The 72,089-nt window shown below is 36.6% G+C and overlaps 1 protein-coding gene across 6 annotated transcripts; it reads left to right on the forward strand.

The window, feature by feature from the left end:
* Positions 1 to 20,026: 20,026 nt before the first annotated feature.
* Positions 20,027 to 54,287, forward strand: KMT5B (lysine methyltransferase 5B). 6 transcript variants are annotated; one of them, XM_032221092.1, is made up of 10 exons: positions 20,027 to 20,138; positions 33,138 to 33,373; positions 35,090 to 35,237; positions 39,661 to 39,832; positions 41,021 to 41,130; positions 41,666 to 41,832; positions 42,110 to 42,129; positions 42,232 to 42,368; positions 43,939 to 44,135; positions 47,581 to 54,287. In XM_032221092.1, exons 2-10 carry the CDS (start codon positions 33,214 to 33,216, stop codon positions 49,050 to 49,052), a joined length of 2,583 nt encoding a protein of 860 aa, XP_032076983.1. In that variant the 5' UTR covers positions 20,027 to 20,138; positions 33,138 to 33,213; the 3' UTR covers positions 49,053 to 54,287. The 6 variants fall into 6 exon arrangements, with proteins under 6 accessions (XP_032076983.1, XP_032076968.1, XP_032076990.1 ...); XM_032221077.1 differs by lacking the exon at positions 20,027 to 20,138 and adding an exon at positions 20,145 to 20,662; XM_032221099.1 differs by lacking the exon at positions 20,027 to 20,138 and adding an exon at positions 20,145 to 20,662 and having other exon boundaries at positions 39,667 to 39,832.
* Positions 54,288 to 72,089: the final 17,802 nt, after the last annotated feature.

Below are 72,089 nucleotides of genomic sequence, written 5' to 3' on the forward strand. Positions count from 1 at the left end.
ATTCTTGTACTTACGCTGACCAAATATCGCAAAATGTATTGTCTTAGTTCTATGCTGCTCAGAGTCGAAACTGTGAGCTACCTAAATTTATATCTAAATAAGGCATTCGTTTATGAAATAAGACAGCATAAACTAGCAGGAATTTTCTTTTCCAAGTTACATTTATTTCCTACTTTTCTACCTTTCCTGTGTTTGATGAAATCAAGCAGATGCCAGGCTTTATGTCACTTCCCTCTTTTGTTTTAAGAAAAATTTCTGAAAAGTCTTTTAACATGAATGTTCTGAATTTGTTATTTGCAACTACAGTAAGGTAGAGTTAAGGCATTTGTTTTGCCTTTTAAAATCCCTTATAGCCCCAAAATGGAAACTTGGTTGGAAGTGTCTATGGAGATTCTCAATCACGGTTGTCCCTCTTGAAAAAGAGGCAACTGGAGTTTCTGGTTTTTCTTTGAAAACGTTTCACTTCTCATCCAAGAAGCTTCTTCAGCTTTGACTAGCTGGTGGGGAATGGATGGTGGGGAATTGGTTGGAAGTGCTTGACCCAACAGAGCACTATGATTCATAAGCCTCAACAGAAGTCATCTTTAACTATTCTGGTGTTCTCCCTATCCTGCCCCCATTAAAGACAATCCCCCCAAACCTGAGACAGTTTATGAAAGTAATCTGACACCTTTCATTGATGATTTTATCTCTTCTGCTATCAAATGACAGCAAAAGGAGAGACTAGTGCAACAACATTTGTCCAATTTAAGCAAACAGGGGCAAGGCTTCTCCCCTCTAGACTCTAGATCAGCCCTGAAGGCTGTTCTGCTTTGGACAGTAGGAAAGTCCAGTTCTTTTGAACCAAACTGTCCCCATCTCTACAGCAATACGTAGCTCAGAGATCCAGATTGGTCCACACTGATCAGAGGTGATGGGAAGCCTACCAGGTGCAGCAGTAGAGACAATTTATGGAAATCTGGGTTAGGCAGAATTCAGCGATAATGGCTTGCCCTGATGTCATTTGCTACAGAAAATTGACTAATAATTGGAAACAGTATATTCCAACATTCTGCAAAACACCAACTAACGTAGCACAAAGTCACACAATGGTCTTGACTAGCTGCCCTTATTATTAAGCAACAATTCCAATAATCCCTTTGCCATTACTTCATAACATTTGCAGAATCAGAAAATATTCAAGAAGCTGCAAATTCTTTTGCTACAACTACAAGCAAGCGTGCTGAGTATCTTTGTACTGCTCCCTCCCCCTGCCCGATAAGGCTACTGGGATCCAGATATCCGATGAATGCTTAAACATGATTGATCAAAAGAAGAGATTCAATTTAGTTGATGCCCCACCACCAACGCCATCTTTATCATATAACAAAAACAGTATTGGGATAATATTGCTGCAGAACTGCAAGAAGTTGCACATTATTGAGAATGTTGCTATGCCTTCAGAATGGAGAGCCATAGAGATCAACTTGGAGAAAATATGCAGAAATGTTTTCAAAAACCGAAGCATGGTTAAATATGGGAAACAGAGAAAGTGCAAGATAGGAGCAAAGTCTGGCTCCATCCTAGTTCACTGGGCAATAAGAGACAGGAAGCGGAAAACAAACCAAATTGCTGTAATTAGATACATTGCATGAAGTCATAAAAAAATGAATGTTCTGCAGTGAAAGACTCATCACAGTATTCATTGACATTCCAGCGGACTTTGACAGTTTATAGCAGCCACCTCTTTGGAAAGCAATTGCTGCTGAGAGAATGCCAAATAAGGTCATATGGCTCCTCAGCACTATTAGGATGACTCAATCAGCAGGGTTTCCATCAAAGGTGAGCTATCAGAGGGCTTCCCAGTCTACTTGGGAGAATACCAGGCATGTTTCCTGTCTCCATTGCTATCCAAGATTTCATGGGCACCATAGGAGAAAAGTCATTATAAATAGGTGTGCAACTGGATTGGGCCTGGCCTGGGCCATGCATCACTCACCTCTTGCATGTACAGGACATTACAATTTTTGCTGGTGATGAAGTGGAAGCCACTGATACCCTCTGTGTTATCAGGAATATAGCAGAGCCATTTGGACCAGACAACAATATGGAAAAGGTGAAAGTACTGACCACTAATGACTCACCAGTGGTCAAACAGCTAAATGGATTATAATGAGAGTTCCAATATCTTAGTTCCATAATTGTAATGGATTGTCAGAATAACCTTGAGAGATAGGAAGAAGAGACTAGGCAGGGTTGACAATAATATAGAAAAGAAGGTTGCCTCAACAGCTCAGATGCAAAAATGATGTCATTACCACATGTCTAAGATTTATGGAAGAAGCCCAAGATATACTAAACTCCAAATGTTTTAGTCATGAATATTATTATCAGTGCTACTACATTAAGCTGAATGATGGTTGCTTCTACTGCAGAAATCCAAAAATTAGAAACCTTCCCAATGCACAATCTTAGAGTATACTTCTCATCACAGGAATGGACTGCCTAAGAAACAAAGCCATTCATCAAAGCTGCAACAAGTCAACAATAACAGAACAATTGTGCAATAGGGAAATCAAGTTTATGTTTATGGCATCAGCTCCAACAACTTTGATAGGCATGGGGTATTGTACAATCAAAGGTGAAGGGGTGGGCTTCAACACTCTTTCCTATGCCCATTATGTCCTAGGCTGTCAACTATCTGGTCTGATCCAAGTCTCTGGGTTCAGGATCACCTGAAGACTTGATAAAAAGCTTTCTCTCCACCTTCATCTCTCTGACTCCGAACAGCTGATTTCTTCATGGATAGGGAGCAAGTGATGGTGGTGTTGGAGAGTTCTGACAAGTGGCTAAATCTGTAGGACAATCTCTTAAATTCGTTGCTGGGACTGGTAGACAGTTTTCCTGCTAGGCAGTGAGACTGAGAAAGTATGGGGAAGGCATACCCCATATATGAAAAAAGTAGGCCTATCATTCTCTAACTGCAAACTTGAACAAAGACCATTATGACTGGCAATGGGGACAGCGAAACCTATGCTGATGGTAGCAGATGGTAGCTGTTGCCAGAGGGGACCTTTGCCCAATTTTGCTTTGTGCCCCACTTTTCTGGAAAGGGTGGGTCTATGGTCATTCACATCTTAATCAACACCTGACTGAATTATTGCAATGCACTCTACATGAGGCCACCCTTGGAAAGTATCCGGAAGTTCAGCTGGTAAAGAGTGCTAGAATTTGCAAAGTGCAAACGAACGGGTACCAGTTCGCGTAGGAATCCACCCCTGTCTGGCATCCTGCCTGATTTGTTAACTCTGGGTTGCAGGTATTGCTGATGAAAAGGAAAGTATTTGGACATAATGGTTTAGGTTTCCATGATGGCTGTGACTGTCATTGATCTTCAGTGTGCATTCCCCCATTTCTAATCTAATGATTGGTATTTAGGGCAGCTTTTTGCAAGCAAAAAAGCTTTTTGTATTTTTGTACAGGTAATCCTTGACTTACAGCAGTTCATTTAGTAACCATTCAAAGTTAAAATGGCACTGAAAAAAGTGACTTATGGCCATTTTTCATACATGTCTATTGCAGCTTCCCCACAGTCACATGATCAAAATTCAGATGGTTGACAACTGTCTCACATTTATGATGGTTGGAGTCTTCCAGATTCCTTTTGCAACCTTCTGACAAGCAAAGTCAATGGGGAGGCCAGATTTACCTAGCAGCTGTGTTATTAACTTAACAATTGCAGGGATTCACTTAACAAATGTGGCAAGAAAAGTCATGAAATGGGGCAAAATTCACTTAATAAATTTCTCCCTTAGCAACATAAATTTTGGGCTCAATTGTGATCATAAGTCGAGGAAAGGCCAGACGAGGCAAGATGAGGCTGGGCATGACAAGAAATGGCTGGGAGGAGAGGGGTGAGGGTCATGGCTGGTTGTGGCGAGGAGAGGCTGGGCAAGGCACCCCTCGACATGAGTGATGTAACATTGGCCACACCCACCCAGTCACATCACCACCCAGCCACACCTACCCAGCCGGTCATTAGGGCAGAGAACCGTTAAATTATTGTTAAATTATTTGAATCCCACTGCCTACATGGCATGGGACCAACTTACCCCATCACATCAGCCTGTACCATTTGATCAGGCAGGGAAGGTATGCTATGACCCTGTCAGTCAAAAAAATGTCAACTGGTGCAGTCTAGGAAGAGAGCCTTCTCTGCCACTGACTGCCCCCAAATTATGGAACATCCTTCACCCAGAGGTCAGCAGCCCCCACTCTCAGGGCCTTGCATAGGGGAAAACAAAGGATTCTTGAAATTTATATGCTTATATGTTGTTTTATATGTTGATTATACTGTACACTCAGAACTTCTCCTTGATGGAGATGGACAGTTTAAAAACATGAAAAATGAATAAATTAAAAATTGTATCTGCTGAAGCAGTTCTTTAGATTCTATCACACATTATTATGACCTAACCTACATTTGGGAAATCTTAGGACACTCCAGAGAAATAAGATTGCTTTTAAATCCAAAGTGAATCCTTAAACAGCTAAATGTGCATTGGGAAACTTGCTTGCCTTCCTGTTATTCTGGTTCCTCAGAAGTCTGGCACAAAAAGGGAGGAACCCACAGTGTGTTTTTTTTTAATTTCAGATCAAGCTCCAGGAAACAGCAGCTGGGATCAAAACAGGTTATAGCCAGTCTCTCCCAAGACTGAGAGAGGGAGAAAGATAGCTGAAAACAGACACAGGTCCACTTTCAACAATGACAATCACCATTTTTAATACACTGTGGAAAGATTTATAAGAAAGTGCAGAAAGTAACAGGATATTAGAAAGAGGTCAATTTCAATAAATTGATAACTTTCAAAGTATCTTGAAAATATCTCTGTATTGTGCATATACCTTTTAGCTGGTGAGATGTGTAAAACAATACAGTTAGTCCTTAACATAAGACATATAATCAGAATTGGGACCAGAATTTCTGTTGTTAAGCAATGTAGTTGTTAAAGAGAATCATGCCACGGTTCTTAAATGAATCGCTGCAGTTGTTAGATTATTCATGCTGTCATTAAGCAAATCTGGCTTCCCCCATTGATTTTGGTGGGAGGGCTGCATATGGCAATTAATGACCCCAGGATGCTGCAACCATCATAAACACATGATGATTGTCAAGTGTCCAAATTCTGATTATGTGACCTAGGGATGCTGCAATAGTCATGAGCAAGAGGACAGGTTGGGTTCACTTTTTTCAGTGGTATTGGAACTTCAAACGTCACCAACAAATGACTGTAAAGTGAAGACTACCTGTATATCGTTTGTAAGTTAGTCTCTAAATTAGAGGTCTTTGCTTGTACAGAATAGCATGTATGAGCATGGACTATATTTGGTAAACTATATTCTAGTTGAGCTTCTGGCATACTGATAAAAATATGCTAAAACTGACCAATATTATCCTTATCCAAGGAACGCTGCATATGGCATGGGTACAATTAAGAAAGTTAACTAATCTATACTTTGTTATGTGAAAGTTTCAACTGATTCAACAATGATGAGTAATGGTGGCCAGTATCATTGTGATTTTCTGGTAAAGACTCTAGCATATGGAAGATTTTATCATAATGCAAATACAACAATTATGTCATTTTGATATCACTGTGGTTTAGAACAGATGCTGATGGCTATGTGATTCATCTAGTGTATGTATGGAGTATTTCATTGTGTATTTCCATTGATTAGAAGAATGCTATAACTAGGGTGAGCAAGTTGACATTGTACTAGCTCCCTCGGCATAAGGTTTTTGAACTGACATCTGAAGTTTATTGGATCTTCCATATCCAAAATGAATGTTTGTCTTAAGGTCGAGGATCTAATCTTAATCCAGCTTTAACAAATTTAGGTTACAAAGTTTGCTTCCCAGCTTCCAAGGTGACTTCTCTTTTGGGCCTGGATCAGAGGCGAGTTTCAAATCCCGGCGCTACTGGTTCGCTCGTGTTTGCCTGCGTGATGCTTCTGTCCCTGTGCAGAAGCGTCCGGGTGGGTGGGTGGAGCCTCCTGCTGCTACCACTACTGGTTCGGCCGATCCGGGCCAAACCTCTGGCCTGGATGACAGATTAAATGGCAAATTTCACTTGAGGAGCAAGGCATGATTAGAAGTTAGCTAACAGCAGTTGTATACTTGTGAACTAAATTTTATATATCAAAAGAACATTGATAATACAGCAATTGCATCAACCATGGGTAAAGTACATACATATTTAGCAAGTGAACTTGCTAATTGTATGAATGATACAATAATTAAAAAAACCTGCAGCAATCATAAGATGCACACACACCAAGAGTGAGTTTTCTCTCTAAGCTTTGGTTTCACTTATTTGCTCCTCCATAATGGGTGAAAACAGAACATAATGTTAACAGACAAGGGCAGGAACTACACTGAAACTGCCTCTGAGTACATAATACTACATCTTTCCAAAATGCAACGTCCCTCAGTAAGCACAGCATCCACAGTTTTTGCTATATGAGTATGCGACACACATTTGGTAATTGGGCAGAATCAGGATATATTAAGCAAACCTTGTTGTTAATTTTGTTTGGATGACCCACAAATTGTACTCCATGTTTGTTGGGGTTTTAGACCAATTTTCCTCCTGTGATTGAACTAACCTAGAACTAAGGAGAAATTTCCTGATAGTTAGAACAATTAATCAGTGGAACGACCTGCCTCCAGAAATTGTGGGTGCTCCAACACTTGAGGTTTTTAAGAAGAGATTGGACAACTATTTCTCCAAAATGATACAGGTAGTCCTCAACGTACGACCACAATTGATCCCAAAATTTCTGTTGCTAAGCAAGAAATTTGTTAAGTGAATTTTGCCCAATTTTTCAACCTTTCGTACCACTTTTTTAAAGTGAATTACTGCAGTTGTTAATAACTCAGTTGTTAAGTGAAACTGGGTTCCCCATTGACTTTGACAGAAGTTTACAAAAGGTGGATCACATGACACTATAACTATCATAAATATGAATCACTTGCCAAGTATCTGAATTTTAATCTTATGACCATGGGGATGTGGCAACGGTCATAAGTATGAAAAATGGCCATAAGTCACTTATGATGTTGTAACTTTGAACAGTCGTTAAATGAACTGTTGTAAGTTGAAGACTATCTATATAAGGCTTCCTGCTTGAGCAGGGTCTTGGGCTCCAAGGCCTCTTCTAACTCTTATTCTTTTAAATGCATTCCTGTGTATTTGATATAGTTGGAAAGAAAGAATATTTTCTTCCTTATGAATCCCATTGACATTTTGATGGTTTGCTCAACCCTGATCTTTCCAGAGAGCCCAATCTAATCCATTTCATAAATCTCTACTATATAAAAGTAAAAAGTTGAGGTTCAATGTTATTTCTTATTCTATTGCACCAAAGGAAGTCTGAAGTCAATGCCTTTTCTTTCTTTTTTCTTTCTTCTCTACACTTTTCTCTTCCCTTTTCCCTCGCCTATTTTTCCTATTATTTGCTTTTGTATTTTTGCATTTAATATTTTAAACAAATAAAAAGGATTGGCATGGGGGGGAAATAAAAAATAAAAAGAATAAATCTCTTTCATAATTCCATAATGCCAGTAGAGAGACCTTGTGGTTTTCTCTACTGATAAAAGCAAAGGGTTCCTTCACCTAGCAGCACTTACTATTAAAATGGATTCTGTTGCAAATTTCTGAAGTGCATTATACTTGTGAGCCTTTAGAAACAACCGCTTGAAAGAACTGTCATAAAAGCAGTGTGAGAAAAAATGAATTCAGAAAAAAGTGACATCAAGAGGAATAGGTGTGTGGATGTGTACACTTGAGTTATGCAATGACTTCTATACCTTCACAGATCTATGGCAGAAGGTGAAAAAGCCAGGAGGATATGACAAACGGAATTTTTTCACAGAACTGTTTCTTAGAATTTCTCAGAATAGCCAAAATAAAGATGGGGAATTTTTTTTGTTAATGCTAAATAAAGCAATCTGATATGAATGGAAGGAACTAGCTGTTCAAGTAACCTCTGGATTAAAATTGTTCCATTCTCTAATTCTGTCTTTGTCTTTAACCTGAATTTGTAGTTAAGTTAGAACTTAAAGAACTGCCTGTTATTAAAAATGGTGATGGCATTGTATTTCCCTGAGCCACACAATGTTTCCGGAAACCCCTGAAAAACAATGAAAATAAGCTAAAAATATGTCGCTTCTGCAGTTCCTGAAAGCATTGTGTGGCTTCGGGACTTTGTCGGCTTGAGGAAGGGGAGAATACTGCCCACATGTTTAGTAACAGGCAGCCCATACATATCTAGGAGTTATTCTTAAAGCAGGTGTTTTAATATGGGGACTGCCTAGAATAGAAAACTTGATTGATAATTGATACTACACTCAATATTTAGGTTAATCTAAATAAAGATAATGCAGGAAAAATGCTTACAGTGATATGGCTACTCCTTACAAACACCATTGCCTGCAGTGTCTTGATGGCAAAGACCCATTTGGAACAGCAAAGCAGGGATGTCAGGATACAATGATGATGGAGGAGGAGGAGGAGGAGGAGGAGGAGGAGGAGGAGGAGGAGGAGGAGGAGGAGGAGGAAAAGTGATTCCCTAACCCTAACTATAGAATTTGTACTCAATAAACCAATCCTAATATATCTGCAAAGCACCAGAGAAGTACCAAAGACAGGATTAAATAAATTAAGGATCATAACTATGTTGTGGCAGAACAGGAAAAAAAAACCCTCTGAGCCACATTGGAATAAGCTAGAATAGCAAGCAGTCAACAATTGTGAACAATTAGTTCTTAATAATTTTAGTAGACTCTGAAAAGCTTATTCTAAGAACATTTTAGAGATTCAGTTTAAATTCAAAACAAACACTGCTTTACAAATAATACATTTTGTATGAACATATTTTACATTTTATTTCTCAAGTAGATGCCATGCACTGACATATATTTTTAATTTATTTGTCAATGTGGGGAACACAAAGCAATTCTTGTCTGCCAAGTGAGGGAAAACAATTTGAAGAGAATGCTCTTCGGCAGACAAATGTAAGCTCTCTCTTCAAAGTTGGAAGAAACAGTGATGGGCTGAAAGTACCATACTAGATGTGATCTTTCAAACAATTGTTTATGTTTTTTCCAAAATGTTTATACTTGTACATGCTATTTTCTGTGGTTTTTAGCCTGGAACACAGTGCATGTTTTGTATTTTAAATAATTCAGTGAATAAGGAAAGCTGATGCTTTTCCAGACCCACAAACAAGAGCAGTAGTTACGAGCTGCATATGCCAAACCTTTGATACAGTATCATTTGTTCTAATGGCACCCATAATACTTACCAATACTTACTGGTGTTGTAAGAGTATTTTTTGACTTTTCAGTACAGTATAAACACGGATACAAAACCAGCACCCTTCGTCAGAGCTTTGGCTGCAATCCTCAAAAGTCTTTGTAAACAACTCTGCAAAAGTTGATTTTGATTTGTACTTTTTATACAATCTATCCAGCGTTCTTACATGAGGGCACAAATTATCATAATTTGGACAAGTTTTGCAAAGTCTTCGCTTCTTTGAGAAGTCTAAAATTCCTGAAAAGGTAGGAAGGAAAACAAAAAAAGGCAATTAACAGCAAGGTGGATAGATCTGATTATAGCAGTAATGGATGCATCTTTGGGAATCTTGGTGGGCCATGATAGCAATAGATCATCCTGGAGAAGTTGGCCCATCCATGTGGCTACTAAGAGTTAACAGGCTAGGAAACAAACAAATGGACTGTTGAACAACCCAGAATACTCACTTGCAGCATAAATGACCAGGCTCAATTATCCTAATTTATTTTACCACACATTATGCAGAGTGAGCTCTCTAGAGAAGGCTCTAATGCTGGGAAAAGTGGAAGGAAGGACAAGAAGATAAACAATACCAAGGTGGATGGATTTATTTATAGTGCCAATGACTGTGTACGCTGGAAGATCTGAAAGACCAGATTAGAGACACATCATCATCAAGAAAATCTGTGTGTTTGGTCAATAACGAATTGGTGGCACATATCAGTCAATGGAAAAGGGACGTGGTGGCTCAGTGGCTAAGACGCTGAGCTTGTTGATCAGAAAAGTCGGCAACTCAGCGATTCAAATCCCTAGCGCCACATAACGGAGTGAGCTCCTCTTACTTGTCCCAGCTTCTGGCAACCTAGCAGTTCGAAAACATGTAAAAATGCAAGTAGAAAAATAAGGACCACCTTTGTTAAGAAGGTAACAGTGTTCCATACACATTCAGTGTTTAGCCATGCTAGCCACATGACCAGGGAGACATCTTCGGTCAGCACTGGCTCTTCGGCTTTGAAACGGAGATGAGCAACAACCCCTAGAATCAGGAACAACTAGCATATATGTGTGAGAGGAACCTTTACCTTTATCAGTCAATTAATTAAAAAATCATAGTTTATATAATCATGTGTTAGTGCTTCATACAAACATGTCCCATATTTCAGAAAAGCCTATTTTCAGCCCTACAACCCAGGGTACTTTTAAGAGTTGGTAAAGAAATAAACTCTGGGAAATCCTAGAAAATTATATTTCTGTGCCAGCATTTTACATTGATACACTATCATTCCTATCAAAACAAAATTGTTAGCTTCTTCAAATATACAAAGGAAAGGTAGAATACAGGTAGTCCTCAACTTACAACAGTTCATTTAGTGACTGAAGTTACAATGGCATTGAAAAAAGTGACCTATGACAATTTTTCATACTTATGATCGTTGCAGCATCTGCATGGTCACATGATCAAACTCAGACGCTTGGCAACCAGCTCATATTTACAATGTTTGTAGTGTTCTGGGGTAAGGTGATCATTTTTTTTTTACCTTTTACCAAACAAAGTCAATGGGAAAGCCAGATTCACTTAACAACCATTTACTAATTAACAACTGCAGAGATTCCCTTAATAACTGTGTCAAGAAAGGTTATAAGATGGGGTAAAACTTATTTAACAACTATTTCACTTAGCAATTTGGGGCTCATTTGTAATCATAAGTTGAAGACTGTTTGTTCAAGTTAATGTTTTGAGAAGAACTTACTGCTTAATAAATGTAATTTGATCAAAACTTCCCAACTTTGTACACAAAAGTCACTTTTTATTTATTCTTTCATCCACTTGTACATGGACTCATTTCAACATTTATATACTGTCTTCATAATTATCCTAGATTGATTACAGTACAATTTAAAATCCAAATCAATGGTAAAATAATCATTTATTTTTATGAGCTGCCCAGAATTATTGGGAGTCAGGCAGTATAAAAGTTTGATTAATTATTTATTATTATTAAATTACTATTACTATTACTATTACTATTACTATTACTATTACTATTACTATTACTATTACTATTACTATTACTATTACTATTACTATTACTATTGACTGCAACTATTTATAAATGGCTCTTGTATTGTCTAGGAACGTCAACACAATTTTTAATAAAAGCAAAGTAAAGCAAAAAAAAAAGACAAAAAAAGCTATTTTAATGATAAAATCCTTCACATACATTTGTTTCTGAAGATCTAAAATTTAACTATAATGATACCAATATGTTCTCCCTGTCCAACAAATAGTACCCAAATTAGAATTGAAAGTGAATGGGCAAGCAATCAAATCTCCCAGGCCTACCAACCTAAATATTCCCAGTTAGGACTGCATTTGAACCAGAAGCTTCTGAATACTTTTCAAGGACACTGTTATATACTGTGAATGACATAGGTACTAGAGAATGAATCACAATTGCAAGATTATTTCTGCAGAAAAGAAATCTATGACTGCCATTACATGCTGTCAAGTACAACTGAACCTCAAGTGATAGTACAAAAACAAGGAGCATTCACAAATTGTGTGCCTCATTGTTTAAGAAAAGTTTGAGTGTATTAAAACAGACTGAATTACTTTTTGAATTACACGGAAAATTCTCAGACTCATCTTACAATTACCTAACTTTATGCTCCAACCACTGATGCAGAACAGAAGGTTGATGAGTTTTATGATTAAGTTCAATCTGAAATCAACAGAATATGCAAGCAAGATGTGCTGCTTGTGTTTGGCGATGGTAATGCCAAAGGTGGAAATAAGAGAAGGAAAATGGAGTTGGACTGTACAGCCTTGGAAACCAAAATGAAGCAGAATAACTTATCAATTTCTGCCAGTTCAATGATTTCCTGATTGCTAATGCAGTCTTTAAACAACCAAAATGACCAGTATACATGGATATCACCAGATGGACTACACCAAAATCAACATTATAATTATAATCAATTTCTTCTAAGTAATAAGAAGAATTCACTTATAATATCAAAGGTGTAACTGACTGTGGATCAGATAAAGAAACTACTCTTGTGAAAATTCCAAGTTCAGCTAAAGCAGAAGGAGAATCAGTTTCTATAATGTAAACTTGAGCATGTATTCATCATTTCCAAGGAGAACCACAGGAATTGCTTTTAAATCCTGAAGTTCCTACATTAGGAATAGAGGAGCTGTGGAATGACATTAAAAGTTATTACCGATGAATATGAAAACAGACTACCAAAGATCAAAAAAGCAAACTAGATGTCACAACAAACATGAAAATTGCAAAGAAGAGAAGTCAATGCCAAGAAAGACAAAGATCTCATAAGCAAACTTAAGAAAGAATTTCAGAGAACTGTTGGGGGGGGGTGGGGAATCAGGATTGCAGCATTTGTAAAGACATTGAAGATGAAAACAGATATGGATAAACAAGGGAAGTCTTCCAAAAAAATCTCTGAATTCAGAAAGAAGTTCCAATCTCAAATTGTATGCTGAAGGATGCCAATGACAGATAACAACTGGTCCAAAGACGATAAAAGAAAAACTAAAGAAAAAGTATACTAAAATTTTGTACAGTAGAGATACCAACATCCAAGATAAATTAGAAATTATTCTCTATTTAGAGGAATCTTTAGTACTAGAAAATGATTTAGATCAGCACTCTAAATAAATAAAACCAAACAAATGACAACAGAAGCTCTTCTTAAATTTTACAATGAAGATACTGGTGGACAGCTTCTGTCTGTAGGATCAACTATCACCATTAAAGGAACCAGCAATCAAGGATTACAATACAGACTAGCATTTGGTAGAACAGCAGTGAGGACCTTGGAAAAGATGCCAAGTTTTGTCTATGCCTACAAAGATTGTAATTGTTTGGAATTATATTGCCAGACAAACTGTCATAGTCAAAGAGAGCAGAGTCTGATATGAACATTCTATAAAAAAGAATAATCAGCAATCTTGCTTTTAGCTTCACCTTCAAATGTCTTTTATTATAAAGACAATTATAAGAAAAGTGTAATTATGTGTGCAGAAATGGTGCATCCAGTTTTTAGCTATACACTAAATATATAGCAAGAGTTATTTGGCAAATGTAAAAAGCATTTACAGATTGTTGGAAAAATAAAACATGGCCTTAAGAAAGGAGGAGGAGTTTTAAGACAAACAATAATTTGAAAGACTTACACAGAATAAAGCCATTATTAGGACATATACGTTATATAGATTACTATTAAAATGTGACATGGAGACAGAAGAAGCAAATGATTATGTGATAAAGTGATACAAATTTTTAAAGAAACATTTACATTTCAACTATAGGATGACTTATTGAAATATTCAATGCAATTTACCCCAAACTATAATTTAGGAGAACCTGGAACTCAATGTTTTACAGATAGTATATAACTCCAGTCACGATTGCAAAAATAGATAAAATCATATTAAATAGCTGTTGGAAATGTTGTGATACAGGAGGAACATTTTATCTTATGTGGTGGTCATGTAAATATTCAGAAGCACTGGAAAGTAATACATAGCATTATTCAAAAAACATCTTCCAAAGATTAAATTGAAACCTCAGGGTTTTTTACTAAAATCTTTCCACTACAACAAATTAAAATATCACAATCTGCTGAGATATTTGCTCACAGCTGCAATGACAAATCTGGCCCACCAGAAAACAGATACTTTTGTCAACAATATATGACTTGAAACCAAAACTTGAGAAATACTCAGCAATGGCAAAATTAATAGTATACATCCAAAATAGAAGTTTGACTAAATTTATATCACCACCCAACTTGCCAAAAATGACTCTGGGCAGCATACAATAACATATTTTTATTAGATATTTTAACATATGGTAGGTAAAAGGCAAACATGAAAAATATATTAAAAAGTTAAGAAATAGACAAAAGAAAAATCAGGAAACAATACAGACAAAAAAAAGAAAGATATAAAGAAGTAACTTCTGATCTTTACAGCAGTTACAAATTGATTATCCATCCTCCTTCTTTAAGGTTGCATTACATGATTACCTTCCATATGCATTCTTTTTAATCAGCACATCCATAAACAACCAATTCATTTTTCTCATTTTTAGCAAGAAGTCTTTAAGAGGTTTCTAGTCATTCATTAAAGTTCTTATTGTTTCATTCTGACTCAAACTGGTCAATTGTGCCATTTCTGCCACCTTTATAATGTATTCCTCCATTGTGAGTGTTTCAGTATTTTTTCACATTTGTGCATAGTCTCACTGTAGTTACCAGTCTTCCATAAATCTTTTCTAATTGGCTATCCAATTAGAATTGGATACTCCAAATTAAAAAAAATCCAAATTAAAAAAAAAATCTGGTTTCATCTAAATATTAATCTTCAGCATTTTTTGCATCTTTATGTGTATTTGTATCCATTTTTTTCACAAGTCTACTATGAATAGTCAAATATCCCTTAATGTTTTTCACACTTCCAATATTAATTACAATTAACTTTATAAATCTTAGATATATCTTTATAAATCTTAGATAATGCTGTCCTGGACCAATGGTACATCTTTTTTAAAAGTTCTCCCTTAAATTATAAGTGAATTTCAGTCCTTTTAGCCACATTCTTTCCATTACTTCATCTGTTTATTATGACCAAAAGTATCAGCCCATTTTATGATGCACTTTTTAACTTGTTCTTTTGTTTCAAACCTCAACAAAATTTGATATATTTTAGCAATTACATGTTCAACCCATTTGTAGCCTGATCCCTTAACCACTATAACAAACTGGCTCTCTTTGTATGACACACTGAATTACCAATAAAGGAGAATATTTGTAGCTCAGGATTGAAATGAGAGTTCTTTGCTCTTCTCTGAGCTTGGTTGTTTTCTTGCAGACATTTTATTACCCAAACTAGGTAACATCATCAGTGCTAGTAAGCAGTGGAGTTTGCTCTCAGTTTATATTCTAGTGGCTTGCCCTATCAATGTTGGTGGGGATGGCCTTAGAGGTTCTTTGGCTAACAGTAAACAGCCCAACCAAAGAATCTCCAAGACCAGCACTGATAGGGCCAGCCACTAGAATATAAATTGAGAGTGAACCCTACTCCTAACTACCATTGATAATGTTATCTAGTCTGGGTAATGAAACGCCTGCAAAAAAACAACCACCAAGCTCAGAGATAACCAAGGAGTTCATACTGAATTATAAATTATCCAACCATCTTTCAGCCTACATTTCTCTATAAACTAGCAATAGAAGCAGAAGCAGCAATTAATTATTTATTTAATTTTTTTTTATTAACAAACATGTAAAATACACACACACAAACACCACATACACCACATTTACAGAATACCTAAGACGAACAGGAACTTCCTGTTCTTTCTAATAGCAATTATCAATCGATACCGCTCACCTTATATTATTTCCCTTTCTATTGTATTTCATTTGGATTTCACCATTCTTAAGCCTATTATTTTACTCATAACTATTATTTTTTGAGTTTTGTTATATTCCTTCATTGACCATTTATCCCATATCTGGTAGAATTCTGATTCTTCTTTTTCCTGGATTTCTTTAGTTAGTTTGTCCATTTCAGCACAATCTTTCTTATTATTTCATCTTTCCTTGGAATTAATTTGTTTTTCCATTTCTGGGCAAAGGCAATCCTTGCCACTGTAATTATATGTAGTATTAAATACTAGATTTCTTTTTTGTATTTCGCAGAAATTATTCCTAATAAAAAAAACTTCAGGTTTCCATTCTATTTTAACCCCCGTTATTGCCTCCAGCCAATTTTTGATCCTTTTCCAAAATATTTTAGCCTCCTCACGGGTCCACCATAAATGGTAATATGTTCCGTGTATTGATTCGCATTTCCAACATTTTGGGGAGGTATTTGTTAAGATTTTAGCTATCCTTGTTGGTGCCAGGTGCCATCTGTAAAACATTTTTTAGGGTTTTCCTTGTATGCAACTGATAGTGTCATTTGTAAGTTTGTTCCCCAAAATTTTTCCCATTTGTCTAATTCAATATTATAGCCAAAGTTCTGCACCCATTTTATCATTTGTTCTTTCACGATTTCCTCTTCCATTTTATACTTCAGGAGGAATTTATATATTCTCCCTATCTTCTTTCTATCTGGGCTTTGAATAATTTTATCCAATTCGTGTGGTTCTGTTTCAATGTCATATAATTTAGTATCTTTATTGTATTTAGTTTTGATTTGGCGGTAAGTTAGCCAGTCAACTTTCATGTTTTCTTCTGCCAATTCTTCAATTGTTTTTAAATTTCCCTGTCTATCAATTAAGTCTCTGTATCTTAGCATTTTGTTCAAATCTATAAAATTTGGATGGGTTGTCCTTTCTGTCCGTGATAGCCAATTCGGGATTTTCACAAAGTGGATTTTTTTGATTTTGAGCCATTTTTGCAATAATGCTCTTCTGATTGAAGCAATTAATTATTTAAAGTGGTTTAGATGCAGTCTATGAGAGTCAGTTTGGTGTAGTGGTTAACCTTGATTCTAGTCTGGTCATAGGCACAAAACCATCTGGGGGACCTTGGGCATTTTCTCGCAGTCTTAGGAAGGAGGAAATAGCAAACCACTTCTGAACGTGACCCGTCAAAACCGCGGTCCACAAAAGCGCGATCGACGAAAGCGTGCATTTGACGTCAAAAAAAATTAAAGCGCGACAAAAAAAATTAAAAATTGAAATAAAAATAAAAATAAAGCAAGCCGATTCACATAAAGGTAAGGGTTAGGTTTAGGTTTAGGGTTAGGTTAAGGGTTAGGTTAAGGGTTAGGGTTAGGTTTAGAGCGTTAGGGTTATGTTTAGCGTTAGGTTAAGGGTTAGCGTTAGGTTTAGCGTTAGGTTAAGGGTTAGGTTTAGGGTTAGATTTAGGGTTAGGTTAAGGGTTAGGTTTAGGGTTAGGTTTGGGGGGGTTAGGGTAAGGTTTTCGCTTTATTTTTACATTTTTCGATCACAGTGCGATGTTTTCGTCGCGCTGTGATGACGTCAAATGCGCGCTTTCGTCGACCGCGATTTTGTCCTCTGCGGTTTTGTGGTGGAACCCTTCTGAAAAACCTCACCAAGAAAACTGCAGGGATTGATGCAGGCAGTCTTTGAGAACAGACACGATTGAAGGAAGATGTAGTCTACCTAACAATTTTCTCCAGTGTACTGCCTATTGAATTATCCATTCTGGCTTGAAATGAAAGCTTTTGAACTATGTTTTATTCAATTAATCCAATTTTCTGGGTTTCTATGACACATTGAATTATCAACCGCACCGGGTGTGCTTGCACAACAAACTAGACCAAGGCCATCTAGAGAAATCAAAAAAGTCAAAATGGTGGTTGTGAAAGAACTGAAGCCTCATACCTTTTGAATGCCCCTCCAATATACTGGTCTTGGCACATGTAATCAAGATCAGTACCTTAATTTTATATTTATCTTTCAAGGAAAATACTGTTGTGCTACATGCCAATATAGTTTGCAGTTCAAGGTTTCACATGAAAACAGGCTAAGCTGATCAGTCTGGTTAACAGTAGATACACCACATTACTTGCTATTGCATACAGCCCTTTAATCAAGGTCCAAAGCTCACTTATGAGTGACATTCCACAGCAACCACTATTCTGAGTGGGTTCAAATGTTACAAATATTCCACCAGACATGAAGAACTATCCCATGGAAATCCCAGAACACAGAATTTGGAGCAATGGCCTTATGCTACAGGACGACAAATTTTGATTGAACATTAGGGGAAAAAAATTCTAATGTTAATAGTTCAGCAATGGAACTGTTTATTAACAAGGTGGTGAGTTTCCATTCACTGGATACTTTCAGATAGAGACAACAAGGCATCTGTCATGGATGTTGTAACTGGAGTTCCTACACTATGTAGAACGACAATAAGGTAGACAATTGGCAACTGCAATTATGATAGTAAGTTTGCAACCAGTCCTTGCATTTATAACCTTTGTGGGTCTTCAAAGCAAAGGAAAGCTGAGGAAAGATCATAAGCACAGTCATGGTTTCATTAAACAATTAATGCTTAATGACCAAATTGCTAGTCTCAGTTGTGATCACTAAACAAGGACACCTGTAATTCAAATTGGAAATGGATATTGTACCACATAAGCATGGGACCTTGTTTATATAGTCAGTTATGACAAGCGGGGAAGGAATTAAGATGGGAGCACATGCATTTTCAATGTCACTCATTGTCTAGATATGTGGCAAACACACCAGAGATTCTCCTAAATTAAGGATCTGAAAAAAATATCAGCTATCCAATCTACAGTACCACTGTTGCTGAAAGTTTCCAAAACCATTCTTCATACGTAGAAACTTACTCAGAGGTTTGCTACTTTCCCATTTATTTCCTGCCCAGTTTTCCTTAGGTTCCCCTTTTTACCTTCCTTGAATCTGTTTAACTAATACATATTTCCTTGTTGTTTATTAAACAGCTGATATAATGGTTATATAACAGGAGCCATGCTTTTGAGCTTTGCTCAAGGGTTGTGAAAACAGAACAATTCATTAATAACAGGAACTCTCCAACATATGTAAATACCTGTATTCACAACAGACCTAGTTAAAGGAAATGAGTAACAGTTTAGCCTATTTAGGAAAGACCCCCCAAGATATCTTCCCTAGAAAAGTATTAAGCTGCTGCAGTCCTCTGTGTTCCTGCTCTAGATATAAACCTAAAATATGCAAAAGACCCAAACTACTGCAAACTGAAAGGGAACAAGAAAAGGGGAAGCCCAAAAGGTGACATTTGTGATTATGACAAAGAAAGCGATGAAAAGCTAGAGAAAGCTAAGGCTGTTGGTATACGGAGTCAAGTTTTAGCGACCAAATTAACCTACAAGCCAGCCTTCGGAAGATCAAAGCGAAATGACAGCCGCCCACAGGATGCACTAAAAGAATATGACACCAAGTTGTCTATCCAGCCCTCTTTGGAAAATATTTGTTTAGGAGAAACCCCCCCCCCCCCATTGCGCATCGTGCAGGACAGCCCCACTCCCCTGGGTTGCCAACGTCTTCACCTTTCCCCACACATTTTATTTTTCCGTGAGCAACGTTTGCAAAAGGCTGCCGCTGCTTACAGAATTCAGGGGGGGGGGTCTTTTCCAGGTGACAGGCCCCTTGTCATCACCCGTCACTTTCCCTTTTGTTAGAGAAATGAGATGGGGGGAGGGTGAGCAAACAACCAACGACTCATCAAAGGTTTGTTCAGTATTGAGGAACCAGAGCTTCGTGCAACCTTCTTTTTTTAGAGACTTTTGCCCCACCCAGGCTTCGGTGGGCTAACTTGTACAAAGGAAGTGTGGACAATCGGATCTGGATTCGGATTCCTTCTTCTCGCGGACTCTTCATAGCGAGCCAAATTAGGAACCTCGAATCCCGGGGACCCACGCCCGAGTAACTCGCGGCCAGGGAGCTGCACTCGCCTCGGCCGGTTTCAGTTTAAGGGCAGATGAATTAGGTTGAAAGCCCCGAACCGAGCGGCCCGCACCGGCCTGACGAGGCTTCGCCAAAGCTCGGGTTTATTTAAAGGGCTGGAGAGGAGGGAGCAGGGCGGATTGATTTTTAATGGATTTCTTTCGGTCTCTTAAAACTCTACTAAACATCTCTTGTTTATCCGTGTATCCCTCCGCTTCGAACCTTGCGAGGGATATGTAACCGTATTGGCAATGTTATTCCGCCTCCCATAGAGGTGTCGGGACTGCGGAGGCGATGCTTGGTTGGTACCTCTCTTCGGCCCCTCGAGTTAAACCAGTACACTAAGGTAAGAATCTTTGTGGCGATGTATTCCTCCGCTCTCGCAAAAGAGGTCCTCTACCAATCTGGAGTGTTCCTCCGCCTTCTCGGAGCGCACAAGCAGGAGGCGTTTCTTATGGCCGTGCGAGGAAGCCAGGGGGCCTAGAGAAAAGACAAAAGGCTTTTGCGCACAGCAGGATTTCGCCCGCGCGGGTCTGCTGGAGGTGACGGGCTCTCCTCGTAGAAGACTCGCAACGTGCCGCGGGCCCCGTTGTAGCGCTGCGGGGTCGTTCTGAGCGGCCTCGGGGACTTCTTCTCGCGGACGCGGCGGATGGATCTCTAGGCAGCGTTGCCTGACATAATTCGGCCTTCGGTGCCGCCATCTTGGATTTTAATCCGCCATTTTTCCCCCTTGGAATTATTTTTATTATTATTTTTTATGATTAATTTTTTTCCGCCTCTGGTTGGGAGTCTCCGCCTGGACGACAGAGACTTTGGATTCGGGGGCCGCGGGGGGCGAAAAGGACGGCGGGGCCCAGTGGCAATCGGGAGGTGAGTGCTTCGCGTGGACGAAAGGGGGGGGAGCGGCAACTGGCACACGGGCAAGGGCCCCACTCCTTCCGGGGAGGGGGCGGGAGGGAGAAAGGAGGCCCGCTGGGTGGGCCTGGTCCGGGGGACACAGGCGGTTTTTTGGGGGGGGCTGTTTTTCGTAGCTGAGGAAAAGGGGGGGTCTCCCTGGCAGAAAAAATGTTGGGAGGACCTTTAATTCCCGTGGGGCTCGGCCTAGGAGGGGTCTGTTGGTTCTCCCCGGGGAGAACCAACAGACCCCCTCCTAGTGCGATATAGGGAGAGGGGCTGAGGGAAGGACCGGTCAAGTTGAGAGGGCGGCGAGGGACGGGACGGGGGGGGAGAAAGCTCGAAGAGATGCTTGGTAGGGCTTCGAGGGAAGGAACCGGGCCTTCCTCGCAGGGCCGGAGGGCGCCTGTCAGGCTGGAGGAGGCAGCGGGAGCCCGGTGGTATCGGAAGAGGCCTTGGCCAGTTAGAGACCCCGACTCGCCGCACCCCCTTGTGGGCTCCCATAGGCGGGCAGCTGCTGTGGGTCGTTTCCTGCGCTCGCGTCTCCAAGGAGCTGGGAGGACTTGGGGCTGAGCTCCCTCGGGGTTAGGCCTCCCGGGGCTTATTAGCCTCCAACGCTTCCCCTGGAGGGCAGGGATCTTCGGATGGGCTCTTCCCGGGAGAGCGGAGCCTGGGAGCCCGCCGTTGTCGGAAAAGGGCCGGAGGAAGGTAGCTGGTCCTGGGCCACCGGCGACCGAGGTTCCGCACACCCGCTTGGGATTTAGTAGCTATGACAGCTGACATTCCTGCGCTCCTGTGGCATTTCAGGGAGACAGGCCGGAGCGAGATTTCTCCAGGAGGTTCGTAAGCCCGATTCTTATTCTGAGGGGGTCGTTATTTTCTCTTAACGTTTCTGAGAGGTTTGGGTTGTCGTGCCCGAGGCAGAAACAGACATGACTGGACCGGGTAGGAGTTGACTGTTGGAGGAGCTCGCCGCCCTCGGCCGCTGAGAAAAGCCAGAGGCGGCCTGTAGGGGGCGCTGAAGATTTAGAAAAGACACTCTAAAGTAGCAGGGACTTCGCATCCACAGTCCCAATCAAGCAATGAGAGCAGTAGTTCACACTATTCCTTGTCAGCGATTTTTCAATAAAGGGTAGTCCTCGATTTACAACAATAGTTCGTTTAGTGACCGTTCAAAATTACAAAGGCACCGAAAGAAATGACTTATGACCATTTTTCACATATGACCGCTTGCAGCATCCCCATGGTCACGTGATTTACATTCAGGTGCTTGACAACTGGTTCATATTTGGGACAGTTGCAATGTCCCGGGGTCATGTGATAATCCTTTGCAACTTTCTGACAAGCAAAGTCAGTGGGGGAAGCCAGATTCACTTAACAACCGTGTTACTAATTTAATAACTGCAGTGGTTCACTTAACAAATGTGGCAAGAAAAGTCGTAAAATGCCGCAAAACTCAACAAATTTCTCACTTAGCAACCTAAATTCTGGGCTCAATTGTAGTTGTCATAAGTCTAGAGTTACCTGTACTGGGATGCATTTGAAGTGTTGTAGAATGAAACTCTCACTAGCCAGGAAAATAATTGTTAGGGGAAGAAAGTATGCAACAGTCCCTTTTGATTATTGTGAATCTGAATCGCATTATTTTTGGTTCTTAACATTTTTTCTAAACATGTTTGTTTCAAAGAATATGACAATACTTGCTAACACAATTAGATGGTAACATCAACAAGGTAGCATGTTTACTGAGAAGAAAAATGTCTTTGTTGTCTAGTAGGTTGATTAAAATTGATAACTTACTGTGCTATATAGTGTGAAATAGATACAGAAATATATTATTGTATCACAAAGTGGATTGAAAAGTAATTATTTTTAGACAACATTTTAGGGCACTTGGCATTACTCAAAAGCTTGCTGGTATACTCAGAGGAGAAGGCATATAATATTGAATAAGTATTTCTTAAAGACTTCTGGCCCAAATATGCTGATATTGCCCTGCACGGTATAGCTACAAGCAGACGCTGAACTGTATTATAACTGAGGGTGTGCTTTCATTCAGTGTAGGATACAGATATCACACTAGTAGATCTAATCCAGTATTTTCTATTCTGGAGCCTACACTTAATAAACACTGGAAGATGCAATCCTAAAGCATCTGAAAGTTACCAGTTATGGAACATAAACTTAATCTATTCTATGCTTTGCAGCAGGAGTAAGAGAGAAAGAGAGAGATGATCCTTGGATTATTTTTCAATATACAGAAATTCCATGGCCATTTAGTACAGTATGAAAAACATACCCCAACTATAAAAAGTTTGAAATCATTGGTATAAATTGAGCTATATTTCATTCTTCCAAAATAAGGGCTAAAGTAACCTGTGAAATCATAAAGTTGTATGATGACTGGATTGTCAGGCATAACGGTGCAGATTTAGCATAGTAAAATGTTTCACTATTTTCACATTAGATAAGATTTGACTAAAATGCTTGTTCTTTAGCTAATGTTTTCTCTATATGAGTAGTTGAGTGTCAGAACATTAAAAATATATGAATCCCACCTGTTGTCTACCGTGATTTATCCAAACATATATACTGTAGCTTTAAATTTTGTGCTGAGTAAGTCAAAAGGTTCTAGGAAAGGTAAAATTAGCCTTTTATTGTGGATGTATATTTGGAACTGTAGAATTTGAAAAGTTTAGTTGAAGACATCTGTCACATCTGTCGCTTCTATTAATTTACAAATGTATCAGCTTCCTGGGAGTAGCATAATCATGAAATTTAAAATATCTGCATTTTTTAAGATGTCCATGCCAACTTTATTTTTTCTTTTCAAATCTTTGTCCCAAATGCATACTTTTTGTTCATACTAAATTAGGCTGTTTGATGGGATGTTGCTAAAGTATCTTAAAAAAGCAATGCTAGCATTGAAAAAAAGAAAAATCTGTCTGTGTGCAATATTAATATTCAACTTGGTTGTAAAATTTTGTGTAAGCTTGAAGTTCTCTACAAGAGTCTTATTCAAGCTAGATAGTAAACAAAGAAATGTGGGAGGCACTGATATTGTATGTGTGCATTAGTAACAGTTTTACTAAACAAAGAAAAATTATACCTATTTTTCCTACCTATTTTTTCTTCTTTCTTCTTTGTCAAATAGGTACAAACCAAATTATTATTAATGATTTTATAGATATAGCATCATACTGGAGTTTCACAATGTATTATATGTATTTTTGTTTTAATTTCTCAGTGGTGTATATGGCTATAGTTTCCACTATTCCATTTTTTTAAATTTTTCTTTTATTTCATAACCTATGAAAATTATATTAAATGTATTAATGTTGTTAGGCATATATATTTTGCATTTTAGGTAGATCTGAAGACATTTTTTTTCTTTTGAGAATGTGACCTACTTTTGAATTTTAGCCCTTAAGAAAGGCATGTTGGAATGATTATATTTTTTGTGTATCTAACTTGTAAATACAGTAAGAATTCTGAGATTTGGAGTGAGTTTTTGTTGTTTTTTGTTTTGTTTGTAATCGGCAATTATTTAAAAATATTTCATGTATATTGATTAACAGGGTATCATGAAATTATAGTAATGTACAATGGGGCACTGTCTTTACTAGGGGTGGTATTAATGTTAGATAATGTAAGCTTTTAGATTCTCTATAATGCTTAATTATACATTAACCATTAAACAAATGGTTCTGTCAGTTATGTTAACACTGCATGATATGCTGACAGAACTCTGCTGTATTTTAAGTTTAGCAAATTTGGCAAGTCCAACCTATTGTCTGTCTTCATATTTCCCATGGGCTTTCATTGTTACATTGTTAGTTAATTCCATTGTGATTCAAAAGCTTGTGAGTTTGCAAGTCTTGTCTTCTCTGCCAACCTCTTTATGGTTCTGATACATTATTTAGAGCAGTGGTTCTCAACCTGTGGGTCGGACCCCTTTGGGGGTTGAACGACCCTTTCACAGGGGTCATCTAAGACTATCATAAAAAACATATTTTCGATGGTCTTAGCTAAGAACCAAGACACCAATTTTATGGTTGGGGGTCACCACAATATGAGGAACTGTATTAAAGGGTCACGGCATTGGGAAGGTTGAGAACCACTGCTTTAGAGAAACCATACATGCAGTAGAGATGGTAATAATGACTGGCATATCAAACTTTTTCTATATCGGTTTGGCATTCCTTGTGAATATGCTAGCACAATATACTAATGATAATTTATTGTTCATAAGTTTGTTAGAATGATGTTACAAAGACCAGAATTTCCATTGCTGAGCTATGTGATTGTAAAGCTTGACTTCGCTTAGCAATGAATATTCCAGCAGTCCCAGTTGCTGTCGTTAACCAAATCACAGCTGGTCATTAGGCTAGGACCCATTCCAATCTAAACATTCCTGGCTTGGTCCCCTAGTCCAGAGTCTTGAGAAGGCAAAGAACTGCCTTTCCTTACCTGCCTGTCTCTTCTCCCCCCCCCCCCAAAAAAAAACACAAACTCCATTTCTACATTTTGGGACACCCTGCACTATGTCCTGCTGCTCTGTGCTTCACCGGCATTGCCCTTTGCCATCTTCTTGCTCCCACTGCTGATGGGATATGCCCAACCTGGCATTTTTCAAGGCAGCTGCTGGCTGTGCCAGGCCTTCTTCCTGGGGTGATGTGCTCCTTTGTCCAATTCAAAGCTTCACATGAGGCCACGTGTAATTTGGACAAATGTGCATGCAACCTTGGGAATATATTTTTTTTAAAAAAATTGTTTACAAACATGTAAAATACACACACACAAAACTTAGACGTACACCACATTTACACAATACAATACGAACAGGAGCTTCCTGTTCTTTCTAATAGCAATTGCCAATCGATACCGCTCACCTTATATTGTTTCCCCTTCTATTATATTTCATTTGTATTTCACCATTCTTAAGAATGGGAATATAATTTTTAATATAATGAATAGTGGCTCAAAGTATTCAATAAAGACATAATACAGTACGCTGATTGGGTAATGTCTGTTTAACCAGAGTACTTTTTTTATTAATAGGCCTTGGATGAAGGTCAGATCACATATCAATATTGCAAGATTATGCATAGTTCTAAGAGGAACAGATTTGCCTAAATCTTGATAAGACTAAGTGTTTGTGGATTTTTTTATCACCCCCCACCCCCACCATTGGATGAATTAGGTTGTACTTCACTATTTGAGGCTGGTACTGACTTGGTCATCCTCCTGGACTGGCAGCTATTGCTTGGTCGGTGGCTGCCTGACCAAGATTTTTTTGTGTGAAACTTGCAGTCATGGGTGATAATATATTGTTTAAAATTTACAACAAAAGTTAAATTTATATGGGTCAGAAGTATGAGCCAGTTGAATATAGCAGATGAAGATGCTGCACTAGAAGCTAGGAAACCATCTGTTTATATACTCTTATAAGGCACACAATTATTCTATTAAAGTGTACTATATTTGTTTTTATTCTTCGTACAGAAGACACAGTATTTCCAGAGGCCTTTCCTCATTCCCAATTGAATTCCATGTTTTAAAATGTGACATTTTTAAAGGAATTTATTGCAACTTTACACCTTTTTATATTGGAACTATATTGTTTCGTGTAGTGGAGTAATAATGACATAGTTTAGTCACAGTGCTAAGTTTTAACATGAAAGAGATATGATTTCATGCCTTTTTTCCCAGAAGACCTGGACCTGCATACCCTAGCTTCACCTCCTGCCTTGGTATGTGGCTTACTAGTTCTTGTTATGTTACCTGTTTCCTAAAAAGTATATCATAGATACCTTTATTCTTGTTCATGGTACTATATCTAGGAAGATCTTATCTTATATTCCATATTACATCCTGGTAATTTAAAAGGGAAAAAAAATAAAGCATGTTTTGTATTCTTACTTCCTGTGCTTATGGCATTAAGGGATTGGTCAGTTCTTTCCCTCCATTTTGTTTTTGGGACTAGATCAATCAAGAAGTAAAATTTATCAATTATTTTTTCAAAAAAGAAAATTATAAATCTTAGCAGAAAAGGGAAGTCAGAACAGTCTTAACACTCTATTATTAAAACTCAATCTGTCACTATTAAAATTTTGATATAAATCTAGGTTACTGGGAGAGGTGTAAACAAATTCTCAGAGGACATGATTAATCTCATAAGACTGTAAAGTGCTGTGTAAATGGGAGGGATATTTTCCTCTTTCTTTGTCTGTTTAGAGTGTTTATTATAATTTATAGGCCGCCCTTTTCCCTGAGGGGACTCAGGGCGGCTTACAAAACACGGGGAGGGGGGTACAAAGACAAAAAACATAAGACAATACATAATATTAAAAATAGAGCACAACATTCATTCATCATTCGGGAGGAGTTGAAGACTGGAAGTATCATTTGCTGTTTTTCATACTATTTTGTGCCAAATCTTGAAAGATTTGTAGAAGTGCTAAGAGAAAGTACTATAGTAAATTCTAATTGAACTAATGTAGCTCTTACCTAATCTTCAATTTTAAATCTACTTTCAAATTGATACATTACAACAAGTTGACTTTAGGTTTTGTAGGAGAGGACTCATGTTAGTGGCAAAAAGAAGTCAAGAGTCTGCACCTTTTTTCAACTGAGAGTTTTTGTTATAAGGCATAAGCTTTTGTGAGCTACATTTCACTTCATCAGATGCGCTGGCTAGACTGTAGGGTGAAAATAGAGGTGGGATGTGGGGCAAAAGGAGGGAAAATAGATTGGTTATGAAATTGCCAGTTACCTCTGATAGGAGAAAGATTATAAGAATCAATTAACAGTAGAAATGCATTCAAACACATTGTGTTTGTTGAGACCTAAGATTCCCTCAAGTGTTTTGATGGCTGTAAATTCAACAGTATCTTGCTTGATGGTGCTGTTAAGTCCGCTTTTACAAAACAGTCATTTTGTGATATTCTACAATGTAATTTGGGAGGTTGAAATGCTCAAATATTATTTAGTGTTGTGGCCTGATGTCAAACTTGTGTACATCAATTATTTTATACAAAGTTTGTCTTATATGTTCTATGTAGAACTCAGAGGGACATTGCTGGCAAATTATGGTAAATACCACATTGGGGGAAGAACACATGAAGATACTTGTATTCGTATATGGGGCAAAATAGACATGTGGTTTCAGGGTTTGATTCCCATATTGTCATAATTGTCTTGCTTGTTGCTTTGAGAATCTGCTTCAGGTTCAGTGATTGGCAGTATGCAAATATTGGCTTGCTACAGAAAATGTATCATTGTACAGTATGGGTATAGCTGATCAATAATGCATTTGAGTGATTTAAACCTCAGGTGACAACTAGAAGTATTTTGTTTCTATGGTCTATCTTTTAATAGGTCCTCCATTCAACTGGTTAAATTGCTTTGCTTATTGATCTCATTGAATGAGTAAATTCAGTCTCCTGAATGACTGATTTAATCCCATCAGTTGAATGTATCAATCAAGTGGGTCAGAAGAAATGTGGTTATAGCATAGAGCCTGGATATAAATGATAGATTAGTTGGTGTATTCTGGGTGGAAGTTGGAAGCATATAGATATGCTGGATAATGTATAGGTTTCCTGTTGATGTTTTTATCTCCACTATATAATTTTAAGGTGACATCAAAGAAGTGAACTTGTTCTGTTAATAGGCCGAGGCTGAAGTTGATGGACGGGTGGAAGTTGTTGAAGTCATGGTGAAATTTGATGAGAGATACATTTCAATGGCCAGATGATAAAAAATGTCTTCACTGAATCTCAAGCCAAGGAAGGGCTTCAGGATCTGAGCGTTAAAAATGCATTGTTCTAGGTCAGCCTTTAAGTTGCTGAAGTAGCTAAGGTGCAGGGCTAGAAACCAGAAGAATGAGTTCTAGTGTTCCCTTAGGCATGAATCTGAGTGGATGATTTTATGCCAGTCACACATTCTCATTCCAATCCACCTCTTGTGGAGAAAATAGGGCATGTTGTTGCCAAAGCTGAAGGCCCCTTCTTCCTTGTTCCAGAGTACAAGGATACATAATGTGGCTTTAATTTACAGAAAATCAGATTCTGAGTGTTTATTTATTTACAATGCATCTCTACAAATAACTCAATGCTATGAACATAGGTAATACTATTTCTTCCTCCTATTTTCTTCAACCCTATAAGGTGAGTTGGTCTGAGAGAGAGTGATTGGCCCAAGATCACCCAGTTGGTTTTCATGCCAAAGGTAGGACTAGAATTCAGTATCCTGGTGCCTAGGCCAGCACCTTAACCTTTAGACAAGGGTCCTTAACCTGTTTGGAATCAGACCATGCAAGCATCTACCTCTCACGTGGCGCACCTACCATTCATACAGAACCATCCTCTCTCCCCCATCCTCCTGCTGGGCCATTAAGACAGAAAGCTTGGGGACTGCTGCTCTAGATTGCTGCTCTAGGCTTGGGGGGGGGGGAACTAATATTAAGAGCAGTTTGACAATGGAATTAGTTACCCAAGGGGCAATTTCTTCACTGGATGTGTTCAAGGAAACATTAGACAGCCATCTGTTTAAAACATCTTTATTTGGATTTTGTAACATAGCCAAGGTTGGATCTGGTAACTTAAATGATCCTTTCCATCCCTATTAGAAATCTTCAATACTTAATTGAAGTAAGCAAGGGGCAGAATTCCCTACATGCACTCTGAGAAGGCTAGAAGGGAGAATGTGACTTTACTCCCTTAAATACAGAGACATTGAAGTAAATGGATGTGTTGATTGTAATGAGGCTCTGTAATATGATGCAGCATAAAACTTTTCTTTGCTGGAGATTATGTATATTTGTGTGGTTAGGAATGGAGTTCTTAAGGGGGAATCTTCTGTATTCCTTGGAAAACACTTGGTGTAATTTTGCAACTTAATATACAGTTTTTAAATTTTAATATGAATGTATCAACTATTTCACATCTCTTTCCCAACTATTAGGACGTTGCTGGCCAGAATGTGGAAAAAGTTTCAGATTTGAAAGTTTTTTGACGCAAAATAGACTTTTCATCCTATAAACAAATGCTCTAAAATGCAGAGTCATTTCAAACGAGACACTTCTGGCAGGATCAGAAGTGTGTCATTGCATTTCCTGTGAGATCCAAACAACCTATTTCAAACGCAAACTACCGTATATACTCGAGTATAGGCCGACCCGAATATAAGCCGAGGCAGCTAATTTTACCACAAAAAACTGGAAAAGTTATTGACTCGAGTATAAGCCTAGGGTGGGAAATGCAGCAGCTACCGGTAAATTTCAAAAATAAAAATAGATACCAATAATGTTTTTGAATATTTATTTCAAAGAAAAACAGTAAACTAGCGGTGTATTCAATGAAATACTTCACTCACCTCATGATGCTGATGTCCCGCTGTGATGATGATGTCCCGTGCAGCCGCGGGAGCGATGTCCCGCCTCCTATGACACACGGCACAGTGATTCCTATCATTGGATCACTGTACCAGAGGAGGTGGGACATTGCTATGTGGCTGCTTGCCATAACAAGGAGGAGGTGGGACATCGTTGCAGAGCGGCAGGAGGAGAGGAAGGGGAATCGTAAGACAGCCCTGCATTACATTAGAACGTGAGGAGGGGGGATGGTGCGGTGCGCGCTGCGCGGCAAACTGACACAGAGGGAGGGGAAACTCACAGGGGCACTGGGCCATTCACGAGTGTCACCCAGCGGCATGGCCCCGCCCCTTTTTCTCCTCCATTTCGGGCACATTTTTCACTGACTCGAGTATAAGCCGAGGCGGCTTTTTTCAGCCCAAAAAGTGGGCTGAAAAACTAGGCTTATACTCGAGTATATACAGTATCAAAAAAGCTGCTTCTTTTCCAACTTCCAAGTGTCTTCAATACTGTAGCGCTGGCTTCAGTATTTATTCAGAATTGAATTAATTAAATAAACAGACAGACAGATTGTAAATAAAATATGTCATATTAAAGTAGTTAGCTCAGTTTCTTGAAGATTTCTAAGGGGAGATACCCAGCTTGGGCAACAAGTACGTCGAATTATCACTGCCTATTTTCATCCCTGGCATACCACTTTTTCTGTTTCCAGTTTTCACCAGTTTTTCATCTCACTGTGCTGCAGAAGCTAAAACAAAAATAGCACTCTACATCCAATAGGTGCTATAGAAATAAAAGCCCAATGTCTGGATATGTTTTTGAAGGATAACTTGGGAAATGTTCAATTAATTGCATACATGACTATTAAGTATCTTAGAAATGTAAAGGGGAGAAACAGATAAAAATACCCAGATGAAAGATCAAATTGTAGATCTGATTTTCATAGAAAGCCCATAAAAGTCAATAGATGGGGAGAAACACAAATATACCTCCTAATTGGTTGCTTGTTTGCCAGTTCTGATTATTCTTTGCATTTGCCTATTTTAAACTTCAGTACATGTAGATCAGAATTTACCTCTGCCTACGGTGTCATAAATTTCTTCACCTCCTGTGTATCTAGTTTACACCAACATGCTTCCAAACTAAAGCTAAAATAAAAACTTCCAATTGAAAAATTGGAAATTGAATTATTCAATATTTTTCACAAAATAGATATGAAATTGAATGATACTGAAATATTGATTGGAATATTAAAAATGCAAGCTAGGGGATTCAGCAGCAAGGCATATTCTAGACCGGTCATGGCAAAGCTTTTTTGCCTCACCCCCATAATTTAATGCCCCCACACACTGTGCTCCCTGCGCATACACACATAACCACCATCCCGCTGCCTGCGCATGCACGCATGGCTTTCTTGATGCTTGGGGGAAGGCAAAGATTGCCTCCACTGCCCCCAAGAGGCCCTCCAGAGGCTGGAAACTGCCTGTTTTCTGACTTCTGGTGGGCCCTGTAGGGCCGTTTTTCTCCCTCCCCAGGCTCCAGAGGCTTTCTAGGAGCCTGGGGAAGGCGAAAAATGGCCCAATACGCAAACCGGAAGTTTGTGAATGGACTTCCAGGTTGCCCGTTGGGACATTTTTCACCCTCTGGAGGCTTCAGAAGACTTTCCTGAAGTCTCTGGAGAGCGAAAAACATCCCAATGTGCAAACCGGAAGTCTGTTTCCAAAGTCCATTCCGGTTTATGACCCTCCGAAGAGAAAAATGGCCGAAAACCAAGCCCAAAAATCAGCTGGCCAGCGTGCTGGAGCTGACAAGGCAACGCCTCGCGTGCCCTCAGAAATGGCTCCACGTGCCATAGGTTCGCCATCATGGTTCTAGACATTAGATAGGTCAGTTGTTCACAAAGTCAATTGCAAAGTTATGTTCCCATCTCTGGAGATACAAGGAAAATTATTGTTGACCTCAAGTCGATGCTTTTATTTGAAAAGTTTTCTATCCTCTACCCAAATCAGGCTGATTATGTTACTTATCCTGATTTAAGAGTTAGGAGAAGATCCTGATTCCTAAGATCATTATTACTCCAGTACTCTCCTTGAAAAAACTGCCATACCCCCATCTCTCTATTCTTTTATTTTCAACCTGGTGCCATCTCATAGCCTTAAAGTTGCATGATTTTATTAGGATAATAACCTAGAGAGTTAGGATTGGAACTAGTTGTGCTACGAGTTCTTTATCAGATATGATTTTTCATAATCATCAGGTTCCTCACTTCTGAGGAACTCATGAGAAGGTTTGAGTAGAGTCATAACATCCCCATCTGATTATGAATATTGTTATATATAGTTAGACCTTAAAATTGTCTTCAGAAGAGAAGTAAGAAGGACCTGCACAAAATGTTACAAATTTCCCCATCTTCTAACTTGGTGTTTTTACCATGGTCAGAATGTTTTTATTGTGGTCAAAAGGGTTTGCTGTGGACCGAGGGTTCTACAAAGTGAAGGGGAACAGTTTGCAAAGCAACCAAGAGAAACGTCGTTTTAATGGAAAAATTAGAATACATATCAAGAAATGTAGTACAGGTAGTCCTTGACTTACAACCATTATTGAACCTGAAATTTTTATTATTAAGCAATGCAGTTGCTAAGTGATTTTGCCCCATTTTGTCACAGTTGTTAAGCAAATCACTGCAGTTGTTAAGAGAATCATGAGGTCATTAAGTGAATCTGGCTTCCCCCTTGACTGCTCATTGGAATCCAGTTGGGAAGGTTACAAATGGTGATCCGATGACCCTGGAAGAGTGCAGCTATCATAAATAAGTGCTAGTTGCCTGAATTTTGATCACATGATCAAAATGTGGGATGATGGGGATGCTGCAACAGTGTGAAAATCTGTCACAAATCATTTTTTTCAGTGCTGTTGTAGCTTTGAACAATCACTAAACTAATGTTCATAAATTGAGAACTACTTATACAATTTTTTTTAAAAAAAGGTTATGTATTATTTTTATATACTATTATATAGCATTAATAAAATTGCTTTGAATAGTTTAATTATGTTTGTGCATTCTTTTTCTTTTAGGAAACTGGACTACCATTAATTTCCAAAAGCCTTTGGAAGAAGGACTAAATGCAACGGGGGCAAATTGTCTGTGGGAATGAAGTGGTTGGGAGAATCCAAGAACATGGTGGTGAATGGCCGGAGAAATGGAAGCAGGCTATCTAATGACCACCATCAAAATCAGTCCAAATTACAGCATTCTGGGAAGGAAAATCCAAAGACTGGCAAAAATGGAGTTGAGAGACGGTCCAGCAGATGTATGTATATGTTAATGTGCTAGGATGACCTCAAGTTATCATATTTGTTAATTTTAAAAAGGCTGTATTTGCCAAGTATATTTTCTTTCTTGTATATATATTTTAAAGTTTTTCTCATTTATATATGATGACACAGTAATGTGCGTAAATAATTTATACTTTTTTAAATAAATTGAAGTCCCAATGAAAGCTTAAGTGTGAGCCTTATAGTCTTCCTTTCAATGTTAAAATGTTGCTAATGCATAGTTTGCAGTGGTAAAGACTTCAGTTTTCCACGTATTTATAATTTGTCCCAGAAAGTATCAGTAGAACACAATCTACAGTCAAAATATTCAGGGAAGTGTATGTTTACAGGAGCAATTTTAAAGATAACCTACTCATAATTTCATTTCCATGTAGATATTGGATCTGAGTTAAAGTGATAGAACATTAATTTAAAAGAAACAAATGACCTGAAGATTTAAAGGCAAACTTAATTTGAATTTCCATTGCTGATCATATAAGGGTAATTTCTTCTGGGTTTTGGTTGATTTAAATGTTGCCATTTATTTATTATAATCTGTTTCACATAGGGAAACAAGTTTACATGCTTTACTATTTTTAATGGTCATAAAGATTCATATGGCTTATATGGCTTCATTTTTCAGAGCAACTCCAAGTAAGACATTCTTGCTGTCACGTCATACTTCATATGTCATTATACAACTAGGCCAAGACCAAAATTGCACTACTGAAGTCAGTACTAATTTAATAATCCAACAGAGGTACATAACTTGCTACTTACAACAATCACTTCTCCTTTCCTTTTGTAACTGGAGAACTTCTGATTAGGATAGAAGACTTTGATTTGCTTTAGGTTTTTGGACATAGAATATGGATTTATCCTGAAATCAAGCATGCAATTAAAAGGATTTGTTTGTGCTCAATATCAACATGTCAAAACTGAATAGCAAATTATTCATTGACAGATTGTGCTTGCATCCTTTTTCTTTATATAACTATTTTATATGAAATCATGACTCCTTTATTATATGGTTTACTAAATGAACCAACTGCAAATCAATCACTTCATACCATTACACCTAATTTTAAGGAATACCTGCAGGCTGCACTAAAAATGCTGGTTGTCTATATGCGATAACATTTTAAAATCAGAGAGTGATTATTTTTATTTAATGTTTGAGGAATAAAATGAAAGAGACATGTGAATTGATATCAGAATAAAGAGGATTTGCTAGGAAGCAGTGTTAGTATTTCACAAAAGTAAAAATATGTAAGTTCAGACCACTGTCAGATAAAATATGATATAAATTCTGTAAGCTAAATTACTTTTATCTAATGAAAATAATTCATCTGAGATGCTGTACAACGTACATTGTAAAGCGCACTCATTAATTCATATAAAATATGACAATTAATCATCTTTTGGCTCTTTATGATATATGCATTGTTCATTCCCTGAACATTTCCTATGGGACCTCACCTGAAAGTCTCTGTTCAGTCATGTGGTAACTTCTGTCGTCACAAATATCCTGGTGAAAATGAATCTTCTGCATAAACAAAGCATTGTGCCCACCACTGGACCAACACATACTTGGGATAAGCTTCTGCATTATTCTCCAGATTCCTGCTTTTTTTCTTGTTCCCTATACAAGGAGAAAGATTGATACAATTCGGTGTTCAGTATCAGCTAATCATTTGTTTTGATTTATGCAGGTAGTGGTGGTTCGGGATTTGAGGGCCAAAGTCGCTACGTGCCTTCTTCTGGAATGTCTGCCAAGGAGCTATGTGAAAATGATGACCTAGCAACTAGTTTGGTTCTTGATCCATATTTAGGCTTTCAAACACATAAAATGAACACTAGGTAATTGTTTTATTATTGAGCAAACATAAAGCCTTATTTGTTTTAGTTGAAACCTATGTGGATCTGACATATTTAAAGTGTAAAAAAAATAACCCAGAACACTGGGAGTTAGGTATTTAATTAAGGAAAATTTGACTGCTTTAATTCAGATTTATTTTTTGTGTTCATTAACAAGTTCTTCATAAGCCCTCAAGCTGTATTTATGAAAGGCAACCTTCATCAAAGATTTCAAGATACTAGATTTGTTTCCTTCTGGACTATCCTGGCAATCAATCCATCTTTATTGGGTTTTCCTGAAATTATTTGTTTTGCTTTTTAAGGATTTTTTTTGTTACTCCATTTTATGCATGGATGATGTTACAATGCCCAAAGAATTGAGAATGGATAGTATATAGACCACTACATAATAGCTAATGAATGAATTACAATAACATGAAGGTATTTTAATGAGCATTGTGTAATGGTTACTTTATTTTATTATATAAGTAGGCAAATTATTTAAAGTAACCAATAGAGAGGAGATGATGGATTTGCCAGTTGTGTTTTTGAAAGAATCGTGTCTTATTAGAAATCACATTCTTTTAAGTTTTCTTCTATTCCTAGTGTTACTGCTATTCCTTAGACTCCATAATTAAAAAAAGCTCCATAAAGAGCTTTTAATTATATGACATGATCTGTGTATGTGTGTGTGTGCTTGTGGGTCTATCTTTATGTGTGTGAGGTAACTGGAATATAACATTTTTTGAACAAAAAACCTATTCAACACTTCAACAGCATGTAAAAAATGTTGATACTATGAATATATTTCTTATTTATTTTTAATACCAAGAAAAATATTAGGATTTGTTGGTTTATAGCCATCTCTAAATTTGAAGCTTGACCTTTGTAAGATTGATCTTAAAAATATTATGTTAAATTAAAATATCTCAACCTAAATTATTAGGATGGATTATAGTTTCCTTTTTTGTTTGATTGACAAAAAAGTAAAAAGATGCAAGAAACATACTTTACATACAAGAAATATAATTGAATCTCTGTCATTTTTAAACAGGTCATTAAACCTAGATTACACAAGACAATATGCATCAATTCTATTACATCAATAAAAACTCAACTCACACACATATAAGTAAACATGTATTTGTAATCCCAAATTGTAAATCTGTGTAAATCTGTCTTTCCAACAATGAACAATGTTGCAGTTCTTTGCTATCCTCAATGCTTGCTAAATCTATAGTTCTTTATATAGCAGTATTCTACAGGTTTGGTGTGTAACATAATATATTTAATACACTGGGAAGTATGAGAAAGGCAATATGGGATTCAGGATTATTCATTTGTTTATTGGGTCTTTTTAGTTTGAACTGATACAAGGCTCTAATGCATACTTTTTGGAACAGGTGGTCCTCAGTTCAAACCATTCATTTAGCCAAGGTTCAAGGTTCAAAGTTACACCAACACTGAGGAAAGTGACTTACAACTGGTCCTCACACTTACGATTGTTGCAGCATAATCACATGAACAAATTTGGATTCTTGTCAGCTGGCATATATTTACAAAGTGTATGTAACTTTCTCAGCCGGCTTTTGAAAGCAAAGTCAGTGGGAGAAGCCAAATTCACAATGGTAATTAACAATTGTGTGATTCACTTAGCAGATATGGCAAAAGTCATAAAATCAGGCACAACACACTTAACAACTACTTTGCTTAGCAATAAAAATAGATGTGCTTTTCCCAGGCCATGATCTGTTCTCTAATCAGTTGAAAAAGATCTAAATCCTATTCTCCATCCAGGAGAGTCCAGAATTGTTCAGTCAACACTCTCTCAACCACTTGCACCAAGTGTGCAAATTTGCAACTATAGTGATCAGAACAAGCGTATCTAATGATACTTCATTGAAGAGCATATAGAGCACTGCCTTCTTCAAGTTAGATGTCACCTCCCTTCCATGGAAGAGTATGGCTGTGATGATGTTGATAATTGATTAGATCCCCCTGAACTGATGCAGTCAGTATCAACCAAGAGGAAAACTATGTCAAAAGAACATGCGGTGGTCAGAATTTGTCTTAATACTGGTATCTCCTCAAGGAACACAAAGTGATGCTAATTGAACAATGCAGGACAAGCAAATTACTAGCTATCTCATTTGGCTTTTTCTGAATTTCCCACTTGGCAACAGGAGTTTTTGCTTCAAGCACAGATTTAACTTTGCTAAAATGACAAACAGGAACTTAGCCCAACTTTCTGGCCTCAATTTCAGGTAGTCCTCAAATTAACTATGGCAATTGGGATTGGATTTTCCATCACTAAGCAACATGGTTGTAAGGTCTGATATCACATGATTGCTTAGCAACAGCAACTCTGGCACTTCTGGTTATCATCACCAGAACATCATTTGATCATCGTTTGCTTTCCCATTGACTTCACTTATTGGAACCTGGAAAGTTGCAAATAGTGATCACCTGACCGTAGAATGCCACAACATAATTGAGAAGTGGGCCTAAACCCCCATATCTCAATTGTGACCATGGGAATGTTGTGACATCTGAAACTTCAAGGACCAGTCGTAAGTAGCACTGTTCAACACTATCATAAGTTCAAACAGTCACTGAATGAGCGGCCATTAAGCAGGCACCACCTGTATGAGCATTCTTTCACCATCTCCTTCTACAGATAATTGAAAAGCAAAGCAAAATATGCCATAGCATTGCTGAGTAATATCTGTACATTAGCTTCAAATAATTGTTTTATGTTATGTTTATTATTTTACTGTTTTAATCTTTTATAATATTGTTTTATCATGTAAGCCACTCAGAGTTATATGACAGCAAAATGGGCAACGTACAAATGAGCCAAGCCATATTTACAGAGGCCAATGCATAAATTTGTAAAAAAAAAAAAAAAAAGGATAATTAGCCCACCACACCATCGCAAGAAAAATACAGTTTCTTAATTAAAATTATATCAAAATATTCTCTGTGTTGTTCATTAAATTGTGTAATAATATTATTTCAGCATTCAGAATCTAGAAACAAATGATACTGTTGCTAAAAGATAAGATTATATCATTTTATCTTATTAGTACAGATAGTCCTTGACATACTTATTTATTTTGAAGTTACAATGGCACTGAAAAAGTGACTTACAACCAGTCCTCCTACTTAACCATTGCAATGATCCCATGGTCACATAGACAAAATTTGGGTGCATGGCAAAGTCATGTATTGACGACGGTTACAGTATCTTGGGGACATGTGATCCCAATTTGTGACCTTCCCAGCCATCTTCCAAAAAGCATAACCAATGAGGAAATCTGCATTCACTTAACAACCACACAATTCACTTAACAACTGCAGTGATTCATTTAACCATGGAAAAAATCTTTGTAAAACTTGCTTAGCAATAGAAATTCTGGTTGCAATTGTGATAGTAAACCGAGAATTACCTCTATATCATATTTTCTCTGAAAGCTTATATCCCATCTATTCCTATGAAAAAAGAGCATGAAGCAAAGAAAATAAGTAAAATTAATAAGCAGTTTATATTGAACAGAACTAAAAATATCCAAGTTCAATTAAAGTTTTGACTAAATTCATTAGACATTTTTAACATACCACCTAACTATATAGTATCAGAGTTCAACACATCTTGCTACAGCATTTCATAAGGTGAGTGCAACATAAAAAAGCGAGTCTTGGGGTTAACTGCGTTAATGAAATCAGGAGTTAAATAATTCTCACATGACTGGAGCGTATAAATAGGAACATAATGGGAGAAAACGATGCTCAACATATCAAAAAAGGAATCTCGTATGAGGAAAATCTTCATTATTTAGTGCATGTAATGGCCTGTAGGAAGGATCTTGGGAGACGGGGGCCTCAGCCTATCAATCTTCATGCAGAAGGTACCTCGTTTCCTTCCCATAGAAGGAAAATGAGCATCTCAGAAGAAACCCTCTAGTTTTGTGGAAAATAAAAGTAAAGGAGGGGAGAAATGCTTTCAGACTTATAAAATACTGTTACAATAAAGGCTGTTAGTAATTTATGGTTTGTGCTTCTTCAAACTACCTTGAAGATTAACACTATACATATGTAAAATAAACCTTATATGTGTTTTTAAAAAGCTTTATTTGATTGGTATCTCTCATGCAAATGAAATAGATATGTCATCACTGAGATAACAAATACTGTTCTATATTTCAAATGTGACTTCCCCCATATTTTTTACAGGGCTATTGATACTTCCTTGTCATTATTAAAAATATTTCTCCTACTCCAGTAACTAATTATTCCTCTTTTAATCATTTGTGTAAAACTGTTGAAACAGTATTCATTTCTACTTTTGGTCATATTATAATTTAGTTTCTTTGTATATAAAATGCAGCTTGATTGAAGTTCTATCTTGGGTTTTTTTCCTTTTTTGCCTGAGGTTTCGACCAATAAAAGGAAGACAAGAGGAACTGAAGGAGGTGATTGAGCGTTTTAAAAAAGATGAGCACTTGGAAAAAGCCTTCAAGTCCTTGACGTCAGGTGACTGGGCCCGGCACTATTTTCTTAACAAGAACAAAATGCAGGAAAGGTTGTTCAAAGAACATGTAGGTGTATTTATACTTAATCCAAGTTCAGTTTGTTACAAGTACAGTTTATAGGATATTGTGGATGTTAAACTGATAGAAAAAAATGTCTGTTTCTATCTTTAGCAAACACCCAGAGTTGCTTGGAGTTGGACGATGTACAAATTTGATAATTTAATAAATATACTATGTAAGATTTTTAAAAATTAACTAACTGGATGAAAATTAACAGCAGAAAAAGAGAAAGGACTGAGATAGCAGACAGCTTCAAAGAAAAGAAAAAAACAGGATATTATCAGAGGCAGCTGGAATCAAATGAAGGAAATTGTTTGCTTTTTATAGTGAAATATTGTGTCTTGTAAAAAGTTTGTGCAGATATACTTGATTACTTAATCATGATAAAGAAATAACTGGAATTATGTCCCCTATGAACATTTATTGAAATGACTTCAAACTGATGCATTAAAATACAGCTTTCCTTAGTGAGTGGTATATAGGAGGTGAATAAATATAAATTTGAAGACTGCATTTAAGGAATAAGCCAGAAACTCTTACTGAGGAGTATATGCTTAATGGTTCTATTGGGAGATGCAAAATTTAAATATTAAATAGCTAAAACAACTAGTGTCCTATTTTTGTTTTTTTAAAGATATAATTTACATCTCATCTTTGCAGAATATTACACATTGAGGAAATTAGGGCTTCATACATTGAAAGTCTGTCCTTTGGAAAAAGGTGTGTTATTTTAAAAGGAATTCTTAGTTCAGTACTCTAAAGCCTTGAATTCTCTTGAATACTTTGGTAGTGCTGTGTCTCAGAGAATTGTCAGATATTTGAGGATTGGAGACTAATACATTCAAAAACTAACTTTCTTCCCTGGCTGGAGAATGCTGGAACTCCCGGTGATATGATTTAATACACAATATGTTAATTCACATGACATTAGCTGGAAGTGTGTGTAAGGATATAATTATTTTTCCCCTCCCCCTTTTCACATAAAAGTGATTTTGAAAGCTCAAATTTTATACTGTATGTTATATAAAATTCATGCTAATTTATATTTACTCTGAGGTTCTGTGAAGCATAACAGTGATGTGTTAATATTCTGAGTTTTTAGCAAGTGTAGCATCGATTTTAGTGCAATTTGGCAGCACAGTGTACTGAAGTTTTTAGCAGGGTTTTTTTTAATAATTTTTTTTCTTGCTGCAGGTATTTATTTATTTACGAATGTTTGCAACTGACAGTGGATTTGAAATATTGCCATGCAATCGATATTCATCAGAGCAAAATGGAGCCAAAATAGTTGCAACAAAGGAGTGGTAAGTATTGCGGGGGGGGGGGGGGGGGGGAGATGTTGCTAAGTCAAATTTTGAAATGATAAAATTGTGTGAGGGAGTTTAAAATGTGATAAATAAAATAAAAACAACATTGTTGGGGCCAGGGAGACTTTTCTAAAATTCCCCTTCTAAGCTTTTATCTGTTTTTCATTATTTTTGCTTTTTCCAGTCTGCTGCTGCTTTACCATTATTTTCTTTCAGTTGAAAGGATTTCCTCCTAGATTGTCAGATGTTCACCCACCTTAGAAATAGACAGTGCCAAAATTAAATTGAACAAACAAGTAAATAAAATCTGTGTTGAACCACTTGTATAACCTCTGCAACCTGAATTACTATTGAATTGAATAAATTCAAAAACTAAATACTACTAGCAATTGGAGTATTTTTTAACATTTTGTTAAGAAAGCCAACATTTTACCAAAAAAAGTCTGGTTGAGGGGACAGAATTTATCCCTTATTAAACTTTTGTATTATGGAAATAAAATTATACAAAATAATTTATTTCTTTGTTTACTAGGAAACGAAATGACAAGATAGAGTTATTAGTAGGCTGTATTGCTGAACTCTCTGAACTAGAAGAGAACATGTTGCTCAGACATGGAGAAAATGACTTCAGTGTCATGTATTCAACACGGAAAAACTGTGCTCAGTTGTGGCTTGGTCCAGCTGCTTTCATTAATCATGGTAAGCAAACATTTTAAAAAATAAGTTGAATTTGCAAGTCCTTCTTAATATATTTTTGTTTATTCCCTAATTTAATCAATGATCTAAAATAATAATCCTATTTGAAATGGAGTTAGAATTATTTATTAAATATTTCAAATTTTGCTATTGTGCCTGTCAGTTAAGTTGTGCACTAGATTATAAAACCTGTATAAAACCTTACTTTAGGTATCTGTAATTATTCATGTTTCAGGTCTTATCAACAGTTAATTGATTTTATCTTTTGGACCTTTTTCAGATTGCAGACCCAACTGTAAGGTAGGTGTGCAATGTTTTACATAATCAGATTTTTAAAATGAAATTATATTAAGAAAACTTTTTAAAAAATTAAAATAAATTTTAATCATTCATCCTCTACAGTTTGTTTCAACTGGCCGGGACACAGCATGCGTGAAAGCTTTGCGAGATATTGAACCTGGGGAGGAAATTTCTTGCTATTATGGAGATGGCTTTTTTGGAGAAAATAATGAATATTGTGAATGCTACACATGTGAAAGGTAAAATGGAATGTACAGTTTTTATAATCTTAAGGCAACATGTAATACCCCACTCCTCCAGTTAGTAGGAATGTAAGAAAAGCCATTAAAAATGTGAAAAAAAAGGTCTAACTATATAAAGGTCATACAGAATCAGTCCAAACCAAAGGCAAATTGGAATAAAATAAATCTTAAATCTCACATCAAATTGGTGATTAACTTCTAGCCTTCTTTATAAGTGTTAAACAACATGAGGAACAGGATTGAAAAGATTAAGAGCTGAAGTGTTCCCTCTTTGGTTCTGCAGTGGTTGTGAATGCAAAGGCCAATTGTAATTTTACTTTTCCAGCACCATTTTAACTTCAGATGCTCACTAAGCAGGAAGGTCATTAAGTGACGATAACCTGTAACGTATAATATGCTGAAAGAAACAAAACTTTAACAGCACCGTTGAGCAAGAGACTGCTTAACTCACATCAAACGTTTTTAGACAATCTAGGAAAAGTCTCAAAAACAATAGGTTTTTAATTCATTGGAATAGTTAACTGATAAGATAATCTGCCTCACATATAATTTGTATCTACATAACCAATTTGTCTTACCCTCCCTTCCCTCACCCTCACTTATCACTGTTGAAATGGTGAGCCACAAGTCATCAAAGGTCATGCCTTTTAGTAAAATTAGTTAGTTGAAAAAATTACTAGGCTCCTGATTTTTTTATATCCAAATGATCTGTGTTTTGGTGCAGGTATGGACTATCCAAAGCCAGCTGGTTACATGTATCTAATACATTGTACACATATCTTACACCTCTCTACTTTTTCTTGCTTGAGGATATTTTAAAATGGAAAGTGTTAGGAATGCTTTATTTTATTTTTATTTTGTTCAATTTTGCACTTAGTTATTTTTGGCATGCAAATAGAATATTTTAAGATTAGATGGTTTAGCAAAATGTAACTATGCCAAATTCTTCTTTTTCTGTGTTAATAAATATTGTTTGACATCTAAATAAATACATGAGCATTTAAATATACTTTTAATTTTAAACTTCATATCAATTTAATTTATGACTTTCATTTCTATTTTAAGCTTAAAGTTGCCAAGCAGTTACCTGATTCATAGTTACTCAGCTTCACCAAAATTACTTTATCCTATACGTTTTTACTAAGTATGTATTCAGTAAAAGACATCTTCAGATCATATCCTCCATATCCTGAAGAAATAATACAAAAATATTTTCTACAGAACACATGTTGATTCTTCCAATTAATATTGTACTGTCATCATACTTAAGGAAAAGTTAGGTTCTAATTTTATATTATTATTAATGAAATATAGTTCATTAAATTGAGGAAGCATACTTCACTTGATATACCAGTATGAATTTTTAAGAAAGAGAAATGATAAAGGAGTATCTTTTCAATTTTTTAAAATTAACTTCTCTTAAATTATAATAGCAGAATTTTAACTATACAAATGATTATTTTCTTTAAAATACCAATACAGACTCAGAATTAATATGATTTAATTAGCTTTCATTTTATTAATGTTATGTATAGCAAAATTAATATGTGTTACTCTTTTTTTTTAGACGTGGAACTGGTGCTTTTAAATCAAGAGTGGGACTGCCTGCACCTACTCCTGTGATCAATAGCAAATATGGACTCAGAGAAACAGATAAACGTTTAAACAGGCTTAAAAAATTGGGTGATAGCAGTAAAAATTCTGACAGTCAATCTGTCAGCTCTAACACTGATGCAGATACCACTCAGGAAAAAGCTAATGCAAGTAAGCAAGTGGCAAGAATATTTTGAAATGTGTTTTATGTAAGCATTCTTAACAGGTGGAGTCTTCACAGATCTTCTAAAGAGAAAACAAACATTTTAAGCTTTATGGTGGCAAAGGGTATTTGGAATAGAGAGTTCTGGGATTAATCAGTAGCTTAGAATCTAATGAAATAACTAGTGATTGCACTTTTTCCATTTTTTTAGATATTTAATATACTTTTTGTGTAAGGAACAAAAGTTACAAAAGTGAACAGGAAAACAGAACAAAAATATTTATTATTTGTGCTATTTACCTCTGTATTAATGCTGCAATAATGATGCCCACACATGTCTGCCCAACATGTGGCAGAACATTTCGTGCCCTTATAGCAGGGCTGGGTTTCGACCGGTTCGCACCGGTCCCTGCGATCCGGTTGGTCGCCGAACCCGGAAGTAAGTAACTTCCGGGAACGGCGAAGCCCCCCCCCCCCCCCCGCGCCCGCACGCGCCCGCACACCTGCGCCCGCTCCTTACCCGGTTTTTTCGAATTTCGCGCTTTCCACGCATGCGCAGAACGCCTGCGCGATCCTCCAGGAGCAGCTGGAGCATCGCGCAGACGCTAGTACGCATGCGCGCGCCGCGTGCGTGCGTGAGGACGCCGCCGGCCTCGTTCCAACCGATCCGGTTGGAACGGGGCGAGAAACCCACCCCTGCCTTATAGGCCTTACCAGCCACTTGCGGACTCATCATGCACAGATCTGTTAGATGTCAAGGTCCTCTTCGAACACGATGGATGAACATCATTAATCCAGTATTTAATGTTTTGGATACTAAAAATAGTAAAAGTAATAGATAATAATTCATTATTAAAATATATAATCATAAATTACAGATTCTATTAATACAATAATTGATCTAGGTATCAGTGGCTCCACAATTCTTGAAGGCTTTCTGAATAATCAGATTGTTATCAGTTTTCTGAAAGCCATAAGAATAGAAGCAATCCTTTCCTCAGGGGAAATTGTTCTATAGGAAGTGAGCTTCCTCAGAGACTACTTCACTTGGTATATAAAAACACTTAGTAAGTGCTCCCTGGCTGTCTGGATTGGACAGAAATGGAAATACTACCTCTTAGATACTTAGGTCCTGAAACAAGTTGACCAACACTTTAAATTGCACTTGGAAACACCTGCAGAAAAGGTGTAATGTGTAGGATCACGGCTTCCTAGAAAACACTGAATTCTGGACTAACTAAAGTTTACAGATGATCTGGAGCAGCCCATTCACAGCAAATTATAATAACAATGTAATAGGGAATTAGTAAGAGTCTTTGAAGTTGTGAGTACAACTCCATCAAAATCAGGTTTGTTTCAATCTTGGAATCAGATATTTAAATTAACAGTTATCCATCTTGCTTGAATTGAATCTCGGCCTCTTTTTCCCCACTGTCAAACTTCCACTGCATCTCTTTTTGTGCCCAGAACAGAGCTGTACCACTCAGTATCATCAGCATATTGAGGGTACGTCACTCTGAATTGACTAATAACATTTCCTAATAGTTTCATTTAGACATTAAATAGTCTAGGGAAAGGACTGAGCCCTTGGACATTCCATAATAAAGTGTATGTAGACCATCATTTATCTTCTTATCACTACAGATTGGGCCCGCCCTTTTAGGAAGGACTTCTTAAGGAATGAAGACCAGGGTCCCTTTCAAGGCTGTAGGATTCTCCCCTTTCATCAAGGAAGAGTTTACTGTTTGAAACAAATATTCAGAAGTTGGAAATAAAGTAAATATGTAAATAAAGAGGACAGAAGCATTCATTAAGCAGCATCTTGAAAAGAGTATTAAGGACAATTCCTCTGTTATTATAACCTGTCTCAATATAGTATAGTTGTGGTCTTCCTGTCAAGTATGTTTCCTGATCTGCCTTGAAAGACTGACATGCAGATAACATTACTAAGAGAATTCTAGCCACATCCTCAAGATGCACAAACTTAAAACCCTTTCTTATAATATCATAGGATGTTACCTCTGTCATTTCAGTAGCTTTCTTCTCCAGGGCTTCCAACTCAGAGTAAACACAAGTAATTTTATCTATTAAATGCTGTACCAGACAACCATAATTCAAAGTAGTTCGTTTTAAAGGGTTCCAGATACCCTAATTAGTGGCTAACATTCTGCCACCTCACTCAGATAGAAATAATTGCACTTTGCTGTCCAGATCACCATAGAAAAGCTTGAACCTGTATTGAACTCCAGCCATATTTCTTCTTTGCTTCAAAATAGAGAAACCTAGCCAGGTTTTAAAGATATTATTAAATATTCAAATTTGGTAATATTGATTGGTCATTTTATTACATTGATAGAGTGCAAGTTTATAAACATAAAATGAACCATTTCATTAATCCAATGTGGTAACTCTGGAGTCATACTCTTTTTAACATTCAATGGTTTTTGCTGCTTTTTGTTCTTGATAAATAGATTTAACAGATTAACAGAGTTGGAAGGGGCCTTATAGGTCATCTAGGCCAACACCCCCCACCCACCCTGCTCAAGGAGACCCTACACCAAACATATGATTTCTTCATTTAGTGGTAAATTCCAATTTATTGATATAAAATATACTTGATATTCCAAGTACTTTTACATTTTTAAACAGCATTATGTTGATAATATTATGAAAATATGAAATGAAACCAAACTCTGCTGAGTCAAGCACTAAATAAGTGACTTTCCATTCACTTCTATAATAATGAGGTTTAAAAATAGATATATTTTTACTACAATTTTTTCATACAATAAAAATATACAAAGAAAGGTGAAAAAGGAATGAAAAAACTTACTTTGATGCCTTCTACCTTTCTTTATATCAGGTAATTATCATCATAATCTATTTTTTTAAGTCTGTATTTTTTCACCTAATTAGACTGGTCACCTTTGCCATTTTTGCAGGTTCAGTTAATTTTATAAACTGTTTTTCCACTCTAGGTATTTCATTACTTTTACGATTTTGGCATAAAATAATCTTGCAGCAATTACCGTACAATATTAATTTCCCATATTTCTTTTCTAATATCACATTCACAAAGTCCAATAGGCATAATTCTGATTTCATCGTGGTAAAATGGGAGTTATGAAGGCCACATATTTCTGGAAAATAGCCCCATTAAAGGTTAGTTAACTGTATGTATTGGTGCAGTGTTGATATAGTCTGTACAGGGTATTCATATCCAGTGCATTATTTTAAGTGCCCAAATTATAAAAGTTGTTTAGATTAGTGAATAAATACAAAAGTTTTTTCTTGATACATTTATTATAGCTTTTAAACCCATTATTAATGACACCTTTATTTTCTATGTAGGATGTAGCCCTGCAGTAAGCAAAAACATTATTTCTTCACATTTTGATATCAGTATGAAGGCATGATGAACTTTTTAAACATTTATTTTGTTTAATCCTACAGCTACCCGCAAATCTTCAATTGGTGTAAAAAAGAGCAGCAAGAACAGGACATTAGCCAGGCAGTCTATTTCAAGAATTCCAACTTCATCAAATTCTACCTCATCCAGACTAACTCATTTAAATAATTCCAGGGTACCAAAGAGACTGAAAAAGCCTGCAAAGCCTTTACTTTCAAAGTTAAAGTTGCGAAATCAGTGCAAAAGACCAGAACAAAAAAATGCATCTAGAAAACTCGAAATGGGAAATTTGGTTCTTAAAGAACCCAAAATAGTTCTGTATAAAAATTTGTCCATTAAGAAGGAAAAAGAAACAGAGGGACCGGTAAAAGTTGCAGTGTCTAGTGGCTGCTTAACAAGGCATGCAGCGCGAGAATATAAATTAAATTCAGTGAAAGGTGCTCATGAACCTGGGGAAATATCACCCTGTACATACATAACACGGAGGTCAATGAGAACACGAATGAATCTGAAAGAGACCTCTGACTTAAAGCTTGAACCAAATATGCTAAACAGCTATAAAAACAGTTTGACAGGCATGCGAGCCAATAGCTTGGAACAGCAATCTCATGTGATTCTGGAGAGTGAGCAATCTCTCATGGCAACACAGAAAGCAGAGGGGAGGTGTCAGAAGAGTGAAAGAGTTGTGGCCAAAAAGAAATCTCGACAAGGGAGGCTGGTGAAGCCATTGGCAAAAATGGAAGAAACGGATTGTGCTCATACATTGACTGGCGAAGATAAATTGCCAGATTTGATCAGTTCACATTCTGAGCTAGGAGAGATAAACAGTGTAATGGATTCAGCCATAGGATATAAAGACTGTATTCCTGCATCTGGTGGCTGTTCCATTGTAACTTCTGACACTTTCAAAGTCAAAGAGCGCTTTAGAACTGCAAAAAGTAAAAAGAAAAGGCGAATCACAAGGTATGATGCACAACTCATTCTTGAAAACAGCTCTGGGATTCCCAAACTTACTCTGCGAAGGCGGCATGATAGTAACAGCAAGAGTAATGACCAAGAAAATGATGGAATGAATTCTTCAAAAATAAGCATCAAATTAAGTAAAGACCATGAGAAAGATAATAATTTATATGTAGCAAAGCTTAATAATGGGTTTAACTCAGGATCAAGTAGTAGTTCAACAAAATTAAAAATACAGCTAAAACGAGAAGAAGAAAATAGGGGAACGTATTCAGATGACCTTCATGAGAACGGCGTGTGTTGCAGTGATCCTCTTTCACTACTAGAGTCACGGATGGAAGTGGACGATTATAGTCAATATGAAGAAGAAACTATTGATGATTCTTCATCTTCAGAAGAAGAGGAGGAGGAAGATGAATATGATGATGATTTTGAGGATGATTTTATTCCTCTGCCTCCAGCTAAACGTTTAAGGCTTATAGTTGGAAAGGATTCAATAGACATTGACATTTCTTCCAGGAGAAGAGAAGATCAGTCTTTAAGGCTCAATGCATAAGCTTACAGGTCTTAAACTGAAGATGTCCATTTTTTAAAAAAACAAAATTCCAGACAATTATTCTTCAACTGATGAACTTTCTCAAAATGTTAGTGGAAGCACTTCTTTATTGTTTGTTCACTTATATCAACATAATATTGTAGAAAGTGTACAGCATATTGACTCCTTAAGTCAAGTTGTGCAGATTTTTATTGTACTTTTTAATAGCCTTCTTATGTGCAATTCTGAGTTAGAGAAAATGCTCTATTGTAAAATAAAGGCTCAAGCATAATTACAAAAATGCCATCAGATTTTTCCATGAAGGATAATTAAATCACAATAATGTGGCTAAACAATTTTTAATCTGTCAAGAGCGTTATTTTGCTCTTACATCTGACTAAATAATCTAAAAGAAATCATAGTAGCGGCCTATTAAGGTTTCCTAGTATGTTAATATCACCAGCAATGAAATACAGCTTTTCCGTTTAATTGCTAGATGTTTTCCCCTCTGAAGTTTGTCAGTTTTAACACTGTATGCTGTCCCCAGACGTACTGTTTGTGGCCTTTGTTATAGTAGCAAACCGTTGGTTTGAAGTCAAATTGATTTCTTAAAAAAAGGTGTTGACAGTTTGCTGACTTTTAGTACATTATATGTACAAGAGTAGCAGTATGCAGAATACAAGTTTGGATGGTGTATTTATTTCTTGTTATGTAAATTAAAACACCTTGTATTTAACACTTTTTCAATACTTTTAGATAAAATTGTTCTTTGCAAGAATGATTGGTGCTTATTTTTTCAAGAACTTGCTGTGAAACAATGTGATTACAACAGGCAACATTTATCCAATTAATTGCAGCCATTCTAATTGGATCCCCATAGTTTTCTGTTGCACTTGTAAAAAAAATGCTACGAGGAATTTAAAGAAACCTATTCACTTTAACTTATGATAGTTTTATGAAATTTTAAAAAAAAGCCTAAGTCACAGCTTTTGTTCTGTGGTAATCTATAAAATGTTTGTCTTTTGAGATCCAGTGTAAAAAAACTGAAAAAGAAAATGTACATGTTGTAAATATTTGTGTGTTGTGCAAAATTTTGTCATAAAAATTGATAACTTACCAGAAGGGTTTTTAAGTTTAGAAATACATTAATGCCAATAAATAGGAAATTACAAACATAGTTTTAAGCTCTGACCAGTGGACTTTTTTTTGTTCTTGGGCTTGTTTTAGCTCATATCCTGAGATTTTAAGTATTTGTATAGGGTTTTTTTAAAAAAAAAACTGTTTTTAGAGCTAGAATGAAAAGTAACAAAGCTGTAATATTAACAATGTATTTGATCTTAACCTCGTTATTTTTAATAGGCATGTAATCAGGGCTATTTGTAATTGTCATTTTGTGTGTAGAATTTTGCACAGAATCATCAGGTAGGATACAAAATTCCATAGAACATTCATCTCCCTCTTTCTAAGTTTCCAAACCACTTGACTTACTAGATATATGTTTATAAATAATTTTTCAAATCTTATAAATTTGGGAGTGACACAAAGAACACAAATTGGGCTCTATTGAATAGGCAAGTTCTTGTGCAATGGAAAATTATTCCTGTTAAGCCTTCTGTAACCACATGCAATTGCTGAGTTTCTGAGGATAGTTATCGTCTCTTCCAGTTGTACCACTTTTCCTCTACAGTTGTAATTCTCATTATTATCCGTTGTTTTTAGGCCTACCAATATCCTTACTTGCCAGGAAAAAAAAATCTAGCATGGGCAAAAAAAACCAAAAAAAAGGAAAGGATTATTAATTTTGCAAACAGCAAATACATTCATATATTGTTTGGAGTGGAATTTGAGTATAGTAAAAACAATTTGTGAGTAAATATTTTTGTTAACCATAACACTTTGTAACGACATCATAATTGTGCTTATGCTGCCAAGAAGAACCTACAGTAACGTGTATGCATGTGGTATATGGTGTGATATAAGACTTCTAACGTTACTGCGGCACAACCTTCTGCAATGTGCTGTCTTACCATTAAGATGATGTACAATCCCCAGGATATCTAACTCACCCTCTGGAGGAGAACTAGCTTAGTACTGATGCCAAACACTGTACTGCTGTGGTTCAAGAATTGCATTACTGTACTTTATACATTGCTCTGGTTCAGGGGTGAAATGCTCTGAAATCTGCTACCAGTTTGCTTTGTGCTCGCTTTGCGCACATGCAGACCGCAGGCGCTGAGAAGCCTTTTCTGAGTTTGCAAAGGTAAGTAGAATAGCAGCAGGGGAACAGCTGTGCTGTGCAATTTACATTCGCTGGAAAGCAGGATTTCTTGCTTTCTAGCTAATATAACTCTTTTTACCATTTTTTTAATACCTATTCCCCCGAACTGGTAGTAAAAAAATACTTTAAAAAGTAAAAAAAAAAATATTCCTACCATCGGCTGTGCCGTGCGATTTCTAGCTAATATAAATCATGCAGCACTGCTGATTGTCGCACAGCTGACTACCGGTTCACCCATTTTTTACTACCAGCTTGGGCAAACCAGCCCAAACCGATAGCATTTCATCCCTGCTCTGGTTGCATTAAGGATCAGCCTGTTGGCTTGGCAGCAGATGGCAGAGTGATTTTGGAGACTAGGATATAAGTGTACATCTTGAAGAATCTGTTCGAGTTACATTGGCAGAGCTATTGAAATAGTTTATCTCTAGAGAAGTTGCATCTGAGAGCACCCTACTCTCTCATGGTACAGGTGGTCCTTGCCTAAAAATGGCTCTGTGCCTGCCATGCAATTACAGTGCCACAACATCCCACAGGCACATCCTACAATCACCCTTTGCAACCTTCATTGCCAGAATCCCACAAGCGAAATCAATGTGCAAGCCAGCAGAAGGTTGTAAATGGTGATCTCATGATATTGTTAACAATGGTGCAGGATTTACTTAATAGCAAGTCCAATCACTAAATCACACATTCACATGACATCGTCACATGACATCTTGATTTACAACTAGTTTGCTTAGCCATGCAAATTCTGATCTCGATTGCCATCATTAACAGAGGACAACCTGTACAAACATCAAGACAAATGACCCTTTAAAAAAAATTAAATTTGAAATGTCCATTTGTACTACTTAAAAGTACATGTAGAAATTTTTAAGGTAGAATTTTTTGCTCCCTACTGTTAAGAGAAAAAGTTCTAGACTTAGTATAATGCAAACCTGATGCTAGCGAAGCAGCAAGAGCATTCATTCTATGCAAAACTGAACAATTCATAGTAGCAAGCTCTTGAGATTTACCCTGAACATTGGAATTTTCTCATATGAATTAGTGACAGATCTAGCCCTAAATTGCTAGTTTTTATACAAGTTGTGTTTTGTTTCTTAATCCTTGATGACTGCCTGTTCAAGTCACCACAGTTTTCTTGGCAAGATTTTTGGGTTTGCCCTTGCCTCCTTCCTAGGGCTGAGAGGGAGTTAACGGTTTACTCAAGGTCCCCCAATTGGCTTGATATCTAAGGCAGGATTAGAATTTACCATCTCCTGGTTTCTAACCTGATGCCTAAAACAATCAAACAATCTCTCAAAATGTTTATGTTTCTGTTATTTCAGATTTCACTCAAGTGACAGTAAAGTCAGAAATGTGGAACAGAAATTATTTTCTGGCATTTTTTTCCCATCTCTCCTACAACTTACACTTTATCCCAAGGATATTTTATGATAACTTTCTTCAATATCCATGGTGATAATTGTGAAATATTTTCTTTCAGCTTTTGTGGGAAGCTCTAGTCCTTGCTCTGAGTTATATCCAGCATATAAAATATTTAGAAAAAGTGAATATAAATATCTATGTCCCATGCCCAAACTGATTTGAAATAAATAGAACAAATGGGGGAAGATTCAAAATTTAAATTTATTTAAATATTGAGTTGAATGTGGGGAAAAACCTGGCCTATTTAATACAGTATATGATTATATGATTATGTTTATCTTTGTGAACATTCCTTTTTCTTTTAAATTAATGTGAAGTGTGTATTTGTTACTGAAATGTGTTATTGGCTCATAGTTTTTGGCATACTGCATACAGAATGTTGTGAAAATAATCCAGTCAAATGTGATTGTTGGTGAAATAATAATCTTGTTTCTTATCAATCTGAAGTAGCCTGAATGTCAGTTGAAATCTGACTAGGTGTTTTTTTATTTGGAGCTTGGTGATATGCACTATAGAATTCATGACATGAGCCAAAAAAGAAGGCATACTGTATATACTCTAATTTTCTTTTGTTTTCCATAAATCATTTCTTTTTAAAATCTGGAACAGTGCATTTATATAAAAATAGCAAAAAAAAAACCAAAATATTAAATGGAAATTCCAGAATGTTTGTTTTCAAAAAGCCTTTTTTCAATATGGCTTGAATTTCAGTGTATAATTTGAGCAGTCCAAATCAATTGTGACAAGTGAAGAGTTATTAAATGCAGGAATCTCTAGGTTTGTATAGAATCACTTGCACTTGCATGTAAAGTTGAAAGATTAGACTTGATTAGTACTTGGATGAGATCAGCAAGAAATCTGAGAGCTATAGACAACAACAGAACCCATAATTAACTACTCCGTTAAGAAAATTGTAGCTGTCTGGGCTATATAAGCATATTGATGTGGCACATTAGTGGTCTAAAAGTTACAAAAATAGTTATGCTTTGGTGCTATTTTTAGAATAGCATTTATATAGTAATTTCTTTTATTTGTTTGGGTTTCATTTTCTTGGAATTCTTTTGGTAGAACATTAAAGTATATTAGTATTAGTATTTTAGTATTAGTATTATTTATGTGGTGTGTTCTGTGTATTCTACCAGTATGTGAACCCAATCAGCCAGTTGGTCAGATGATTGATCCATTGAGGTCTCAAGAATTTCATCCTGTCCTAGGATCTTTATCATGAAAAGGTAAAGGTTGAGATCTACCCTGAATTATAGTCATGGTAATTAAGATATTAGGGAGGTGGGTTGAAACCCAAATTCTACAAAGAATGAGTTTAAGGATGTGATATATTTAGCCTGGAGGTTTTGTGGACTATGTCCTCCTTTCTGTGGGCCGATATCTTTTATATGCCAATTGCAGCCAATTGAAACTGCCAGTTTGCAGCTTTCCTTCTGTCTCCTCTAAGAACTTTCCTACATGCCATTACAGAAGATGACTATGCTGTTCTCCTGAAGCTTTAGACATGAAAATGTCAGGTGGAAAAATGTGACTAAATGTAGAGAAATCAAAAGATATTTATCTATTGGATGAAAGCAAGCTTCATGAAATCCCACAACTAAATCTATGCTTTAAATTCCCTCATAAACTTGTGGCATACATAATTATAATAGCATTAATATTAAGAGCATACTATTGGGGATTATAAAACAGTGAAATAATAAATCATTTGTCAACCATATCAAAAGTCCTGTAGCATAATTGTGGCTTGATTATTTGACCCTAAAGTATTTTGTGGACGCTACTGAAAAGCTTTCTAGAAAAAGTAAATAAAATCTACACTAAATCTCACAAATCATTAAAATTATGGTTTCATTATTTCAGAATTAAAAATAACAGTTGTAAACTTTTTTTTAAAGGATGTAGAATCAACATTAATCATATGAATAACTATCACTAGAAAAACTGCATTTCTGTGAAGTAAAATGCACAGGAACCATTGGCCACAGGCCTCTCCAAATCCTTCTGCTAAATTTCTCAAAGATTCTCCCAGAAATCAACAATTTGTTGCAAAGATTTATAAACGAAAATGAATTGCAGATAGCAACTATTAATATGCACAAACAGCAACATATGGATAAATATTAGATAATATCTGACATTCCAATAATTTGTCCAAATAACTTGTGGGAATGAGATTAAAGAAAACAGTTTAAAAAGCTAAGAGTGTCATTTGCTCAAGGAATGGAGAAATTTGCCCCATATTTTCAGCAGCATTCTGCCACTCAGCTCTAACATTTTTGATTTATTTACAAAAATCAGCCCAAGCCTTTGAGTTTGTCTTGTGTTTTCAACTAGCTCCCAGTAAGTCAAGCTAAATGGAAATGCAAGGCCATTAAAAGCAGTGCTCTTACACCCAAGGGTACCATGATGTTTATAATAAATCTGTGTCAGAGAATACTATATTCAGATTACATTCGTAGAAATGAAATAAATATGAAATAAAAATAGGATTAAGAAATTGGTAATGTATTGGTTTTGATCCCCTGTAGATGGTGCTAATACTCTACAGCTGTAACCTATTTCTCCACGTGCTTACAACTGACTTTTTTTAATTTATTGATTAAAAAGCCAGGTTAGCTGCGCTTAATTTCTGACTCTCAATAGAACCTGGCAAATTTCAAATTTGATTGGATGGGGAGAGATAACGTCTCCTGAAAATATCTGCAAGTCACATGCTATAGAAGCATGCTGCAAATGAAAAATTATTCTTTATTTTTACATGAAATGTTTTAGACTTTGAAATAGATTTGAAGGATATCTTTAAATACTTTATCCCACTTTCTAGAACAATGGTATTTGCATGAAAAACATTTGAGTGAGAAAATGATGGCTTTTCAGGCATGAATGATTGTCCTGAATCCCCATAACACATCACGTGCTTAAACTTCTAGTAGTTTATAAATAGGAAAACATCTTTTTCTTGGGGCGAGAGGTGATTTAAGAGGAAAAGTGAATGGGGAATTAAGCTGAGGAAAGTTGAAAAGAAAAAAAGAATCACAGGACTCAGATCCTACTTCTAGTAAAGTTGAGTATGTCATCTTACATTATCTGAATTCTGCATATCAGTTGTGAAATAATTTCACTTCATTTCTGTTAAGTATTCATTTTGAATGAGTCTCTTGTCCATGATTTCCCCATCCTGTTGCCAAAGGAGCCAAATATGAGTAAACAAGGCATTTGAGCAGGTTGGTACCCCCAGATGTTTTAGACCACTACTGCCAGCATTCTCAGCAATTGGCATAAATTAAAGCAACCACGTTTGTTTCCATCAGCCAGATCACTTCAATTAACTAACACAACAGTAGAAAGGTTTCCTAATTTCCCAAGAGGGGAAATGCAATGGAGCAAGTAGGAGAAATCTGAGATGGAACCCCAGAAAGGGGAGCTGTAATTTCCTTGAAGTTACCAGCTATTACTGCCAATGGCTAAGTAAGAATGAACAATGAAAGCTCAGACAAGATATAACAGATGCATGAGATGAATGGTCCCTTACATACACAGGGATCCACCTAATAATAATAAATAGATGTATACTGTTTCTCTCCTAGGAATCAGGTTTACAATCCAAAATGATTTCTGAACTTATTATTACTTCTCAAGCAATAGCAATAGCAGTTAGACTTATATACCGCTTCATAGGACTTTCAGCCCTCTCTAAGCGGTTTACAGAGTCAGCATATTGCCCCCAACAACAATCTTGGTCCTCATTTTACCCACCTCGGAAGGATGGAAGGCTGAGTCAACCCTGAGCTGGTGAGATTTGAACAGCCGAACTGCAGAACTGCAGTCAGCTGAAGTAGCCTGCAGTGCTGCATTTAACCACTGCACCACCTCGGCTCTAGGCACAGACATACCCACCCACAAAGTTACAAACATAGTTGCATAAGTCATAAACAAAATCTTTTAAGATATCTTTTTTCATCTTCTTTATCCCATCACATAGGTTTCTTATATTAGGCATATTTTATAAATCTAATAAAAAGACATAATCCAGATCATTCTCTTGGTTTATCTTTTATCATTTGCATTTCCCCTTTAATTGTTAAAACTTCAGCCAGCTTCTTTTGTATATCTAATAAAGGATCTTTATCCAGTTCATTCTCTTGGCCTGTCACATGTATTTCCATTTTAAATACCTTTTCAATCTTGCAATCCATCCTTTGTTTAATCCAATATTTCTGATGGCATTATATCTGTATCAAGCAAGATTTGTTTAACATCTGTTATTCCTTTATGGATATCCATTAAACATAGTCTATCTATAGAAGTAGACCATTACTGACATTGGTGATATTTAGGGTACTAATTTCTGGGCCCATTCTTCAATGATGTCATTCAATAAGTCAAATGTTACAGTGTTTTTTGTTTTGTAAATTCCAATTCTAATTAAAACGAAAGGCACTTTTATTTTTGCCTGAAATCTTTGGTCCCCTCTAGTGCCCCATATAAATAATAAGGTCTCTAATTTCTGTTATGTGGCGTATAGTAGACAAAGTAATTATGGTTCCCATAAAAAGCAGTTACTGTAGTTCCAAAATCCAAAATGAAATTTCAATATTCCAAATTTGGACTTTTAATTTGTTTATAATTTTCTTGGTTCAAAATCTTGCTTAACTTTTTTCCATTTATTTCAAATTATTTTAGGTTCTGATACTTAGTTTTTCTTTTATTCAGAAATGAAACCATTCTCCAGGTGGCTTTGCCATCCCAAAGATCTTAATCATTTTAAAGATAGTAAATTCCAAAAGTAAATAAGTAAATTCCAAAAGTGATTAGAAGCGAGACAAGAGTACTTAGTGTCCTTTAATAGGCTCTACACTGGTTGTGAGTTGATGATTAATCTCTTAGTTGTCTATAACGGTGGACAGGTTCCAACAAACTGGTCTATTCACTAGTTTTTCCGTCTTTGCCCTCGGTTGTCATCTCTGCTCTCCACGGATATGTATTTAGCTTTGCTACTCTTCCACTGGAAGTCCTTGAGTTCTTTTGTGAAGACAAATTACTTTTTTCATTACTGTGCATGTTGTGGTAATCATTGAATAAACTGTTTTGAATATGCTTTATATAGGGCACATCTTGAAAAGAATTAAGAAAGATTACCTATGTCAAAATATGATGGCATGTTTTCTGTATTGAAGGAATGTAATGGTAGCAACACAAATGCTAATGGGGATAGGAAGCATGTGAATCCCTTCCTTCCTACCTGCCTCTTTCTTCCCTTCTTTCCTTCCTCTCTACCAATTGCTAATTTAGTAAAATTGTTTTTAATGTTGGGAACTGAGCACAGAAGTTGCTTTATCAGGGAAATTTATAAGGTCTATTCCACTGTGATAATCTTTAGGTGATACATATGTATGTTTTTGTTCTGCCAAAGCCAATTAATATAAAGCAACAAAGCTATGATTGGATTTTAAAATTTGGAAAAACAAAAGAATTTGGATAATACAGAATGAAGTTGAAGTCTTTCTTCCCCATGTTTCCTTATTAATGTTGATTTATTGACTAAGCAACCATAGTTATACCGGTAGTCCTCAGCTTACAACTACAATTGATCCCAAAATTTCCATTGCTAAGTGAAACATTTGTTAAGCAACCCTAACCCTAACCATTTTATGACCTTTCTTGCCACAGTTGTTAAGTGAATTACTGTAGTTGTTAAGTTAGTAACACACTTAAATGAATCTGGCTTCCCCGTTGACTTTGCTTGTCAGAAGTCGCAAAAAGGTGATCACGTGACCCCAGGAAAACTGCAACCGTCATAAATATGAGTCAGTTATCAACCATCTGAATTCTGATTATGTGACCATGGGGATGATGCAACAGTTGTGTGAAAAACTCATAAGTCATTTTTTTTAGTGCCATTGTAACTGTGAATGGTCACTAAGTGATTGTTATAAGTCGAGGACTATTTGTATTATATGCATGATACTCCATTCCTAGCCTGGTTCTGTAGATTAAATATTTAAATAATGCAATATTATTATGGTATAATTATTATTCAACTAAGAAGAATTTAATCTGCATAGATAAGGTGTATGTAAATTTTATATGAGAGAGCAAACTGCAGCAAGGATGGGAAGAAATTTTCACCAAGTAAAGTTGTTCAAGAAGAAAGAATGAATTTCCTTATTTCTGGTACCATGACCCAACTCTAGATCTGTTTCCTCTATCACCTTCCACCTGCTTATTATTTGTCAAATTTCAAAAGAACAAATCATCATACCGCTAGTAATATTATTTCTTTGTAAAAAAAAATGTAATCAATCATTTCATGTTCATGTTGTGATTTAATTTTATTATGAACCATTTGAAGGCTGCTTTGAATATTTAATATATTATATTTATCTTCCAGATATTTTCATACTAAGCTTCCCAACCTTCTTAGGGTGCCCTCCCAACTGAAGGCCCCCCAAATTGTTTCCTTAATTAAAACAACAAGGAACTAAACAGAGTTTGTATTTATAATGGATGTTTTGTCTGGTGCAAACCAAAAATATTGATAATTTGCTTCCAAAATATGTTCCAAAAAAGTGATAACTGAACCCTAGCAATAAGAATTTACATATCAATTCTGTGATTTAAAGCCACATTTGATTTATATTTGATTTTAATTTTTTTATTAAAACCCATATAAGCCAGATTGTAATTTTTCATATAAATGGAAATAAAAGGAATTCCCAGTGGTCTCAGCTTGACTAGGACAATGATAGTGCCAGGCTGGTCATCTTGCCTGAAAAGGATACTCTTATAAAATTCCAAGTTTGTTCCTCAATCCCAGCTAGATGGCAGTGCCAGCAGGTAGAAGCAAGCAGTAGTTATGTGCCACTCCAGACTGGAAGTGCCAATGCCTGATAATTTGATTATCATAACATAAAACAGACGATGGTTTGGGAAATGATCAGCAGTGTATATAAAGGGCTGTTGGCTGTGAAGCATTCATTTGGGAAGGTGTGAGTTGACAGGTATGATGCTAAACTCTCGGGCAGGCTTGTTATCTAAATTAGACAAAAAACAGTTCCAATGAGCGTTCCTTTCTGTAAAGGCCTCCTTAGGAGGAGAGCCCTATAAAATGCCATGGGATTTATTCCTATGGAAAGATCAATAAGATTTCAGTCTAAAAGCGTCTATTTCTCTGTCGAGATATTTTTCCAGTCTCCAGAGCGGTGTTTCTCAACTCTGACTACTTTTTCAAAAGTTCAGACCATGTCCCAAAATTTCCCAGGCAATTCTAGATCACATGCTTTTATTCTATATTCATGTACACAGTTCTATTAGCATTTAAATTTCATTTTCTCTCACTGCTTTGAAGAAATCTACTTAAAAGATCTGTTTTCTTTAATTGTAATAGGTTCATGCATTCATATCTGATATCTTCTTCATAACTAGTTATTCCAATTGCTGTTATAGCTGAACAAATATTTAGCAATATCCTTTCTCAATAATATTACCATTTCATTCTGCCATATGAACTCCTATTCTGGATATCATAAGCCATCTTCATCATAAACTGGTAAGAAGAATAATTTAGACCAGCAGTGTTAAACTCAAGGCCCGTGGGCCAGATGTGGCCCGCAATGTGGTCGGATCTGGCCTGCAGGGTCGTCCTGGTCTACCCAATCCGAAGAGGAAAGATCAGGCCAGTGTGGCTTCGGCCCAGTCTGCCCAGTGCAAAGAGGAAAGATCGGGCCAGCGTAGCTTCGGCCCGCTCTGCCCAGTGCAAAGAGGAAATATGCCAGCAGTTTGGGGAGAAGCGTCAAACTGGCCAGTCAGTCATGCACAATGAAATTTGAGTTTGATGCTCCTGATTTAGACTCTTTCTTCTTTGAGTTTCTCACTAAAAGAGAGTACCGTATTTTTCAGAGTATAAGACACACCTTTTTTCCTCAAAAAAGAGGCTGAAAATCTGGGTGCGTCTTATAAACTGAATACCTCCTGAAACCCTGCCCCTTTACCAAAATGGCTGTGCATAGCTTGTAGGAAGTTTTTAGAGAGCTGCTGGGGGCTGGGAAGGGCAGAAATGAGCAAAATATGGGCAATTTTTGCTCAATTTTGCCCCCCCCAGCCCCCAGGAGCACTCTATAAGCTTCCTAATGCCTTTTTTTTTTTTACAAAAAAACGAGCCCATTTTCGCAAAACATTGGCCATTTTTTGCTCATTTTTGTCTCCCATTCCCTCCCCAGGAACACTCTACAAGCCTCCTAAGGCTCATGGGCTGTTTTCAGGAGGTTTGCAGAGTACAAAAACTTTTTTTAAAAAAAATTGCCTCTTCAAAACCTTGCTGCATCTTATACTCCGGTGCGTCTTATACTCTGAAAAATACAGTATGTTGAGTTACTACCAGTTGGGCTGAATTTTCTTCAGATCCCAGCTGACCTATCCAACATTTCTCCTTTCAACCCCTTTTAGGACAGTGGAGAATAAGGTACTTGAGTTCTTTCTTCTCAAAGCTCAGGAATAATCAAGAACAAAGAGCGAACTTCCTCCCAAGGCTTAATTCAAGGAGGGAATAAGTGACCAATTTGGCTAGCTAGCCATATTGATTTTATTTGGAATATTTATGACTTATTGTCCTTTTCCTACATTTCTCTTCCATGAACAAATTCTTTTTAATTTTAGAAGGAAAATTCTCATCAAAATCTTCTGCTAAAGCAAACTTTTGTGATTACATAACTACTTCTTGTGGTTCTGAATTAGCACAAGTTTTGTTAAGATTGGTGCAAGTCTTTGAGTGAGGAAGTTCAAGAGGACTTTATTTCCCTAGAGCTGATTAAAGTGAGAAATTTGAATAGAAGGATTTGAGTAGAAGAATTTCCTATCTGATTCAGGTTCTATTAAAATAGTTGATCTATAAAGTTAAAAATGAATTGTTTCTTTTAATACTATATAGTTTGCATTTTATTCTAATATTACTCTGCAAACATATCCATGCAATAAATCTATTTAGTAATTTCCATGTATTTTCCTTTCCTTTTGCAATAAATGGGTGGGTAGATAGACTGGCAAATAGACAGACAAATAGAATGTATCAACAGACTTGGAACTTCCAGTTGATGTCGTGACAGGATCAGACGCTCGAGGTGGGTCTCCACGCCCCCAAGTAGAGTTTTCTCCAATGGCGGGCTCTGAAAGGAGCTGAAGCCACCCTGTAGGGGCAGTGAAGCAAAGAGGGGCACCCTGTGAGGTCATGGAGAGTCACAGCTCTCCTGTCTGACCCGGGGTTCTTTTTCCCTCTCAGCCATGGCAAGGAGAAGAGGCAGCCTAAAAATGGCTGCCACAAAGCTGGGACAACCGAGGAACAACTAAGACCGGTGCTGGAGCAAAGTAGGTGAACAGTGACTGGAACTGGGGGAGAGGACTCATTTTCATTTAAAACCTAACCCCAAGGAATAATTTAGAACTATTTGCTCAGAATTATTTGCTAAAGTGGTGATTAAGCATTCTGAGAAAAATACCATAACGGAAGGAAAAGAAGCAAAGAGAGAAAAACAATATTTTCTTAAAAAATACAGAAAATTGGGGTCTTAAAATGGGAACATATGATAATGGGAAGGCATTTTAAAATGTTGGAATTACCTATTTTAAAAAACTTATCCTGCTTCTATAATTGAACTACAATCAAATTACGATTGAAAGGCTAAAATTAGATTGATTAGTGGCAAGTTTAAGTTGAAAGGAGCCACCTGCTGACGAAAGGAAAATATGCAAGTCTGGGAATACTTATATGAAGGATTCTCAAAATATTTATTGGATTATATCTAACTACCCCATGACTACTGGAGATTCAAATATGAGAACATGAAAATTATTTATTTAAAATAACCCCTCAAGATTAAAGTTGATTAAAGGGGACATAAAAAGGCTTTTGATAACCTCTGGAACTAATTGAATACCTATGGGATACAGAGAACTGTGATTAGTGTACTTCCTGAAAGGCAACTTTATTCTGAATAAATAGTTCTTGGACTACTGGACAAAAGTTTTATTTTAAAAAAATAAGATGTTTCATAAGGAAGAAATGAGTGGAACTTAGAAGGAGATGGTGTTGATTTTCCAAAGCACAAAGGACATTATAGAGAAAGGATTTAAGAGACTATGGAAAAAATGGAAAATACTATACAAGGCATGATGAATAAAGATCAAGATGCTCAGAAGAGGAAAGAGCCAACAAAAGAAATGGAGGAAAAGACTGAACCGAAGAACCAGCGAACAAAAGAAGAAGACAAGGGGGAGATAATAATAAAAATAACTGTGATTGATGAATTAAATCAGGGAAATATTTTAAGGAAGTTGAAAAGAGAATTGGAGATACAGGAAAATACTTTTGAGCAGATATCTTGGAAGCTAGGCAGTGTAAGAGGGTAGAGATGGGAGAAATACTTAGACTGAACAGCCAAGAAGTAGATGCAGACAGAGATAAAGATCCAAGAGAGGAATATGAGAGGCAAATCAAAAAAAGCATAGCAACCAAAGTATTGAAGTGGGCAAGAGATGATGGATAGAAAGGAAAGAATTTTTCTTTTTTATTGTTCTGATTTGCTTCTCTCTTTTTCTTTCCCTTCTTTTTTAGAATGGTGGCATGATTATAGGTTAGGTAGGATAGAAAGAAAACATCTTTTAATAAAAGGGTGACATGATTAAAAGAATAGAAATAGAAATAAGAAAAGGGGAATATTAGTGTCTACATTTTTATATAATAAAATAAAAGCGATAACAAGAGGGAAGTTTAGAAATTGAATGGTTGTATTATTATGTATGATGTGAGTGGCATTAGAGCAAATATTAAAACATGGAATAATTAAATAATGATAGACTATAATTGAAAATAAATGAGTTTTATTATTAGAAATATATAAGTTGGTTGAATGTAATAACTATGATCTATTTTATTAGTTCTATTTGTATTAGAATGTATGGCACCCAGATGCCACACTGTTCACACATCGATATTTATATGTAAAACAAAATAAAAAACTTGAAGGAAAAAAAACGCATCAACAGGCTCAATATGACAGTGACAACTAATTGTAATTATCTTTTATAGAGGAATCCTTCTTAGAAGGAAGTGTCTTTTGGGAGATTTTAAATTATCTCCCTAATGGTTTGTAGGGACACAGTGACTCAGTGGCTAAGATGCTGAGGTTGTTGATCAGAAAGATCAGCAGTTCGGTGGTTTGAATCCCTAGCACCACATATCGGAGTAAGCTCCTGTTACTTGTCCCAGCTTCTGCCAACCTAGAAATTCGAAAGCATGTAAAAAATGCAAGTAGAAAAATAGGAACCACCTTTGTTGGGAAGGTAACAGCGTTCTCTGCACTCTCAGCGTTTAGTCATGGCGACCACATGACTACAGAGAAGTCTTCAGACAGCGCTGGCTCTTCGGCTTGAAACAGAGATAAGCACTGCCCCCTAGAGTCAGGAACAACTAGCACATATGTGCGAGGGGAACCTTTACCTTTATCTTTAATGGTTTGTAATCATGACAATGTGTCATTTTGCTGTCACCAAGTTGTCACCTAGAATTTTACAGCCTAGATCTGGTATCTGCAGAAATAAAGAACAAGGCTCTGATGCCTAGGTTAACAGGCTATTACCATTGTGCTTTCTATGTGTGTTTAAATATACATTCTGGCCGTGTATTATAAAACTTGTAGTCTAATATATCTGGAAAGCATTGAGTCAGGAAATGCTGAGCTACAACTACTGATTTGTGTGCAGGCACCGGTAGTATATTAAAGGCTCATTTTGAAGATGAGTTATGTTCTATGCAGGAGATATTCTTGGGACAAATATATATGTATCCAAATTATTTAAAGAGCTTTTCTTAACCTACCAGGTCATTGAGTTCAGTGATGTAAGATATTGATTTTGGAGGTTGACTTTGATAGAGATTCCCACTGGCGGAGTAAACAGGTCATTCTGTAACCAAAGTTCATCCTAACCAAGCTGAGTTGTCATGTCTGCTCCCAGATCTAATTGATAAGAAGGGAGGAAGGAGAAAACTGAGAACTGGAGTTCTGCCAAGCTGTCCATGTGTCCATTCAAAGGGCAACAGAGAACTACCTGAGCATATTTAAGTTCTTTTTTTTATGGTAGGCTGGCCTTAGACTCTGATCTTCCACAGGACTCCTGGAAGAAGTCCTGTGCCAAAATTGGATTGTCCATTAAAAGCTGCATGGCTTGAACTTTGGCTTAGTTCTTGCTATGTATCCCAACAATACCTAATCCAGTAATTCAACCAGTGGCTGAAGGTTGATACTGACCTTTGAAATAATAGTGCATAACACACACACTTGGGAGAATGCAGGGTATTCTTTGATGGGCTATTTCTGTTCATGTCTCTTAATGTTACTGAAAGAGCAAAGAAACTATTGTACTTTAAAGATGAAAAGTTTAATTGCACAGTAGAGACAAAAATATCCTCCTTACTGGATAAGTGCTAGCAACAATTACATTCATTCTCTAAAATGGATCCAAATATTAATGAAAAATGAAAGGGTTAGGGTTAGGGTTAGGTTCAAACTCTATAGGCTTGTTGTTCATTTATTTATCTAGCAACATCAGTATATATGGAAACAACAGCAGTTGAAATTAAATTACCTGCATGCATAATTAGTGGCAGTTTAGGACAAAGCTAGATACGAAGAAATGGTTGTTGGATAGAGGAGGAAGAAGAATTGTATAGTAAAAATGCTTTTACTAAGACACCTCAAAAATTCCTTTTTTATTTTACATATATTTTTATTAAATTTTCTAAATCATTCTCTTGGCCTGTCAGTTGTAAATCCATTTTGATAACGTTTCTATTGTTCAGATAAAATTTGTTCTACATCTGACATTTCTTTAATAATATCTTTTGGACATAGGCTCTCCATAAAAGCAGACATCATTACTGACAATGTTGATATCACTGCTACTATTTTCTGATTCCATTCTTCAAAAGTCTCCTTCAGTATTTTTGCTGTCATTATGTTTTGCATCATCTTACAGGTTTGTATATTTTTTTGGTACCTAAAACCTTTAGTCCCCTCCATTGTCTTTAAATTATATTAATTATCTATGCTATGTCTTATAAAAACCAAAAGAGGATCTATTTCTCACGAGAAGCTATTTATATTTTATAATTAATTCCAAAAAACTATTGTAAAGATTCAATATTCCAATTTTATCTGGACCATTATATATCCATTTATAACTTTCTCTAATTTTTATTAAAGATTTTTTAAAAGGAAAATAAAAATGAATAAAAAACTAATACAGAGCAAGAAAGAAAAGAAAATGAAAGAAATCAGTTAAAAGTGCAAGAAAGGGGGGAAAGGAAAAGAAAGAAAAAAGATATAGTTTGCAACTTTCTTTACAGTACAATTATAAAGTGACTTCTTACTCTATGATTAAATACATCCTCGTGAACAAATTCTTAAAAATATTTTCAGTCTATCAGCTAAAATAGTTGCGAACAAATTATAGTCATTAATCAATAATGGTATTAGCCCAATAGTGTCTTGCTAAAGTAAAGTCTTGTCTCTCTTTAATATTAGTATTATGTTGGACTTGGAAAAATTATCTGACTTTTCTCCCTGGAATGATTTTTTTTTTTTAAATTTTTTTAATGTGTAAATGTGTTTTTATTTTCCATTTTCATTTTCGTACAGTCACATATATACTGTGCAGAACCGAGGCCATATAACATTAAACAATAAACACAGCCATTCCTCTTGTCAATAATACCCCCAAAATAGAAACCCAATGTACCTCTTCGACCCTCCATACACCCTTTCTTTCGCCCCCCTCCAACTTTCCCTCTTCCCTCCATCATTCCCCTCTACCCTACTTCCCCTCCCCCTCTACCACACCTCTCTCCCGATACACTCCCCCCCTTCCTTCTCACCCTCCCTCCAATCCCACCCTCTCTACCACTCTTTTTTCTATCCCTCTACTCCTCCCTTCGGTGTATTTCTACTATCTATTAATATATTCAGCTTGTCCTATTTTAACACTGGAATTAAAGAGCAACAGTATACAAGTGCAATCATGTTACTTTAAAATCTAACACATACTATATATCCCCCCTCCCCCCTAAGACCCCACCTCCCTTCCCCCCCCCCAACTTCCAGAGCCCGTACACGGTGTAGATTTTTAACAAACACAGACTAAAATATATTAAGACAAAGGAAATTTAAAAAAAGAAAGTCAATAACATCTCAGCGTTGAACTCAGCTTCTTCCTGTTGCACAAACTTTGAACAGTTTAAATTATTCCTAATCTTAAGCATAGGCTATCTGGAATTTCTTAGTCCCGTATTTGTTTTGTGTATAGTCAATCCATTTTTTCCAGTCTCGTTTATATCTCTCATTTGAGTGGTCTTAAGATATGCCGATATTTTAGCCATCTCAGCTAGGTTTGTAACTTTCAATGTCCATTCTTGAGTTGTAGGCAAGTCTTCCTTCTTCCAATATTGTGCCACCAACAGTCTTGCTGCCGTTATTAGGTGCAGAACCAAGTTGATCTCTACCGCTGTAAAGTCAGTACATATACCTAGTAAAAATAACTGAGGAGTAAACTTCTTTTAAAGATATTTTGCATGATCCACCACATTTTTATCCAAAATGCCTTAACCTTTTGACAAGTCCACCATATATGAAAATATGTGGCATCGAGAGAACCACATCTCCAACATTTAGGCTGTACATTCGGATACATAGAAGCCAGCTTTTTAGGATCTAAATGCCATCTATAAAACATCTTATAAAAATTTTCTCTCAGGTTTTGTGCCTGTGTAAATTTCACATTTCTTACCCATATTCTTTCCCACGTGTCCAACATTATTGGTTCTTCTATATTCTGAGCCCACTTTATCATACAATCTTTAACCAATTCCGTTTCCGAATCCATCTGTATTAGTACATTATATATCCTCTTTATATGCATTAAGCTTTGATCTCTTATTTGTTTAAACAAATTATCCTCAACTTGGATAAAACCAGTTTTTTGGTCTATTTTCCACCTGGCCTGTAATTGGCCATACTGGAACCATGTTTGAACTGCCTTCTCCTCTTTCAATACCTCTAAAGATTTTAGTTGTAGAGCCCCCATTTCCAAAGTGAGAAGTTGTCTGTAAGTGGTTCTATCGTGTTTTTGTTCTATATTCATATTTTCAATTGCATGTCTAGGAATTGCCCACATGGGTAGCTTATCATTTAATTTATATTGATATTTTTTCCAGACCCGCAGTAAAGCATTTCTTAAGATATGACTTTTAAAATTCTTATCCAATTTTTTGTTGAATAACAAGTAAGCATGCCAACCATATACCAGATCATGTCCCTCGATATTCAGTATTCTATCATTGGTTAAATGGGTCCAATCACTAATTGCGGATAGCACCACTGCATCATAATATAATTTTAGGTTAGGTAATTTCAAGCCTCCTCTCTCGCGTATATCTTGCATTATTTTCATCTTTACCCTCGGCTTCTTTCCAGCCCATACAAATTTGTTGATACCCTTCTGCCATTCTAAAAGATTCGCATCTTTTTTAAGTATAGGTAACATTTGAAAAAGAAATAAATTTTTTGGTAAAATGTTCATTTTCACTGCTGCTATCCTACCCAGCAAAGATAAGTGCAATTTCTCCCATTTTTTCATCTCTATCTGTATACTCCGCCAAAGTGGTTCATAATTATGCTTATATAATTTCCCGTTTGAGGCTAAAATATTGACCCCAAGATATTTGACTTTTTTAACTACCTCACATCCTAGCATCCCTCCTAGTTCTTCCTTTTGTTTAGTATTCATATTTATAGCTAATATTTTGGTTTTTCCTAAATTTATTTTAAAACCACACTTGACCATATTGATTAATCGTGTTCATTAAAACCATACTAGATTCCTGCGGTTGTTCCAGTATTATGACCAAATCATCCGCAAAAGCGCGGACTCTGTATTCTTGCTGCCTAATCTTGATCCCTTTTAGACCATCCAAGCCCCGTATTTTGTTCAACAATACTTCCAAAGTTATAATGAACAATAGTGGGGACAAAGGACAGCCCTGTCTTGTACCTTTTCCAATTTGAAAAGGGTCTGTTAAACTTCCGTTGACTATGATTTGAGCTGTTTACTGTTGGTATATTGCTTTAATTGACTGTAGAAAGCTATCTCCTATCTGCATTTTTTGCAATATCTTCAACAGAAATTGCCAATTAACTCGATCGAAGGCCTTCTCAGCATCCAGAAATATGAACGCAGCAGGGATTTGGTTGTTCTTTCCCAAATATTCTAATGCATTAATGATTAGTCTAACATTACTCTTCATCTGTCTCCCCTGTATAAAACCTGTTTGGTCGGTATGTATCAATTGTTGAATAACCACCATTAACCTATTTGCTAGTATTTTAGTAAAAAATTTATAATCTACATTAAGTAATGAGATAGGTCTATAATTTTTTGGTTGGGTAATATCTTGATCTTCTTTGGGTATCAAAGATATAAACGCTGTCTTCCAAGATGGGGGCACTTTACCTTCCGTTTGAATTTTATTAAATAGTTCTCTAAGAGGTTCTACCATTTCTAACTGTAAGTTTTTATAGTAAACCGCTGTCAAGCCATCTGTGCCTGGTGCTTTCCCTAACTTTAGTTGTTTAATTACCTGCAAGATTTCCCCTGAGGTTATTGGTTGGTTCAACTTTTGCCTGTACTCTTCTCTAACTAGGGGTATTTTCTCTTTATCTAAGTATTTGTCTATATCTAAACCCTTAATTTTGTCCCCTTTATACAATTCTGTAAAAAATTCCCGAAATGCCTTTTGAATCTCCTCCTGTTGAAACACCTCCTTCCCTCTATAACTCAATTTGGTTACATTTCGAATTTTCCTTTTTTTCCTAATCTGATAAGCTAACCATCTGCCCGGTTTATTTGCGTTACAAAAAGTGTTGTGTTTTGCATATAATAAACTAGTGGCTACCTGGTCAGAGATCAACATATCAAATTGGGATTTTAATATGGTGATTGTTTCCTTAACCTTTGTATCGCCTGGATTCAATGTTAACTCCAACTCTTTCCCTTTAATTTCCTCTTCCAATTCTTTTCGTTTTTGCCCCTGTTTATGCCTATGTATTTTGTTTATATTCATCAGTACTCTTCTTATATACGCTTTGCTTGCATCCCGTACAAATTCCATAGGTGTACCCTTATTCATATTCAGAACAAAGTATTCAGATAACAATTTTTTACAATCATTAATGTACTTTTCATATCTGAATAAGTTTTCATTCAGCCTCCAAGACCTTCTTGCCTGCACTATCCTTCCCAATTCCATCCAAACTGAGTTATGATCCGAAAGGACCCTCGCCGCAATCTTTGTCTTCTTCACCCTAGAAAGTAAATCATTAGTGATTAGTATAAAATCAATCCTTGAAAGGGATTGATGTCTATCAGAAAAGAAGGTGAAGTCATATTCCTCTGCATTTCTTTCTCGCCAAACATCTCTCAATTCGAAGTCGTCCATCATGTCAAAAAAAAAAGGTTTGGGTAACTTAGCTCGGATTTTAGTATTTGGGCGAGAGGTCTTCTTATCTCTTTTAGTGTCAATCACGCCGTTCCAGTCACCCAATAGTATACAAGACTTAAAGTCCCACTGTACTAATTTAGCATGAAGATTTCTATAGAATCCGTCTTGCTGTTGATTAGGAGCATAAATTCCCAAAAGTAATGTCTTTTTCCCTTCTAAGATTAAGTCTAGTGCGATATATCTTCCAAAGGGATCTGCTTCAATTAGTTCAGCCTTAATGTCTTTTCTTAAGTATACAACTATACCATTTTTCTTTTCCGTAGCAGAGGTCACAAAATGTTGACCAAGTTTGGGGTCAAACAAATATTTTTGATCAGTTGATTTGATATGAGTTTCTTGAAGACAAATTATATCATTCTTGAACTGTTTAAGATAGTGAAATATTTTCTTTCTCTTCTGTGGAGAGTTCAGTCCATTGACATTCCATGTCAAAATCTTAGTTGTCATTTTTGGTTGCCTGAAGCTTTTTTAGAGCCTCCTGCATGGCCTGTTTAACCTTTGGCCTAGCTCCTCCCATGGCTTCTGAGCTTGTTGCTGTAACTCCTTGGTCAATGACCGGTGATTGTTGAGGTTGTTGCATTGTAGCTTGTTTTTCCATTCGTCTGGTGGTCATACGGCTAGGTCTTTGTTCCATGACACCTTGCCCTTCCGGGAGGGGGAAATGGTGCGTCTTGTCTGGTAGTTGTGTGGTTTGCTGTCTATCTTGTCCTTCTCGTGGTCTTTCTCCAGATCCAGATGATGCAGGGTGTCCCACCTTCAGAATATTGTGATAGAAATCTTGAGCTTTCCATACAGAGTTGAGACGATATCTTTGCTTGTCAAATATAATTATAATATCAAATGGCACATCCCATCTATACTGTATCTGACGGTTTCTGAGTTCTTCCACTAGAAATGCATAGTCTCTCCTGGCTCTTAGCATTTGAGGTGGTATTTCTTTCAAGACAATCAAATCCTGACCGCCAATTTGAAGCCTGGTATTATAGGACTCTTGTAATATCATGTTTCTGAGCTCTCTTGTGGGGAAGTATATGACTACATCTCGGGGGAGTTGCTTCTGCTTTGCCGCCCAATAGTTAACACGATAAATTTTATCAATCTGCCAGTCAAAGTTGGACCCCGGTCTTCCCACCAGACGGTCAAAAGCCTCTGAAAAAATCTGTTTCAAGTTCTCCTGTTTATCTTCACGCAACCCCCTGACTCTTAATGCGAGCTCCATCTGCCTGTACTGTATGATAATAACATGTTTTTCAGCGTTTTCAACTTTTTGTTGCACCACCTCTGTTTTGGATGTCAAATTGGTATTAGCTTCATTAAGAACCTCTAGGTTATCTTCAATTCCAGAAACATGTTCTGTCAATACAGTTACAAGTCCCAGCATATCATCATTTATTTTGGCAATCCTAGTATCAAGTTTATCATATAAATCCATCTTAAACTCTTTCAAATCGTCCCTTATCTCCTCTTTGAATTGTCTGAAGGTTTCCAAAAAAAGTTCTTTCATTATCACATCTCCAGTAGGGGGCAACTTTGTGCCAGGTATCGGGGATGTGCTCCTAGGAGGGGGAGGCAATTTCCCCCCCGGATTTAATTTTGATGCCATTATTAGTCTTATCTCCAAGCAATTAATCAAGCTCTACTAGCACGCTATGCAGCTTATGAAAAAAAAGGGGGGGGGTATTAAGTCCCCCCTTTATTAGCTCTTTAGAGTTTTTCAAAGGATTTCAAAAAAGACCTTGTA

Source organism: Thamnophis elegans, chromosome 1 (genome assembly GCF_009769535.1).
Source record: "Thamnophis elegans isolate rThaEle1 chromosome 1, rThaEle1.pri, whole genome shotgun sequence".
Lineage (NCBI taxonomy): Eukaryota > Metazoa > Chordata > Lepidosauria > Squamata > Colubridae > Thamnophis > Thamnophis elegans.

Excerpts from the sequence above, each read along its gene's own strand:
- KMT5B (XM_032221092.1), top strand. The coding sequence starts at position 33,214 with ATGAAGTGGTTGGGAGAATCCAAGAACATGGTGGTGAATGGCCGGAGA. Across the intron at positions 42,130-42,231 it reads ATTGCAGACCCAACTGTAAG|TTTGTTTCAACTGGCCGGGA; the intron begins GTAGGTGTGCAA and ends CATCCTCTACAG. Across the intron at positions 44,136-47,580 it reads TCAGGAAAAAGCTAATGCAA|CTACCCGCAAATCTTCAATT; the intron begins GTAAGCAAGTGG and ends TTAATCCTACAG.